A 60,948-nucleotide genomic window follows, 5' to 3' on the forward strand; every position below is an offset into this window, starting at 1 on the left:
TATTTTTTCTGTGTTGAAGATGAGAAAACTGAACAATAATGATATTCAGTGTAGAGTTGCCATATTTAGCACATAAAAATACAGGATGCTCAGTTAAATTTGAACCTCAGATAATGCAATCTGGGGGATACGCCAATCTTAAAAAATAATTGTTGTTTATCTGAAATTCATATTTAACTGGGCCCACTGTATTTTATCTTGCAACCCTAACAAGGTTGTATCTCTTGGCTGCAGAGCTGGTAAGTAGGCCTTGACTCGGATCCAAATCAATGTCCTTAGCACAGCACATCCTGTATTTACCTGCTCAGTGCTCTCCTCACCTGATGGACCACAAGCAACAGGAGGTGGGGACCATGTGTATGGGTCCCCTGCTCTATCTACAGGGCTTGGCACAATATGGCAATAGGTGCTTAATAAATGCATGAATAGACTTACTACTCCCTTTGTACCAAAGAAAGCTGTATATTATGGTGATTAAATGGAAAGGCCAAGCTGGTGAGAGGTGGTGTGACAAATTTGCTGATAGGATGTATAAAGAGTTCAGGGTCTCATGTCTATACCTGGGAACCCCAGCCCTTGCACCCGGAGCAAGGGCAAAGAGCCAGCTCTTCTCATCTCAGCCTCTCAGGGGCCTCTGGTTTCCCAGCTGGAACATGAGATTGGGTCTCTTCCAGTGCTAGGCTTCTGTGATTCTATGATTTTTCTTCCCAACTCCACCCTCCCGAGTAGGTAAAAAATATGGCCAAATTAGTAGGTTTGCTGCCAACTATATCTTCTTCTCAGCCCATTTCCTATCTCTCTTCTTCCTCCTCTTCCTCATTCTGCTCGATGACAATTTTCTAAGTATCCCTGTGGTGCCTGGCCCTGAGTACCCTTCCTAGAATACTCCTTCCATACTGTCAGATGAAACGAGAATCCCAGAGAGACCTGACACAGCACAGTTCTTTGCAGACAAGGGAAGATGTTGGGAGCGCATTGTATCTTTTAAAATAGACCCCTGTTGTCGGAATGTATTTTTAGCTGTGGGAGAGATTGGCATGCTCTCAGTGCCACCATCTGCCAAAGGCAGTTGCTAGGCAACTGACACTGACGACAGCAAGAGGATGACTTCATGGAAGATCTGGGGACCCTGGTGGCCCAATCCCTCTCCACTGTCTAATTCCTGTATCCTGACAGCGAGGCTCAGGGGAACTAGCATCCCTCTCCTTCTGGGAGAGGCCAGGGAGCTGACTGAAGGCCCATGAGCTGAGCGCAGAGGATGCTATTCATGTAACAAGGGATAATGGGCCATCACTGCCGCGGTAGTTGGTATATTTCCTATTTAGAAACTTTAGATGCTACTGTGGTTTAAGGCTAGGCTCCAGACTCAGTGAGTCCAAAGGATGCACACCCTTCTCCCCAGCAGCCCCATAGGCACTGGTCTGAATCGGAGCAGGAACTGTTTAGAAGTAGCCAGCTGTCCAAAGCAGGCTCTGTGGATAAGCAGACAGCTGGTAGCCAGGACCCCTGGGTTCTCACTCAATTCTGCCTTTTGCCTTCTAGATGATTTGTGGTAAGTTGGCTACCTTTCACTGGCCCCCAGTTTTGTCACCTTCAAAGTAAGAATATAGAACCATGTAAAATGTATTTATAGGGATAAAAAGCAGAATAATCACAGAGGAGGAAAAAAGCACAAGTCATGCCTGCATTCACATCCTGACTCTGTCCCTTATTGCTCATGTGTGACTTCAGGTAAGGTACTGACCTTCTCAGTGCCTCAGTTTTCCAATCTGTAAGTGACGGCAGTGACACTCTCATTGTGTTGTACAGATTCAGCAAAGCAGCATGTGGAAGATAAGCAGAGTACCTTTATTTTGGAGTCCAGTAAATGGGCGGGTATTATTTCATTTCTCTAGCAGAGACTGTAAAGTATCCACTGCAATCATTTCTCCTCACCCAGATGAATACTTTTAAGCTGAGCACATTTCCAGCCTCCGTTACAGCTAACATGTATCACTAATGACACATGAAAGGGATGGGCACAATTCTACCCCACTCACACTTGTAGTAAATTGCTTCCCTGGATGAACTCTCATTTCCTTCCTACAAGCCAGGGCCTGGACTTACTGGTGACACCTCTTTGACTTCACAGAGCAGGATGACATACTGAGAGTTGGGGAGGGAGTGGCAGAGCAACAAATTGGAAGGAACCTGGGTCCTCTATTAAGAATAGGTGCATGTGGTTTGCTTGGGAGGGCACAGGGCACTAGCAGGTGAGTGGGGATGTGACAAAGGGAAGAGAAGGCAGCCAATGAAAGGCAGCTACCACAGTGGGTGTAGGGCTTAAATGGGGTAGTTCTGGAAAACAGTGTAAAACACAGCCTTTAAAGCTAGCCAAGGGTGAGGGAACTGGGCCAGGCTTATCCTCATACCTGTCAGTCCCTGGGAAGGCTAGGATATAAATTCCCAGGCACTTCCAGTCTTCTGTGTGTCTGTAGGTAGAGTGAACGCAAGCAGCCCAATGGCAGCCCTCTGCCAAAGATGCAGGCGCTGGCATTGGAAGCCAATCAGTGGGTAAGAGGCCCTGAGGGAATGTGAGCCCAGCACCAGCAGCATCAGTATCTTCAGAAAGAGAAATAAACTCTGTGTTCTTCAAGCCACTATACATTGAGTATTCTTTGCAGCTTAAATTTTACCCTAATTTAATTTCCAAATGCTGTGCATATGAGAAGTTTCAGTTGTATGTAATCTCTTCAGCTCCTGGACTCCATGTGATATTCACAGAGGTTATGTCATGGCTGGGAAACAAGGTTAATGCCAGGGAGCAGATGTAACTCATCAAAGCCTATGTCACTTAGTATTTCTGGGGCTGGGGCAGTACATGGTATAGGGCCGCAGAGAATGGGCAGGTGAATGTGGACTGGCATGGTCGGAGGAACTGAAACTTTACCTGCCAGAGAAGACTTAGGGAAATGAGGTGGAGGGTGTCCTCACCGAGCCGTGGGGTAGCTCCTCTGTCAGGTGTGGGATAAGCAGGTGCCTTGGCTAACATGATTGCAGTCTTGGGCTGGTAAATGTTGGATTTGGCTGCATTCTGCGTTTTGAGGAGTGGGCTGCAGGATGCCCCTTAGCTGGGAGTGACTTAGTAGAGGGGGTCCAGTAACAGGGCACATGGCTATTGCTCCCTGTGTTCTGAGGTTGGGATGCTGATGGCAAGTGGACTTCATCACACGCTTTATGCCACTGATGTCCAGATGGCATGTTAGGGCTCACAGAGGCTGTGGCTGCCCAGCAGTGAGGGAGCAGTGGTGAGTGTCCTAAAGTCCCCTGGGGCTGGATGACCAGCTGGGGTGGGGCACTCATATGGCAATGTGTCCTATCATCTCAGCATATAGCAAGCTCTCAAAATGTCTTGGAAGACACAGCTGGGGGTCCCTCAGAGATCATCTTTTCCAGTCCCCTCATTTTGAGGATGGTGGCACTGAGCCCAGAGAAGGGAATGAGCTTCCAGAGCCAGCAGAGAATCTGAATCCAGATTTCCTGACTTCCCAGGGTGGGGGGTGAAGCTGACATAAAGATGGGGGGCTTCAGCCTTCGGATGTGCTGCCAGCCACCTCTGAGCCATTTGCTCCACCTAGAGGACCCTTTTACTTATTGTTGAATCTCAGAACTAGAAGAGAACTCAAGAAGTGATCAGATCAGGTCCCTCTGTCTCCAGGCATGTGTGTATCCTCAGCCATGGCAGCTGGCTTGAGGTCACCTTCCTCTGCCCTTCAGATATCCAGAGCTCCTCTCTGCCAGCTTTGTGTGTGCCACCGCTGTGGTCTACCAGTTCTCCTTGGTGTCTGACTGCAGTCATTCCTGTTTTACTTTTGGCTTGATTTATTTTAACCTCTAGATACAGGTTGGTCTTGCTGCATTATGTATTTTAATAGTGGAGAGTGAGCCGAAATCAGTAAATTTGCCCTCATTCTCTGTCCTATTTCTTTGGGAAAGGTTGTGGAGGGAAGACTTCAGCCCTACACCCCCGGCCCTCATGGACTGAGGACAAGTAGATGAGAATGAGGCTGTCCACCTAGGGCCCTCAGGTCCCAGTCATCCCCAAGGCTCTGGAGGGACGCGTAGAAGGTCATGTCTCTCAGAGGCCAGTAGGCTATACAGCCTGGACCCAAGCCAGGCAAATGAAAGTTGCTCCTTGCTGCTTTGTTACAAATCCAATCACCTCTCTTCCCTCCTCATGTCTGCAAAGGCCCAACATTTTTTCCCTGTTCTAGATTCTCTGTATTTTATTCTCTTTGGGAAAATATAAGCATCTTTATTTGTTCTCTTTGGGCAGTTTGTGTCTGGATTGGAGAGAAAGGAAGAGGAAAGGGTGTGGACTTCATCCCGCAAAGGAGACAGGGAATCCATCTGTAGCTAGTGCTAAGTGCCGGTGCCCCATGTGGGTGGGGATATGGTGAGGTCTCTGTGGGGCACCCTGTATATTTGGGAAATTAGATGACTAGTCAGAGTGTTTATGGCCAATACGAGATCTAAGATAGACTAAACAGTGGGGTGAGGCCCCGTCCTGAATATACAGGTAGCAAGAAGGGAAGATCAGTGTGAACTCTAGCAGTTAGAGAGGGTATTATTGAAACAAGAAATCTCCAATGGGACCCTGACAGATAGGATTTGGGCAAGATGAGAAGAGAGGCAGGAACAGGAAGCATGGGTATTCAGTGGGAACGGTGAAGAAAGCAGGGGTCCCATGCTTGAAGGAGTAGGAACAAGTCTGGAGGGTTAGACTGATTTCAGCGGTAGATGGATGAGGGCAGGGGGTTGGGGAAAACTGGCAAAGAACCATGCAGGGTAGGGTGAGGAGGGGACAGTTATTCAATACCAAGTCCAAATGGAAGGCCAGTTAGCACCAGACCTCTTATGGCCTGGGAAGGCTTCATGGGACAGTGGAGCATCCATGTCCATTTTCCAAGAGCTGTTTGGGAGATAAGATGGGTTAGGATGGAGAGACTAAGTGAGTGGAGCCAAAAGTGGGAAGATGGGCAGTTTCTTGTGGAGTGTGATGTATCTCAAATCCCAGGAGGCCTGGAGATGTCCTCACAAATCCCACAGATCTTTGAGCAGAGCACATCCATGAGGAAGAGTGACAGGGCTAGATGGCAGGGGCATGAGGGGCTTGTCCTGTCATCTCTTCCCACCCTGCCCCAGGAATCCCTGGGAGGAACCAGCCAGCCTTGCCATATCCTGGAAGAGTGTCCTTAAAGCTACAGGGGACTCACCTGAGAGTAACCAGTGTGGAAGCACTCTGTGCAGAGTCCAAAAACCTTCTATCACTGCAGTTTCCTTCTGAAACAGGAGAATTACCTGTTACCCACAGAATGTAATTCTGCATTTCTTCCCATAACATTTGAAGTTCTCCATAAAGTGGCCCTAGTCTAATGTCCTATCTTATCATTGTTCTATATCACCATCATTATCATCATCACACTAGTAATTAAAATTAGCTAGCTTTTATTAAGCATCTATTATACCAGGAACTCTACTAGGCATTAACATGTTATAACATTTAATCTTTATGGCAACCCTTTGGGCAGGAACTATTATTTTCCCCATTTCACAGAAGAGGCAAATAAGGTACAAAGAAATAAATTGGCCCAATGTCTGTCCACCATCATGTGGCCGTGCAGTGGATGCATCAGACACTGAACTTGCATTCCACGCTTGCCCATGCCTGAGCCTTTCCCCAGGCCATCCCCTCTGCCTGAACGGTCTTCCCACCTCTCAGGTTCTCTCCACCTGGTGGACAGCCACACTAGACCTAAGCTGAAAGATCAAGGTTAAAAGTCACCTCTTCTGGAAAGTCTTTTCCAGCTGCCCAGGGAGCAACTTTCTCCAGTCCTCCCCAGCACACCTTGATTATGGTGTCAATCATATCATGCTCCTGGTTTTTGTTCATGTGCCTATTTCCCTCAAAGGAAGAAGTCACTTAAAACTTTTTTTTTTGTATTCTAAGTAAACATTTAATTGACATATAAAGAAACTACATTTTGTTCAACTTCATGCCTTTCCTCTCCCTCTCCTGCAAACCCCCCCCCCCAGGTCTCATATAGAGCAGGGGTGCAATAAATATTCATTAAATGGAGACATATTTCTGGCCCCACTCAGAAATATGTCTTTTTCCCCCGTTTTTCCTGACCACCCTGTTGCCGATTCTTTGCTGTGTGGAAGAATCCAGACATCTTGCACAGCTGCAGCTCAGTGTGGCCCATTTTGGCTGGAATTCAAGGAGCAATTACAGACAAATAAGTATTATCACAACCAGCATCAATCAACGTCCCTCTCCTCAAATGCTCTCACCAGGAAACAAGAATGATCTCAGTAAGATCCTGTTTAAGCCTAAGTGTCTTTTTTGTGCCTAGGGAGTATGTGATCCTCATAGGGACTCCACCATTGACCATCTGTAACAGAGTCTGTAGAGTATGCTGCCTGTATAATCTGAGACAGCAGGTCCCTAGAGGCAGGCAGACCTGGATTCAGATACTGCCACTTTTTCTCTCTATAAACTTGGACAAGGGGCTTAACATCTCGGAACTTCAGTGTTCTCATAGGTCATGTGGAATCAATAATACTTCCCAAGGGTATTGTTGCAATGATTAAATGAGATAGTATGTTTAAAGTATCAAAAGGATTTCCAGGCAATTGACAAATAAAACCCTCCCTTTTCTCCTCCTTCTCAGTTAATTACTGGGTTCCCTCCTCTGTATTGGGGGTTTGGTTTTGTAATCATGAAGGCTTTGTGTCAGCAGCTAAATGAGAAGTCCCAACCTTATCTACAGTTTGAAGCTTCTTGCAGAGGATAGAGGAACCAGTAGAGAGAAGCTTTCCTGGAGAATTAGGGCTTGATCTAGGCACAGGAGGAAGAATATGTTTAACATCAGATTTTCATATCTTTTGTGGGGTACAAGGATGTCTTAAAGAAAAGGAAGACTCCAACCATGGAACTCCCCTCACCTTATGGCACCATCTTGGGAACCATCCATGATATTTTCTGTAGGGGAAGTTGCCTGTGTGATGGAAGCCTCGATGCAGGGCCTGGGAGCCATCATACATGACCGGCAGAACTTTGCTGCTATAGGAAGAAGAACTTCTTGTCCCGGCTCACCAGCTCATTGGGCAAACTGTTTGGAAAGAAAGTTTATGAAACTTCTGACCCAAGTGACTAGGTGCTTCCATTTGCATGGAGCTTGGATATGATAGAATTTGGCTTTTTGGCCAATCCATTCAGTTCAGTCTAATAAAATATCCTGATACCCTCTTTAGGTCAGACATAGTGGTAGGAGTTGAGGATCCAGGGAAGGACAAGATAAGTTGCCACTCTTGTGGAGCTTACTGTCTTCTAAAATGATACATGGGGAAGTATGAATTAGAAACACGGGGTGCTTACTTCTGCTTAGGAGCAAGGGAAGGCCTTACTAAGACTTGAATAATGAAGGATTTATTGTTATTATGTTGTGTCAGGTGAGTATTTTCACTTCAACAGCCAAGAAACATTGTCATGCCATGACTAAGAACAGTCAGAGAAACCTGGGTCAATCCCAATTCTGTAACTTATTAGCTATGTTACTGTAGGAAAGTCACTGAATTTTTGTGAACTTTGGTTTCCTTTTATATATAATGGGAATAATGATGAAACCTTCCACTTGAAATGTTTTTGTGAAGATTAAGAGAGACAATGCATGTAACACACTTACACAGTGCCTGTGCAATCATCCAGTATCTGTTGGTGGTGATAGTGGTAGTTAATTTACCCTGAGAGGTCCAGGAATGGAGGAATTATAATATTAGAGTGAATATACATTTGGTGCTTTATGATCCTCTGCTTTTGGCCTTCTCATATTTTCTACAAGTTCATAAATTCTCTCCCCACTCTGCCATCAAAAAAGAGCTAGTTCTACCAGACTTCAGTTCATTTCTTCACTCATCCTGGTGCTCTTCCCCTTCTTGGTCTGGTGAGAAATAAGTTCTCACAGAGAAGACACAAGCACAGTGACATTTCATTGCTAGTTTGGACTTTGACCCCAAATTCTAATGAAACTACAGTGTGTTGGACTGGAACACTCTCATGATCAAGTCAATCCTTCATCTTCACAAAGAAATTAAAATACCAAAACCTCCTGTTTGTTTTCATTTTTGTTTTTGTTTTGTTTTGTTTTGTTTTAATCTCCTCAGTCCCATCCACTAGGATGAGTGAGTCTTGGTTCCTTATTTATTAGCAAGTGCTGTGCTGTTAAAATCATCTCACTGTAAGTATAGATTTTCAATTTCTCCATAGTTTTCTGTCAGAAAGCTTCTTGTTTCTCCCTATTTTTCTGTTAGTTTGTACTTTATTTTTGAAACTATGTTATTGGATGCCTACAAGTTCATGGTTGCATTAACTTCTTGGTGAATTTTTCATCACAGAGTGTCCATTTTTATCCTTATTCATGCCTTTTCAGCATAAATACCATTTTGTCTGATTTCAATATTGTAGAATATATTTCTGTATACTTTCATTTTTAACTCTTTTAAAATTTTGTTTCAGGTATGTCTTTTATAAACTATATAGAGCTAGGTTTAAGTCTAATCTGATACTCCCAGCTTTTAATAAGTGAGTTTAAGCTGTTTCCATTTATTGAGATTATTGTTATATTGGTTTTATTTCTATAATCTTATATGTCCTACTTTACATTCTTTTCCTTTTTTCTTCTCTATTTGTCATTATTATCTTTGTTCTCTTCTTCCTTTTTCTGTTAATATGTATTCTCAGATTTGTTGAGCTTGTTGACTACCTTTTCATGATGCTGTTTGTGAGTTCATGGGTTTTGGGGCATGTGTGTGAGCCTTTTGTTTCCTTAGTTGTGTGTGTGTATTTGTGTGTGTGTGTGCAAATGCTGCTTCTGTTCAGCTCCCTAGGCCCCCATTTCAGATCTAGACCTTACGTTTGTATGTGTGCAGGAAGTCTTAATTCTTTTTGGATATTGCAAATAAGTAACTGAGCCAGCAGATCATAAATCCTGGTGTGCCTGTCTAGACCAATCTCAGACAAGCAGCTTAGGATAGGCCACAGCCCCAGACAGGGAGAACAGCTTTCCTTAGCTCAGATTCAGATTCAGGTCTAGGAGCCTGACTTTTGTTTCCTATCTGCTTAAGTGGTTCATCGCCCCTTCTAGGTATCAGGAGTTGAACTTGGTGCTTGCTTCAGTTCTGAAAGTAGAGTAGGTCTGCAGCTTCTCTGCATTCCTTTAGAACATGGCTTTGTCTAGGGCTCTGTGTTAGAAGGGGTCTTAATCCATACTGATTAGATGGGAGTGAAATAATGCTTCCCCAGGCTGATCTGTCATAATTATGAAAGAGGCAGAGCTAATCTTTGTTGCCTCCTCTTCTTATATCTTTCTTTCATCTCTCTTCCCCCATATGCCCCTCTCCTTCCAATACTTCTATATTTACCTGGATTATTCTGGTCTGAAAAACTCATATCCCCTCATCAAGGGTCTTGAGCTTCACCACTCCTACCCTCTTCCAGGGCATTTGTATTATGAAGGAATCACCAATGGTGGCATCTCAGGAAAAGGTGAAGATAGAACTTTGGATGATGCTCTCCATGTTTTCCTATACATCAAAGGATGTGAGATTGTATCTGGCAGACACCATACTTTTGTCCCCTTAGTCCCCTTCAAATTGCACTGAGCATGGTGTCCTTTGATAACCCCACTCCATTCTAAGTATCTTCTTGGGAAGGTTTAAATAAACAATGATTTCATAGGATGTTGGTCAAGAGTGAGAGATGAAACTAAAATGATCTCTTCTTTCATTTGCCTTCATGTCTCCTATGGGCAGGTCCTTAGGAGGTCAGTCCTGATGGGCAGTGAAGAAGTCGTGCCATCACTTTCCACCTGAGGTTGGAAGACAGCCCTCCTGGGGACTTGGCTAAACTGAACAGAAGGCAGCACGTAAGAAAATGTCTACTGCCCATTCCATGCCCCATTGATCACTGCCTCCCAAAATGTCCATTCAGCAGTACAGAGTGGATGCTTACATTTCTCAATCCCTGCCACTGGTGCCCTGGCCTGCCAGGTGGTGAGGCTTCTATTTCATTCTAAATAGAGCAGAGGACGTTGAAAATCTTCCACAGCTTCTGGCAGGTGAAGGATCAAAGCGGTGCTCAGCAGCCAAAGGCACAATCAAAACGGTTAAGATCAAAGGGGACGGGCTTTGTTTAAGAGTGAGCCCTCCTGTTCCTCATTACAGTCTCCACCAAGGCTTCTATCATCCTCTGCTGCAAGCAACAAGGATGAGGAATTTGGATTGCGGCTGGCTGCTGAAGCCACTTCTAACAGACAGAAAATCCCAGAACAGCTGCAATGTCATTGTAAGCCCTGAAATTAAATAAAATCTAGTGATTTATAAGAGGAGAAGAGGGTCAACACTAGTGCTGTCAGAAAAACCATTTCCAAGAGCCCTTGGGTTGGCCTAAATCCTACATATAAAATGGGTGGTGGAAGTGTTTTCCATGGAAACCGTCAGAGGGAAGCTGAGGGAATTCAGGTCTTGGCAGGTGATTCCAGCCCTTGCTGCTGGCAGCCAGCTCACTAGGGAGAGTAATAGAGGTCTCGATAAATAGAAAATCTGGAGAGGCTGGAGCCAAGGCTTGATGTATTTTGTAAAGGGAAGGCTTCCTCACTGAGAATGGGGAATCTGCTTTCCAAATTGTATGGTCAGCAGCTTTGTGTCTTTTATGTCTGTAGGGCTTTATTGTAACTCTGTGGTGAAGATTTTTAAAAATATAACAAAACTTTGAATAGAATGCCCACGAGGTATTTGCCAGCTTTATTTTTCTCCCTGTCTGGGAAAGGATTCTAACCTGCCTATGAAATAGGTGAGCAGCACTTCCCCTGACTCAGGCAAACCCCTCCACCTCTTTCTGCCTTAATCTCCCCATCCCACAATGAGAATGCAAGATTAAATGAAAAAAAAAAAAAGATTTAATAAGCATTTCCTGGATGCACTTTTTAGAGAAGTGTTTGAACAAAACTTGGGCAAGGCATTGGGTGGATGGGGTTTAAGTATCCTAGTACTAAGATGAGTGTGTTCAGGTATAATTCAAGTTGGCACGTAAAACGCCTCAGCTTTTGGCTGCAGAGTGAGGGCAAGCTCCTATTACTCACCCTAAATCTGCACAACTCAGCTTGCTCCTTTTCCCCTGGACCATCTCCAAGGTTCTTCCCAGATCTGACAAGGAGAGCACTCAACCCTTGGAGGGAGCTGTGACATTACAATTTCATTTTTTCCTGAAGGACAAGGTCCCCTGAATTCCTACAGGCCCCTGCACAGCCTTTATTATGGGATGGCACTGGGTTTCTTCTTTTAGCGTGAAAGTCTCCTGTCCATCTGAGGCAAAGTTATTATTCCTTGGGAGGAAAGCCTTGTCCCTCCCAGTGTGCTTCTCAACTGCTTTTTCTCTCTTGATCAACGTGCGTGGGTATTAATCTCACTTAATTTCCTGCAGCTGGCTTCACTTTGCATGGCTGTTTGGGAATAAGATTCTTTTGTTCCCCTTTTCTTTCTTTTTAAGCAAACAGATTTTCTTTTGAGTTGTGGATGGATGTCATTCCAAGTTTTTGGTGGGAAACAGCTCTCTCTGAAACTTTCTCCTGGGGCGGGGCATTAGAGCAATAAATAGGAAAGAAGCCATTTTGTGTGGTTGGAGAAATGAACTAGCATGGAGGTTTCTCTGTTGACAAGGACGGGTTAATAGGGGCCCAGGGGTCCTGTGTTCAGGTTTGGATCCATGCTCACTTGTTATGTGACCTTTGGAAATCCCCTTATCCTTTCTGGGCCACATTCTTGCCTTCTGTGCAGTAAGGAGTGGGTTTGATTAATGGTTTGGAATATTTAAGAATGCTTTGGAACCCTCTCTTCAATTGAAATCTACAGAAATCTAATATGAGTCATGTGAAATTGCTGTTTTTATAAGTCAAAATTTCAAATATAGGCTGTGTCATATGCTTTAGTCCAGAGTTTTTCAAGCTCTGCACAGTTGACCTTGGGGATTAGTAATTGTGGGAGCCTCTCCTGCTAGATGGTTAGCAACATCCCTGGCCTGTATTCACTGGATGCCAGCAGCACCCCTCAAGTTGTCACAACCAAAAATGTCTGCATACATTTCCAAACGTCCTCTAGGGCTAGGGGTTTGCCAAGAAGTTGCCTGCGGTTGAGACCTGTTGTTTTAATCTAATAAAACAATTAAAAGGTGAGAATCTCCGTTAAAGGAGGATGGGAGGGAGTGTGATGTAGATCCATTCTCTGGCCCCAGAGGCTCTTCTGACTTGTCAGTGTTTTAGGAGACACAGTTTAAAAACTTATAGACTCAGAGCCCCAATTGTCTCTCTGCTCAAAACTACGATGTGATTCCAGGGTCCCCTTTCCAAGTCAGATTTTTAATTGGAAAGGCAGAAGAGGGGGCTCTAAAGGGATAGTCAGCAACTTCCTCAGTGCTCTCAGCTCCCACTTCATTTCAGAAGGATGTGTAGCAGAGTTAGCTCTTTTTCTAGGCATCCTTATTTGGACACCTTCCTCAGGAATCCTTCCATCACAATGCCAATGAGAGAACATGCTTTCAACTTCTGTATCTGTTCCAAAAAGGACCTGCCCATCTGGTCTACCTACCTGAACTGTCCTTTCCTTTCTACAGGCTTGGGCACTCAGGCTCTTTGAGATGCTGGCCTCTGACCTAGGATGGGTACTTGAGTATGGGAATCTCCAAAAAGGCAACCCAGGCATTGACTGTGCTTGGCCAGGCTTGGGGCTTGGCAGGAAACAAATCTGTGGCCTGTTTGCTCCAGTTGTGGGACCCTGGGTGAACCTCTGCCTCCCTGTCTACAAAATGCAGCCATTAAGATGTGCTTGTAGGGAAGAGGAAATTAAATTATCTACTTAAATACCTACACAGTACCAGGCACACAGTGGTCTCTTGTAATGTGGTCATGAGTGTGACAATGCCTGTGGAGATTTCGGTGTTGGCACTTCACCCCATGTCCTAGCTCAGACTGTCCTTCCAGAAAGCCTAGACTCTTCCATGATGGTGTCAACCTAGCTATATTGGGACAGGGGCTCTGGGCCCTGGGTGCCCTCCAGGGACATATCCTCTTATAAAGATCAACCTTTTGTTTAGAGATGTGGCTTCACAGGACTTCTTAATGAGTTTCAATTTCCTGGTCTATTAAAACAAATTCCTGGTGTTATACATTCCTTGCACTGATTTTTTTTTTGAGTGTTTATGATGAGCCATTGTACTTTATTTGGAGACTACCTCCTTTATTCTCAAGGGTTATTTGCCTTTATTTTGCTTCAATTATGCCTTTCCCCAAATAAAAATAACTGTTTTTCCTGATTATAAAAATACTGAGTGCTCATTACAAATAAAGTTTCAAATGATACAAAAAAGTATGAGGAAAATAAAAACCACTCCAATTCCTATCTTGAAAATCTACTCACTTTCAAAATCTTGTGGCCTGCCTTTTAGCATTCCCAAAGGCACATGCACATGATTTTACCTGTATGCATTCAAGAAATGTCCACTATTTGTTTTTACCTTTTTTACTGAAGTATGACATATAACATGCACATGGAAACATACACAAATCTGGGAGATCCCTCTTGGCCTAGTGGTTAGGACCTGGCACTTTCACTGCTGCGGCCCGAATTCAGTCCCTAGTCTGGGAACTGAGATCCCATGTCAAACTGCCACACACTGCAGCCAAAACCAAAAGAAAGAAAAAGAAAGAGAAAGAGAATGAGAAAACAGAAGGAAGGAAGGAAGGAAGGGAAGGAGGGAGGAAGGGAGGAAGGAAGAAAGGAAGAAAGAAAGAAAAAGAAAGAGGGAGGAAGGAGGAAAGGAGGGAGGGAGGGAAGAAAGAAAATACGCAAGCTCTAAGTGTGCACATCAAACTCTTACAAATTTTTGCTCATGCAACTGCATTGCCAAGATCAAAATATAGAGCATTCCCAGCACCCCAGATGATTTGCAGTCATTACTCCTCTCACCAAGATAACCACTCTTCTCACTTCTGCTGCTGTAGATTATCTTGACAGTAGATAAATTAACGTGACTTTACATTATAGGACATATATAGTGTGTAATCTTGTGTCTGGCTTCTCAAGTTTGACATTGGGAGAAGTGTTCATTTCGTGGCATATAGTAACAGTTCATTTTCATTGCTGTATCGTATTCCATTATATGGCTAGACCACATTTATTTATCCTACTAATACATTTATTCCAGTAATGCTGGAAATTTGAGTTGATACCAGTTTTGACCATTACATATAATGCTGCTATGCACAGTAAATTAACTTTCTAAAACCTGATGGTAAAGACACATTGTCATCTGCAAGTACTTAAGCAAAAAGGAAACAGAGAGCTATCTACTAGATAGCTATCTACTATCCATGCTGGATCTTGGATCCCTCACTGTACACTGAGAGGTTTGGAGGAGATGCTCTCTCAGGGTTCTTCCATCAAGGCAATGTGGAGATTCTGGGAGCACATCACTACATCCAGTCACCTGCCTGTTCCTCTCTAGTCTAAGGCAGATGTATTAGTCAGGGTTCTCCAGAGAAATGGAAACAATAGGATCGATATAGAGAGATATAAAGAGAAGAATAATTTTAAGAATTGGCTCACATGGTTATGGAGGCTGAAAAGTCCCACCATCTGCTGTATTTTAGTGGTATAGTTCAGTTCGGGTCTGAAGGCCTGAGAACCAGGTGAGCTGAGGGTGTAAGACCCAGTCCAAGTCCAAAGACCAGAAGCACACATGTCTGAAAGCAGGAAAGGATAGGTGTCCCAGCTCATGCAAAAAGCAAATGTGACCTTCCTCCATGTTTTTCTTCTATTCAGGGCTCCAGTGGATTAGAGGATGCCCACCCACATTGGTGAGGGTGATCATCTTTACTCAGTCTACTGATTCAAATGCTAATCTCTTCCAGAAACACCCTCACAAAAACACCCAGAAATAACGTCTTACCAGCTATCTGGGCATCCTTTAGCCCAGTCAAGTTGACACATAAAATTAATCATCACAGCTGGCTTCCAGAGGATACATCCCTTCAGTTTAGGTATTGATGGGCATCTCCTAAGAAAGACAAAGCAAACCTTCATCTTGGCCCCCCCCCTCTAAGACCCTGGGTCACTTGAAGGGTCCCAGGACCATTTCTTCTCCTTTCCCCATATCCCTGTCCACCAGCCCTAGAGGTGTCTTGGCCTTTTGGTCAGAGTAAAGAATAGATCACTCACCCTGCCACTGAATTCCTGCTGGATCTCCCCTCCCCTGCTTCTAAGAAAAGTGCTTTGTTTCCCACAGAGGATAGCAGGGAGTAGTCTTGGGAAGTTAGATGCTCTTGGTATGGGCCTCAGACCAGCAGAACACTTAGCAGTCCCTTAGAGACACAAGCTGGAGAAGAGCAGGATGAGAGCTCTTTGCACACAGGTGGGCCTTACACAGGGATGTGGGAATACTCCCACGGCCCCAACTAATAGAAAATCCACCTCTGTGAATTCATTCCTTGGGATAAGCACCACCCTCCCTGGGGTGGCAGATTAGGAGTTGAAAACAGGCTTTTTAAATAGAGTTTTACTTTCAAAGGCTGACTCTGCCATTCAGCATCCAGGACTTTAGGCAAGATAATAACTTTTTGAAACCACAGTTTTGTCATACTTAACATGAGGATCAACCTTATCTCCCAGGGTTTTCATGAGAATTAAATTAAACAATGCATGTCACCCTTTTGGTCCACGTGCTTGTACATTGTAAGGTCAGTATCCAGGAGGAGAAAAGTGAAAATCCTCTACCATCTGCGTGGAGAACAGTGGTCATGAGTCAGGAACCTGGGTTCTGGTCCAAGCCTACTCCCTGTAACCCTGGGTGGTCCCATTGCTCTGATGAGGAAACTGACTTTGGTTATATCTAGATCCCTCCTCATTGTAATTCTCTTGGAATCTGCGGCCGTAGTCCTTGCTTCCAAAGACAAATTGCAATGTAGATTAGGGGGTGACAATGAGACTTAGAAGTCAGGGAACTAAGTGATTATTTTCCCTAAGCCTTAATTCTCTTGTGTATAAAATGGGAGTTATAATACCCATTTCATACAGTTGTAGGAAGATTAAATAAAGCAATGTATGCAAAGCACTTAGCATAGTGGAAGCCATGATAATAATAACAAAAACATTAAATATTACATAATGATTGTATTATATTAATATATGATCACTCATAAATAATTAATTTTCTCAAGTTCCAAGGAGCAGAACTTTTAAAGTTTGACTCCCATGACAATCATTGAGAGTAAAGGAGAAAGTTGCAATGTAACTACCCTAAACAGTACAAAAATATAATGTTCTTTATTGTTTATAATTCTAAGTTAGCATGCAGAAATGGTAGAAGAATGGTAGAAGAATTTAGCCTGAACTCTTTCTGGGTACACTAATCCCCTACCCAGATCTGGAGATTGGATGATAATCCCTGGAATTCAGTGTCAAAGCATGGATTGGAGGCAAGAGGTTTGCAGAGCCCTTTGGTCCTCAATCATTAGTTCACATAGGGTTCAGCATCCATCATCCAGTGGCCCTGCAGGCCCAGATCCATGGTCTTTGTGGGTTTTATTTGGAGCATGAGATTCAACCACTTTGCGATGCTTATGGCTTCTTGTGCCTGGGTGCATATTACTATTCTGTCTTGGGGTCTAGGTGTTTTCTCGCCAACCAGGAAGCATGATGAAGACTCCCTCTGTTTAGGACTTGTAGGTTTCTCCTCTACACTCTCCTCCACCTTTCTCTCCCCATTCTGTTGCCTGGCCTTCTGTAAATAATAGTCTGTAACTGAAATGTTTGGCAGGAATCGATTCTTTTACTGCCTTTCCACATGTTTTCTTTATTTTATAAGCAGTAAGAGTGTGCTAATGATATGACATTCTGTCTTATGAATTTTAGGGTTTAATTATGGTAGCATCCAACTTCTTCTACATAATAACTTATGTCAGTTATATATTGCTGTGTAACAAACCAACCCAGAACATAGTGGCTTAAAAAATAACCCTTTATTCAGCTCATGTTTCTATGGATCAGCAATTTGGGCTGGGCTTATGCAGGCAGTTCTACTGGTTTTAGTTAAGACTCAGTCATGCATCTGTGGTCAAGTGCCAGTCAACTAGGAAACCCTGACTGTGCAGGTTGAGTGGCTGCTGGCTAGAACAGTGGGGACACTGGTACTGCAACTCTCATTTTCCAGCAGGCTAGCCAGACTGGTTCACACCAGGGCCCCTTCCCAGGCCTTACCTTCCACTTCTGATAGGAGCTGAAACACTTATTCTCCATTGACATGGCATTGCAACTTCCTGGGGTTAGATGTTGTGGCTTGAAACTCAAAGTTGGAGGGTAAGATGGAGCACCCTCAAGGCTCTGGAGAAGACCAGGCTAGGGGCTGTGAGCTCCCTATAGAGGAAGCCTGAAGCCATTGGTCCAACAACTATGAGTACAGTGCTTTAATTTAGAAACTGCTATGCAGTTTTACAAAGTAATTTTTACCATTTAAACTCCTTCCAGCAATGTATACTCTGCATCCTTGCCAATACTTTATATGCTTAGTTTTTAAATTTTTAGCCTTTTGACTGGGTGTGTGGTAGTACTGTGCTTTTAATCACATTACTTTGATGGCTAATAATATTGACTACCTTTTCATGTGCTTACTATTTGAATAAATTCTTTTGCAAAATGCTCATTCAAGTCTTTTGTTCATTTTTAATTAGGTGATTTATCTTTTTATTATTGAAGTGTGGGAATTCTTATATATTCCAGATATGATTTCTTTGTCAAATATATTGTGAATGTTTTCTCACAGCCTGTAGATTGTCTTTTCACTTTCTTAATGTAAGTCTTGATGAGCAGAAGTTTTTAATTTTGATGAAGTCCAATTTGTCTGTTTTTTTTCTTTCCTGATTTGTACTTTTTGTATATTCTCTCAGAAACCTTTTGCCTATCCTAATATCGAGATAATATTCTCCTGTGTTTTCTTCTAGAAGCTCTTTGTTTAGTCTTCACATTTAGGTTTGACATGTCCTAAATTAATTTTTGTGAATGATGAGATAAGGATTAAGGTAACTTTATAGTAAGACTTGATGTCTAGTAGTATAAGTCCTTCAAGATTTTTAAAGGTCCTTTGGTTTTCCATATAAGTTTTAGAATCAGTTTTTCAATTTAATGAAAAAAGGCTGTTGGAGCTTTCTGGAGTTTTCATTTGGATTGAATTCACTCTATAGATCAATTTGGGGAGATATGACTTCATAATAATATTGAATCCTTGAATTCCTAAACATGGTTTACCTTTCCGTTTCTTTTTTCTTCTTCTTCTCCTTTTATACCTGTGCCTGTGGTATATGGAAGTTCCCAGGCTAGGGGCCAAATCAGAGCTGCAGCTGCCAGTCCATGCCACAGCCATAGCAACCCAGGATCCAAGCCACACCTACAACCTATGCCTCAGCTCACAGCAATGCCAGATCTTAACCCACTGAGAGAAGCCAGTGATTGAACCCGCATCCTCATGGATGCTAGTCGGGTTCTTAAGTCACAGAGACATGATGGGAACTCCTAAAATTTCATTTTCTGATTTTTGTTAGAAGAAAAAATTGATTTTTTCATGTTGAAAATGAACATGTTCTCACGAACATGGTAACAGACTTAATTGTTGTATAGCCATGATAACAAGTAGCCACCAGAACGTGTTTTAAACTTATCCAATTAATCAATGACAGCTTGCTTCAGGAACATGTTTTTGCAAATCAGTAAATTCTTCTTAGCTCCTAGATTCTGAATATCAGCCCATAAGGGGAAAACTCACTTCAATAAACACACTTCTGATTGCCAGCCAATCAACAACTGTCTCACCCAAGTAGGCATAGCCCCTACTTGGTCAACTCACTTCTGTTGTCTAAAAGTCCACCAAGCCCTGAACTCCATTGTCTAATTGATTCTTGTGATTTTTTTTTCTTTGACCCATGAGTAATTTGGAAGTGTGCTGCTTGATTTCCATGTGTTCTGGAATATTTAAATTATATTTTTATTATCAACAGGCAATAGTAGTAGTCTCTGACTACTGCATTGTAGCCAGATATATTCTTTGTATTATTTTAATACTTTGCAATTTATTAAAACTTGCTTTAAGGTCCAGCATGTGGTCTATGTTGGCGATGTTCCCAGTGCACCTGAAAAGAATGGATAATCTGCAGTTTGCAGTCTAAATAATATGTGTCAATTAGGTCAAATTGACTAATACTGTTGTTCAAATCTATATCTTTACTGTTTTTTTTCTGATTATTAACTATATAGAGAACTGTGTTAAAACTTCTAATTATAATTGTAACATTTTCCATTTCTTCCTTTAGTTCAATTTTTGCTTCATGTATTTTGAGCCTTTGTTGTTAGGTACATATACAGTGAGGATTCTTTTATCTTTCTAATCATTGTATTTTCTTTTCATCACTAAAAATGATATCCTTTATGTCTGGTGATATTACTTATCTTGAAATCTACTCTACTGAATATACTTAAAATCTGTCTTAAATTGCAGCAGTTAAATGTGTTTTCACTATTTTCATTAAATGTGTTTACTATTATGGGTAGGTTTATGTCTATCATCTGACTATTGGTTTTTTACTTTTTTTCCCATCAATTCTTTTACTGCTTTTATTGTTTTCCCTTTCCTATATTCTTTTAGAATAATTATTTTCTATGATTCTTTGTGTGTGTGTGTGTCTCTGCTATTGAATATTTTAGCTATGCAATATAAGAAACTTCATATAACATATTTTCTTTACTTCCCCTGTTTGTGCAATTTGTCATATATTTTACCTCTGTGAATCTTAGAACTCCATAATACATTTATATTATATTGGATTTATCATTTTTCTTTCAGCTTGAATAACAACATCCTGTAAGTTTGGTGGTAATTTGATTACCACCACCACCACTACCAATTTTAGTATCTTGAGTCTTTTCTTTTTGTCTTGATTAATCTAGGAAAATAGTTTGTTTTCAACTGGTCTTTTCAAACAAGTAGTTTTTGGCTTCATTGATCTATTTATTGTTTTTCAATTCTCTATTTTGTTTATCTCCACTCTAACATTTGTTACTTTCTTCTTTCTGCTTGCTTTGTATTTAGTTTGCTCCTTTTTTTTTTCTTTGCTCTTCTTTTTTCCAGTCCCATAGAAGATTAGGTTACCTATTTGTGATCTTTCTTCTTTTTCAAAACATTTATAGCTATAATTTCCTTCTGAGCACTATTTTCTTTTTTTTTCTTTTTTTATATATATTTTTTATTTTCCCACTGTACAGCAAGGGGGTCAGGTTATCCTTAAATGTATACATTACAATTACATTTTTCCCCCACCCTTTCTTCTGTTGCAACATGCATATCTAGACATAGTTCTCAATGCTATTCAGCAGGATCTCCTTGTAAATATATTCTAAGTTGTGTCTGATAAGCCCAAGCTCCCTATCCCTCCCACTCCCTCCCCCTCCCATCAGGCAGCCACAATTCTGTTTTCCAAGTCCATGATTTTCTTTTCTGTGGAAAGGTTCATTTGTGCTGGATATTAGATTCCAGTTATAAGTGATATCATATGGTATTTGTCTTTGTCTTTCTGGCTCATTTCACTCAGGATGAGATTCTCTAGTTCCATCCATGTTGCTGCAAATGGCATGATGTCATTCTTTTTTATGGCTGAGTAGTATTCCATTGTGTATATATACCACCTCTTCCGAATCCAATCATCTGTCGATGGACATTTGCGTTGTTTCCATGTCCTGGCTATTGTGAATAGTGCTGCAATGAACATGCGGGTGCATGTGTCTCTTTTAAGTAGAGTTTTGTCCGGATAGATGCCCAAGAATGGGATTGAGCACTACTTTCATTTCACCTCATAAGTTGTGGTATGTTTTACTTTGACTTCATTCCTCTCAAAGTATTTTTTAATTCCCTTGTGACTTCTTTTTTGACCTATTGGTTGTTTAAGAGTATCTTGTTTAGATTTCACATATTTGTGAATTTTCTGAATTTCGTTTTGTTATTGATTTCTACATTCATTCCATTGTGGTGGGAGAAGATACTTTGTATGCCTTCAAACTTTTTAAATTTATTGAGACTTGCTTTGCAGACTAATAAGTACCTTGGAGGATGTTCCATGTGTATTCAAGAAGAAAGTGCATTCTGTTGTATTGGATAGGATGTGCTATATATGCTTTTTTGTTGAGAGATGGGCCCTTGGAATTCCCTAGTCCACTTTCTCTGATGTCACCCCATATGTCCTGAAGAACATTCTTTAGTCTTTCTTGCAGTGTGGGTCTGCCAGTAGCATATTCTCTCTTTCATCATTTTTTTTATCTTCTGCCTTCCAATCTTCTGAAACTAGACGTCATTCTTGCTATTTTCCTCTGGAATCCAAAATGTATTTTAGTCTCCAGCTGCTGGTAAGATTTTTCTTAAGCTTTGGTTTTCAGCAGTTGATTGTGATGTGCTAAGATGTAATTTTTGTGTGTGTGTTTATCCCGTTTTGGATTTATTGGAATTCCTAGATATATGGGTTGATGTCTTTCATCAGTTTTTCAGGCATTATCTCTTCAAATAGTTCTGCTGGGTTAGAATTATTCCAGACCATATTTGAATAAAACTTCCCTTTTGCTGTCATATTGGAGAAAAAAAAGCACACTAATAATTTAAAACTTAACATGTAATAAAGACTTGCTCTGTCAGGCTCTAAGCTGGTCATTTATGGTAAAAGGTGAACCTAGTATGTCCCTGACCTCATGCAGTCCATACCCTGGTAGAAGAGGTAAACCTGAAGCAATATTACAATCTGAAAGTCATTGAATGAAAAGGTGAGAGAGTCCCTAGGGAAAAGAGTCTGCAAAATTATGAAAATTATATATTGCGATAGTTTCCCTGGTTCTTCTCCAAAAAGACCTATGGCTATTTACTTGGGTGACTGTGTCAGCAAACATTTACAAGATTATTGGACACAGAGTCTGAGTGAACATTAACATCTGGAGAGCCAAAGTGTCTCATGACTGCCTTATGAGAGTGGGAAGTCAACAGGGGGATAGGTAATAAATGGAGTTCCAGTTAAGTTTCTAGCTCATAGTGGGCCCACTGGGTCAGTGGACCCCATCCAGTGGTCATTTCTCTAGTGCCCAAGTATATAAATTAGGATTGATATACTTGACAATTGGAGAAATTCCCCATATTGGGTTCCTGGTTTAGGGAGTTAGAGCTATCACAAAGGGAAGGCCAAATGGAAACTTTTCTTCTTCTTCTTTTTTTTTTTTTTTTTTTTTTTTTTTTTGTCTTTTTGCCATTTCTTGGGCCGCTCCCGTGGCATATGGAGGTTCCCAGGCTAGGGGTCTAATCGGAGCTGTAGCCGCCAGCCTACACCAGAGCCACAGCAATGCAGGATCCAAGCCGCGTCTGCTACCTACACCACAGCTCACGGCAACGCCAGATCCTTAACCCACTGAGCAAGGCCAGGGATCGAACCAGCAACCTCATGGTTCCTAGTCAGATTTGTTAACCACTGAGCCACGATGGGAACACCACCAAATGGAAACTTTTGATCTGCCAGAATCCAGGAGGCTCCTACCCTGGCAAAAATAAGAAATAAAAAATAATACAGTATCTTGTGGGAGGGATTATGGCATAGATTACTGCCACCATTGAGGCACTACAGGGGTGGTAGTTCCTCTCGCATAGCCATTTAATTCACCAGTCCAGCAACTGTGGAAACTGAATGGTACCTAGAAAGTTACTAAAGACTATAGTTAGACTCAACCAAGTAGTAACCCTGGTTGTAGCTACTGTGCTAAATGTGGTATCCTTACTTGAGCAGACTAAGGCTTCAACTACAAGGTATGTAGCCATGATTTAGAAAATTCAGTCTTTTCATTCCAAATTAGAAAGATCAGAAATAGTTTACATTCACATGGGGTGAATAACCTTTATTTATAAGGCTAAGTCTCCCACTGACTGTCATAGTATTGTCTGAAGACCTCTAGATGCCATGTATTCCACAAAACATCACACTTGCCCATTACATTTACAACTTCATGCTGATTGGACAGGATGAGCAAGGAGTGGCTAGCATTCTGGACGCATTATTCTCCAGAGGGTTGGAGATAAATCCTGTGAAGATTCAAGGAGTAGACACTGCATTGAAGGTTTTAGGATCCAGTGATTAGGAGCATATGAGGATCTTGTCTCAAAAGTAAAAGACAAACCTGTGTAAATTGAAATTCCTATCAAAAAGAAGGAAGCTAGTCCTCCTTGGGTTCTGTAGATACCACATTTTACATTGAGGCATATTGCTTTGCCCCAAATACCAGGTAACATGAAAGTCTGCCTGCTGTTTGAGTAACAGGATCTGCCAGGTCCTATGATATTGAAGATGTTAGAGATAGGAAAATATTCACTGTGTGCAGTCTATGTCAAGCTCCAGTGGAAAAGTCACGATACAAGACCCTGGAATTCTGGAGTAAGGCCATGCAAACTGCAGCAGAGAATTACATGCTCTTTGAGAAGCATCTCCTGGTGAATTACTGGTCTTGCTAGAGAAGAAATGCTAGATCATGAGCACCAAGTGACCATGAATCTGAAACTTTCCATTATGAGATTGGTCCTGGCTACAAATCTTTTTAGAGAAGGATTGGGGAAATGTTTATGGTGTATATATATGTAGAAACATTGCATAGTTCTTCCTTAAGAGGACCAAGCATCCTTTATTCAGTGGGCTCAATAGGTTTGAAAAATGGTCTTGAACAAAGACAAAGAGGAGGAGTCCTGAGGCAGAAAATAGTCATGTGGCCCACTGATGTTTTAGGTGGTATGATGTCAGTGATGTGTATTCAGTATATGCCTGCATACAGCTGTCCACTGCAGCTGTCCACTGACTTAAATCAGAAGTGGGCTGAGGTTGGAGTTCCCGTCGTGGCTCAGTGGTATCAAGAATTAGTATTAGACCCCTAGCTTGGGAATCTCCATATGCTGAGAGAGAGGCCCTAGAAAAGGCAAAAAGACAACAACAGCAACAAAAAGTGGGCTGAGGTTATGTGACCAAGTGATGAGTGATGTCATCATCATCATCGTTATTTGTGGATAAACCAGCTATTGGACTAGGACAGAATGTTATAAACAAGAGAGACATCAACAAAATGTATAGGAAGAAAGGAGAAAATGATTCTCACATTTGAGAATAAGAAAGTCTATATGGAGATGGCATTTCCATGGGATCATAAAAGACAATAAGATTTGATCAGGTGAAGTCAAGGCAAACATCCAGAAGAGGAAAATGTAATTAACAAAGACTGTATGAGGTCATGGGGAGCAGTGATGTGGGTATAGTAATGGGGTTGTAGGGATAAGAGTACACTATAGGAATACAGTGATGAGGATTCAGTGATGGGGTTGCAAGAATGGGAGTACAGTGATGGGGATGTAGAGATGGGAGTACAGTGATGGAGGTGCAGAGATGGGGATGTAGAGATGCATTAAATTAGTGATGCATCCATCTGGAATAGCAATGTTTGGATTTAACATGAATGTGAAGTAGGTTTGAAGAAAGATTGTAAGAGGAAAACTCTAAAGATCCATCTCTGAGCCCATATGAGGTGAGAGAGGCATTCCCCAAAGACCTGATTCCATCAGTAGACTATCCTCCCTTTGTTTTGTCAACCTGCAAGCTGGTCTCCAGCCTGAGGCCACAAGATTGCTCTGATGCCTTCAGGGTTCCTTCAGCCTTCCCTTGTAAGATCAGAAAGTGAGAAAGTGAGCTTTGATCTGCACTGCCTATCAACAGGGGTAGATTAGCACATGTTTCAAGCCACACCTCAGACCAAAGTCCTCTCTAATTCTGGTTTCTCCCTCAGGGTTTCAGCAGAACAATCCAGAGGACAGTGAGAGCCCATTAAAAGTCTTTGTCTCTCAGGGGCCATCCAGGCCACTGGTCTGTGCTACTTATGGGGACATCAAGGTCTTAGGAGGTGATGTCAAGTGATTACTCAGCTTCCCCAATGATTAAGTGATTTTTCATAGTCCAAGAACTGCAGAAGTCAGCCATCCTCCCTGATCTAACTGTTGTTCCTTACTTCTTACTCCATCCTCTCTAAATGCCAAATCCTGCAGCTTGGAGGCAGAAAATCTGGGCTCGAGTCCCAGCTGTGATGCTTTTCAGCTTTGTGACATTTGACAATTCATCCTACCTTGCAAAGCCTCCATTTCTTCATCTACAAAATGGGAATCATTGCATTAAATTGCGGAATGGCTACAAAGCGTTTAGCCCAGGGTCTGACACCTACAAGGCATTCCATACATGAAAGCTAACACCATTGTTTCCTGATATGTATCTGTGTCTGGAATGTAGGTCCTGCATTTGAGATAATCATAGGTGACCTAGACAGAACAGCAAACAGAAGATATGCAATATGAAGCCTGTCCTCCAGAGGAGTTCTCTTTTAATATGATTGTGCCAAAAAAGATCGACTCAGTTTGGTGGTAGCATGTTTCATATGTGCATACATGTGAAATATATATAAATAATTAACTTCCCTTTTTAACAAAGAGAGAACACTCTTGTCCCCCGGTTAATGGGGAAAATTACATTGATTTAATCTAGTAAACTCAATCCTATTCAATACTTTAAACAGTCTCTTTAAGTAACATAAGCTTTTTCAAATAAATGTATAACCTCTCATATTTACTTTCTATCCTCTCTCCTCTTCTCCAAGATGTCCAGTATGACTATATGAGTAGAAGGCCAGAGGGAGCCTAGATCCACTTGTGAAAGTCCTCTTGTTGTGGTCCCTACAGCAACTTACCTCTGCACTAGTTTCCTGGAAGGATGATGAATTCTAACATGTGGTCTATCTTCTTACTTGGTCAAAGCCCATGAACCTCTCTTGCTGATTTGGTCCCCCACTTTGGCCATGATCAGCACTCAGCACTGTATTCCACCCAGGTCAGACTGGTTTCATTTTGTTCTCAAGCCTGGGAAGCACCTCAGGAGGCCCCCTGCCCCTTTGCCATCCACCTCCCAGCCAGGTTCTCAGTCATCTGTGAGTTCCCTTCAAGACCACATCTGGGGTTCTTCCAAGGAATAGCAGGTCTAAAGGAAGTGGGAGCATTTCCTGAGATTTCTCTTCATCCAACCTCCTTAATTCTGTTATGGTTGCTTGTAGGATGGTTCAGAGATGCAGACACACCAGCATCAGCCTCCACCTGGAGAACAAAGGTTGCCACGAACCTCTCTTGCCTCTCATAATTCCCACTTTGGGACTTAGAGGACTTAGAGCCTAAGAGGGGGACTCAGGGCATCTTGTGTCATCCCCTACTTTCCCTACCTCTGTTCCCTTCTCTTTCCCAAGATCCACTGTAAAGGAGGAGCAGACTCTCCACTTTGCCCTATTTTGAAGTCCTCTACACCATACCCTCTTGCATCACCATAGTGATTGCTCAGGTTAGGGGGAATGATTTTGCAATACAGAATTGCAAAACATTACTGGTTTACTCTTTTCAAAACACTATCCCTATCATGTTAGATATTAAAGATTTATTTAATAGTAGTTTTTTAAAGGTCAATTAAAAGAAAAGTATCAAGTGAATTGATAGTCAGGTTAGTAGTGGGAATGATTCAAATTGTAAAGTTAGAAGGTCAGTGGCTGAGTTTGGGGAAATACGAGGATACACAGAAAAGGCTGTGATGGATACATGAGTGGAAAAGAACCTTCTCAAGGAAGAAGACAGTCATGACTACCATACCTTAGGAAACAAGAGGGGCCAGAAAAGCAAAGCCTTGAGTTGTTAAGGAGAACCTGGGAAAGCTTCTTGGAAGAGGTGGCAGTTGAACTGGGTTTTAAAAGATAAGAAGTTGGAGAAGAAAGACTTCTTTGTGTGTGTATGTGTGGAGGGGAGAGGTGACAGTAAGGCAATACATGGGTAGACACTTTAAAAACTGTTGAGTGAGTAGTGGTATCAAGAATTAATATTATTTCTGATTGGATGGGGAGACAGAGTTATAGAGCAAGGAGACTCTCCTTGGTGGCAACGAGGAAGGGCCAGAGCATGGAGACAGACTAAGAAGGCTCAAGGTTATAGACAAAATGAACATTGGAGACCCTGGGTTGGCAGGGCCAGGGGAGATGCCATTCTGAACTGGTAAAGTTTGTGCGTTAAAGCCAATCACTTATCCTGGCAGCAGCCTTCTTCCTCTCCTTCTCTGCCTCCTACCATCCTCTGGGTTCTTCTGACATCACAGGTAAGAACGGAAACTTCATTATCCTTAGGTCTCTGGAATTTAGAATCCTAAAATGTCTGCTCAGTTGTCATAAGATAGGAAACTGAGGCCCAGAGAAAAGAAAGGATTTGTTCAAAGGACGCCCTTGATTTCTGAGGAAGAATTAAGATTGAACCTGGGCCAAGTAAAGGATCTCAATGCCATGGGCAAGAGCCCTGTTGCTTAGGGCTGCCGTAATAGGAGAGGCCCACTTGGAAAGGCAGGAAGAGAAGTTGCATTCTTCTTGACAGCTTTTTATTTCATTATTATTATTTTATTTATTTTTAATTTTTTAGGGCCACACCTATGGTGTATGAAAATTCCTGGGCTAGGGGTCGAATCAGAGCTGCAGCTGCCAGCCTCTGCCACAGCCACAGCAATGCCAGATCCAAGTCACAACTGCAACCTGTGCAGCAGCTTGCGGCAATGTCGGATCCTTAACCCACTGAGTGAAGTCAGGGATCGAACCTGAATCCTCATAGATGCTATAATGGGTTCTTAACCTTCTGAACCCCAACAGGAACTTCTTGACAGCTTTTTAAAAGCACACATTGAATGGGTGGGTCTTAAGCAAGCAAGTTTGAGATTCCAATCTAGAAAGCACTGTTGACCACCTACTATATGGTCCAGGCATGAGTTAAGTGCTTTGATATCTAAAAAGCTTTAAGTCTTTTGAATCTGTTACAACAAACATCCATAGACATGAACCAAGATATTTGTATGCTTAATGTTTAACGAAACTGAGTGAACCATGCAGTCAAGCTGGAAACATTTTAGATATTTCCAACCCATCGCCCATTCATCTCCTGGTGGGCAGTTATTTATGATCACATCAGAGGTGGGGAATTTGACTGTACAGATGTCTGAAATAAGCAGTCCCTTTGTTCATTGCCCCCAGTCTATGGTTCTCATCATGCAGAGAACTTTATATTTATAGTGGGAGGCCTGGGTCTAGATCAGAATTGCAGAGTCTTCACTGACAACACAACTCAAGCCAGTAGAAATTTAATGTTGGACTCATGTGGTGATTTTTAAAAATTGAGGCTGTATTTAAAAATTGAGAGATATCATAGACCTCTGGTTTGACCTACCTACACTGTCACAAGCCAGTTTACTAGAGAAGTCATTGCCCCTTTAAATAGAGCATGTACTGTTCAGTTTTCCACAGTCCCCACCATTCTCTCTTGTCTCTCCTATTGTACCTCTATTGTATCTTCATTCACTGCTTGTTTGCTGCCTTCCTTGCTTCTGTAGGCATCTGAGTTGAGGTCTCTGACTTACCTGAACCCAAAAGTACTATCTGAGTCTACCATCCTGTGATCCTAGAGCCTACCAATTACCTTTCCTGTACTTAAGAGTTAATCATCAGCTTCTTCTTATGTAAATTAGAACAGGAAAGTCTTGCTTGGCTAATTCCTTCAAAAATCTTAGTCTGATGCTCTTATTCTTCACCGAGCCTGTGTCCTGTGTCTGCCTGCTCAATACTTGTCTCCTTTTTTTTGTCCCTGACTGAAGATCCCTGAGGCCAGCTGTAGTTGTGGATGTCCAGGGAGTTCAGGAGGTCCAGCCAGATGAGTACAGAGTGGGTGCACCCAGGCCAGACCCTGATCTGGGCTGTTTGGGTCCTTGCAGCCACCACTGAGGGTGAGAAACCCAGTGGGAGAGGAGGGCTCTCTGAAGGTGGGACAGGGAATTTCCCTACCTTGGAGGATTTTCCACTGGTGGAAATGAACTTACTTCTCAGGAATCTCTAGAAGCCCATGGAGGGCTGTGTCATAACCTCAGGGTACTTGATCAATATCCTGGTGTTGCTGAGAGTCCTGGGCCAGAATCTTCTTCTTAGGCATTGGTAGAACATCAAAGACCCAGTCCTGTCTTTGGGTTGCTCGAACCTTGTGGGGGCTTAGAGAACCCTCTGTCCTGGACACTGGGAAGGGGCATGGGATGGAGCCTATGCTTCTGTAATGCCAGCTGCCCAGAGAGGACTGTCACTATTGAAGTGATGTTAGAACAAGTAGTGCCAAGACATCTGGGTCCTTCTGAATAAATAGCTGGGTAGCTGACTTCTCAAGGCTCCATATATATATATATATATATATATATATATATATATATATATATAGTCTTTTCTAGGGCCACTCCCATGGCATATGGAGGTTCCCAGGCTAGGGGTCTAATCAGCCTACACCACAGCCACAGCAATGCCAGATCTGAGCCGCATCTGCAACCTACACCACAGCTCACAGCAACACTGGATAGTCTGCCCACTGAGCAAGGCCAGGGATCGAACCCGCAACCTCATGGTTCCTAGTCGGATTTATTAACCACTGCACCACAACAGGAACTCCTCAAGGCTCCATATTTGATGTAGAAACTGAGAAGCTTGCACTCTCAGTCTCTCCAAGTGTCCTCCTCATACTTCTGAAGGTGGATGAGCTAATTTCAGGTGGCATCTGCATGAGACTTTTTAAATTTTCATTGCCATGTGTGTATTTTCATGTGTATTCAAAAGCGTATACCTAAGTCATCAAAACCACAATTCCATAGATATTATTGTTTGGAGTTCCTCTATGTAAAAATTTTTAAGTTTATTTAAATTTAATTTTAAGAAAATTAAAAAGCCAATAGTTACATGGGTAGTGCACAGACATGCCACCAATTGTGCAGGTGGATATGAAAATGACTGAAATGTGATGAACTTTGGACTAGAAGATTTTGTGGGGTCCTAGGATCTATAGAAGCTGGTGTTTATCAGTTCCATGGTAAGGGAAATGTGTGCAGCAGGAGGGAGATGGGTTCCCATGGTAACAGAGGGAAATTTTGTGTCTTGGTGCTGTGCTTCGAAGATAAATTGAGTTGGTGCTCTAAGGCAGATGACATCTAAGGAAATTTCGAAGGAACCAGTGGACACTGAGAAGGAATCCAGATACTTGCACAGCCTCTGTGTTGAGAAAGAGCGGCCCACTGTCGGGAGTTCTGAGTTTAGTTTGTTCCCAGCCTTTTCCCTGCTGGCTCCTGATTGCTCCCTGTGTGTCTCCTCAGAGTCAGCCATGGATGCACCAGTGAGGAACACCAGGCTGGGATGGGTCCGGGGGAAGCAAGCTACTGTGCTGGGAAACGACAAGCCTGTGAACATATTCCTTGGGATCCCTTATGCTGCACCCCCTGTGGGACCCCTACGATTTGCAAAGCCAAAGCCTGCATTGCCCTGGAATGATTTCCTCAATGCTACATCCTACCCTAAATTGTAAGAACTAGCTCAGTCCCATGGGTGGCCTGTGACCTGGGAGTAGGGGCAGAGCATTGAAAGGGAATAAAGGTCATTCAGCCCAGTGGGCAAAAGGGCTGGGGCCATCAGCGAGGAGGATGTGGAGGGCTGTAGATGTGGGTGAGGCTTCTGTGATGGTATGGCTCCCCATCTGGCTGATCAGGAGAACTGCTGGAGGCATTGTTTAGAACCTGCAGATTCCCTGGTCTCCTTTCCTCTCCTTCCTGAATCTGAGGAAGACCTGGGAAGAGCTGGACCTGGGAAGCTGAATTATAAGGAAACTCTTTAGGGATTCTGGAGATTAATCAGGTTTGGGAATCACTGTGGTAGGCTTACTGAATCTTTTGGTTAGAAGGGGTTGTTGAAGTGCTTCCACATGACCTCTCCCCTGGGCTTAATCTCCATGGTCAGACTGGGTGAGGGCTTTAGAGTGAGAATCACACTGGTGGAATTTTAACTCTGGCAGCCAACACAGTGCCCAGTGTCTCAGTGACCCTGCTGGCAGGGCAGAATCTCCCAGACAGTACAACTTTTCAAGCTTAGATGGACAGTCATTTCCCAGTTAAATTGTGGAGGTGCCTTGTGCATTGGCTGGGGGTTGAGATTTGGAAATTGCTAAGGATATTTTGACTCTTAGATTCTGTGAAGCCCTCAGGTTGGGCCATGTTGACTGATGGCATTGGGGTCCTGATGCCAGAAGACTCACCGAGCCATGGAAGAAGACTTCATGTGGTCCAATAAGCTGCATCTCATCTGTTCCCTCATTCAGTTGTTCATTCATTCACCCAACTAATATCCACTGAGAATCTACTCAGTAACTGGCTCTCTGTTAGTCCATGGACCTTGACAGGGGTTAAATACAGCTGTCCTTCAGGCACCTGCAGGCTGGTGGTGATGGTGAGGACATAAACAATAATGACAATTAAAATATAGGGTGAGGAGGGGAAGCATTATGGGTCAGAGAATGGCGCTGTGGGAGCGTTGAGGGGAAGTCAAGCATGGCTTTGTTGAATGCAGTGAGCTTCAGTTTCTGATATACAACTTGCAAAGGAACAAAAAGGCATTTGCAGCAATGGTTCCTACCGCCTAATCTGAACACTCTTCTACTAAAAGAAAACAACGAACACTAACTAATCACTTAGTAGACATATTCACTTATACAATCTCACTTAATCTTTCTGTGTGTCAGGCTTGGTGCTAAGGACTGTAAGATACCAAGGGGATTCATACAGAGCCCTAGGCTTTTAGCTGTCCACTAGGAGAAATTCTAGGAGAGAACACAAAGTATGTAGGTGTTTCCAAAGAGCTGTGGTCTAACTGGAGAACTCTCAGAAGGCTTCTTAGAGGAGGTGACACTTTGACAAAATATGAAAGAAAGGGAAGAACATAAGCAAGCAGATTCAGGAGGGAGCAGTCTGGGCAGAGGGACCAGCTTAAGCATAGGCCTGTATGCAGGAATCTCCCTGCCTATCTTGGCTGGTTCCTAGTGGAAGAGCCTGGAGATGTCCTTTTGTTCCTCTAGCGGCAGAGGAGGGAGGTGCCACAGCAAAGCCCTTGGTATGCAACCCATTGTCTTACCTTCTACAGCTTGGGGAATTGTTGAGCCAGTTTGAGTCTTTATGTATGTGTCTGGATTATGGTGATAGGGGTAGCATGGGTGGGTGCTAGGGGTTAATATAATTATTCTGCAGGATGTGCTTTCTTACCCAGGAACCAGATCAAAGAGAATTTGTTTGGGCCACTAAGGAGGTTGGAGTATCATTAGACTTTGTACCAAGAGCTCTATATGCCTCTTCTCCTCAGGCACAGGAAACCACCAAGCCTCCCTGCTGTCACAAGAACTGGCCTCTTCCAGGCAAGTTTGCTGACAGCAGCTCTGGGGGTTTCTTCTTCTCCTTCCAAGGTGCCTCCAGAACTCGGAGTGGCTGTTCTTAGATCAACACATTCTCAAGGTGCATTACCCCAAATTTGGAATGTCGGAAGACTGCCTGTACCTTAACATCCATGCACCGGCCCACGCAGACACTGGCTCCAAGCTCCCTGTAAGACTGCCTACTATATTGGGGACTCTAGCAGGCAGATTTTGGGTCTAGGACCCACGCAGAGTGGCTGGGTGTTTGGAATCGGACCTAGGCCCCATTGGGTAAAAGGGAAATGTAATAACTTGACATGTCAATAATTTTCTTTAAAAATCACTCCAATGGCAGATTCACTTTCTCTTCTTTTCTGATTGCTTCCTTATTGGCAGTGACTTGATCTTTGATTTTTATTTTGTTTTGTTTTTCCTCTCAGTTGGGTATTTAATGGTCTGTAAACATTTAGAAAAGACTCTGCTTAAAAGAACTCTGATTTTTTGTTGTTGTTGTTTGGAAATCTTGTTTTAGAAAAGATAAATGCCTTTTCAAATTTTCTATTTGCGATGAAGATACGTAATAATGTGAACTATTTCACTTTAAAATGTAATAGATCTCTGTATAAGTGTGTGGAGAGGCATATTCTACCAAAATTTTTATTATTTATTATTTTGCTTTTTAGGGCCACATCTGCAGCATCTGGAAGTTTTCAAGCTAGAGGTCAAATTGGAGCTGTAGCTGCCAGCCTATACCACAGCCACAGCAAGGCAGGATTCGAGCCATGTCTGAGACCTACATTACAACTCACAGCAATGCCAGATCCCCAACCCACCAAGCAAGGCCAGGGATTGAACCCACATCCTCATGGATACTAGTCAGGTTTGTAACCTGCTGAGCCTCAATGGGAACTTCCTACCATCTGATTTTTAATCACACCCTACCATCGTCCTCTCTCACTCATGTCACTGCAAGGGGAAATTTGCTCTATTGTATCATAACAGCAATACTGACTGAGGGTTGACTATACGTCAGGGATAGTACATTATCTCTCCTAACCCCCACCACAACCCAGTGGGTAAGGATTATTGGATCCATTCTACAGATGAAGAAGATGAGGCATAAGGAGGGCTTAAGCAACTTGGTCCATGTTATACACACAGTAGGTGGCAGATCTGGGTGTCAAGGCCAATGCTTTGTCCAATTCTCCTTTTTCTTCAGGGACTTTCTTCTCTTTTCCTGACTCAAGAGTTACAGTCACTAACATGGCCTTTAAAAAGAGAATGGAAGGGATGTGTTATTAAGAATATAAATCATGATAATCCCATTTGAATATTTGGTGTTCAATGGTCTCAGTTTTTCTAATTGATATAGTAAAACTTCCACATTTCTCTTCCCTTTGTTCTCTCTTCTCTTTTCTTCTCTATAAATAGGGAGAAGGCTTAGAGTAAAACAGTTTAAGTGGTGGAGTTCCCTTGTGGTACTGCAGCTTGTGTTGCTGTTGTGGCACGGGTTTGATCCCTGGCCTGAGAACTTCTGCATGCCCTGGGTACAGCCAAAACAAAAAAAGGGGGGGGGGGACGGTTTAAGTGGCTTTTGCTCTCATAAATGGCTTATAGTAATTTCCATTTTCCTGTGGGTCACTCAGTGACGTTTAGTTAACATTTTTTTTTCTGAGCACTTGAAATATGCCAACATTTGTTCTATGCATTTGAGATGTAGAATTTTATTTAACTTCATAAATGAGATACATTAATTCTTCTCATCTTATAGATGAGAAAAAACAAACCTCAGAGAGGTTAAGTAAGCTGCTTAAGGTCACATAGCTAACTAGTCTGTGGCAGAGCTGGAAATCAAATCCAGGCACTCAGATGCCAGAGCCCACATGCTTAAGCTTAGGCCTTCTTCAAAAGACAAAACCTCTGATGCTATTTGGAAAGTGAGACATTGATATTTCCCTAAAGAAAGAATGTCCCACTATGCATGGGGAGGGGAGGGGAGTACCCAGCAGGCTGACTGGAGAGTTTCTTTCCCCTCTTAGGTCATGGTGTGGCTCCCTTGGGGTGGCTTTGAGACTGGCTCAGCATCCATCTTTGATGGGTCTGCCCTGGCTGCCTACGAGGATGTGCTGGTTGTGACTATCCAGTACCGACTAGGAATGTTCGGCTTCTTCAAGTGAGTCTCCCCAATGATTGATATTCCTGATCCCCAAGGGGCAGCTGGGCAGCAACCACAGGGGATTCAGTGCCCAATAACTTAAGGAGAAGGGAGCTTTCAGTGACATTGAACAAATTTGGCCCAAATTAGCTAATTTTAGCAGCTATAACAGAGAACCCTTCCACTTTCAGTGGCTTAAAACAATAAAAATCTCCTTCTCACTCAAGTACAATCCAATCAAGTATTTCTGACTGACAGACATTCTTCTTTGCAGTCAATCAGGGACCCAGGCTCTTTCCATCTTATGGCTCTGCCCTCCTCTAGGGCCCCAGATCCTTGGTACCTGGCCAGCAGATAAAGTACATGGAGGCTCATGCAAGGGTAGACTTTCTGGGTCAGCCCAGAGTTGACACTTATCACTCTGTTCACATACCATTGGCATAACTCAGTCACATAGCCACACCCAACTGCAAGGGAAATAAAGCCCAGTTATGTGCCCTGGAATATGAAAAAACAGGATGTTTGAGCTGTTAGTCTCTGCTCTAAGGCCCTCATATCGAGGCTCCTCAAGAACTCACCTGAGAATAATCACTCCATTTCATCAGCTTCCCTCCCTCCAATAACATCCATCATGTTGGGGGCACGTACTATGAGCCAAGCATGGTGCCATACACTTGCGGTGCATTATTTTGATTGACCCTCATAATAACCCTATGAAAAGCATGCTGTTCTTATTCCCATTTTACAGTTGAAAGATAGAGGCACAGGGATATGAAGTAACTTCCCAGAGATCACAGAACAGAGACAGGCTCTTGGCTGCTTCTATTATCCTACTTAGAACACATGGCAGAACCTAAGCTGTGGCCAGGGTACAATGTGAGTCAAAGGAGTAGTGAGAAGCCACAGTCAGAAACTGAGGAAGGCACCAAGGAGTCCAGCATGAATCCTACCTTTGAGAGTCTCTCAGGAGATAACTCAGGACACAAATACCCAGACTATTAAGCAGGACATGAATAATGCTCTGACGATGAAAGGCAGTGGAACCATAGAGACAGAGGAGGGAGCTGCCAAAAATCAGGGAGGCTTCCTAAGGGAGGTGGCATTTGAATTGCACCTTGATGATGAGACTGGATTTGGGAAGGAGGGGTTGGGACAGCACATACTTGGCAAAGGGAGCTGCATGAGCAAAGACTAGGAAGCTGGAAAGGAATGTAGCAGCATGTGGGCCTGGAGCAATATTTGCAAACTTTGCTTTGGACACTTAGCACTGGGAGGTAACTTTGGGGCTGCACTAGAGACAAAGATGGCTGGGAGGCATGCCCAGGCCAGAGCAATTACACTTTTAGCAGGTTTGTACCTTGGGAGTCTATAAGCGTCCTTCATGGAAAGGTTTCCAAAAATTGTTTATAATATCTGGGTTCCGATAGGCAGGTAGAGGAGGATTACAGTAGGAGATGGATATGGAAAGGCAGGGACAGGCCTGATGGGAAAGACCTTGAATGCTAGGCTGTTCATGGTGACTGTTTTTATCCAATAAAGAGGGAGGGACCCAGGAGTGTCCTGCAGAACAGTATAGCAAGAAGGTCATTCCAGTGCAGGCTGGTCTAGGGGTGCCTGGCTTCAGATGGGGTGTCTGGTCAGGAAGCTACTGTGCAGCTTAGATCCAAGTAATGGGGGTGAAGTGGGTGATGACTGAACGACTAGAGGGATTGCTAACATGTATGTGGCACTTCCTATGTGCCTGCCCCATTAGTCTTCACAACAACCACATGAAGCAGGCATTATTATTAGCCCCATTCAGACATGAGAACATTGAGACGAAGCAACTTAAGTGACTTGTTCAAGGTCACCCAGATCCTAAGTGACCAGATTATGAATTAGGATAAACAGAAATGGAGGAACAGGGACCAATGTGGGAGCCACAATGGAATGGAGGTAAAATTAATAAAGCTTGGCTCCTGACCAGAGGTGGGTGTTGTGGGAGAGAGAGGGTGGAGTTAGGGCACTCCGAGCAGTCATGGGCAGAGAAAGGGAACCAAGGAGAGGAGCAGAGAGGGGGACTGAAGGATGAAGGAGTAGACTATGATCTGGGGCTCCTCCCATAGATGGTGTGTACCCACAAGTGTTTTGGTTTGGGCATTTCTTTGATTCTGTGGGGTTTTCCTCCTTGTTTCCCCATTAATTGTCCACTCATCCTGGGATGCAGGCTGTTCTGCAGGGGCAGAAGCATGGGGACATGGTTAACACCATGGACTCTGGGGCCAGACTTGTGGGTTGGAATTTCTTAAATCTGCTTCTGGGCAAGGGATTTAACCTCTCTGTGCCTTGATTTCCTCTCTGTGGGAAGGAGGCAGTATCCATCAGTGTCCTTAGAACATGCTTCTAGGTATCATTAATAGGGGTATCATGAGCTGTGGCCATAGAGAAATGCAGTCCTAGAGCGGGAGCAAGGCGTGGGGTGGTGGAATAAACTTCCAGCTCCTTTCCAGCTGCAGTGGTGATGCCCTGACACCAGCCTACCAACTTCCTGGGCTGTGGGAAGCAGACAGCCAACTGAAATTCTCCCCCTGCCTGTTCCCTTCAGCACAGGGACAAGCACGCCCTGGGGAACTGGGCCTTCATGGACCAGGTGGCTGCCCTGACCTGGGTCCAGGAGAACATCAAGTTCTTTGGTGGGGATCCACACTACGTGACCATCTTCGGCGAGTCAGCTGGAGCCATAAGTGTTTCCAGTCTTGTGAGTTCTTCTCTTTGGGACTTGAAGGGACCTCAGTTGGGGAGGTGACAAAAATGAGGACAAGGAATCACTCACATCCAATGGGTGCTTTCATGGTAAATGAACATTTAAAAACACATTGTCTCCCCCAAGTCTCACAAATACATTGTGAGTTAGGGGCTTAGTCTCATTTCAAGGACAGCAAGTGAAGGATGCTTGACCTCCAAGTTTATGAGGAACCTGGGACTGAGAGGGGTTAGAAAACTTGCCCAAACCTTCACAGCTAGTCCTTGAAACCCCCAAACCAGGACTTTTTTCTCTAAATTTAGAGCTCTGAACGAGGCTTCCTGGGGATTTTTCTTTAAAGAAGGGCTGGGTGTGTGATGGATGGAGAGCCCCCTGGATAATTTTTCCTGGGTCTCCTGTGTTCTCTCTCCAGATTCTGAGCCCCATGGCCAAAGGCTTATTCCACAGAGCCATCATGGAGAGTGGAGTGGCCATCATCCCTTACCTGAAGGCCCCTGATTACGAGAGGAATGAGGATGTAGGTATATTATTAACTCTACTCCAGCTTCCTCTGCTTGTCAGGAGAAAATATGGTCAAATGTTCATAGACTGTGTGCTTGGCTGTCCTTCCTAACCATGACCAAAGATTCTGATGCTGGCCCAAACTGTTGCTCCATGGAATACCTGGTTCAATAGGAAATGGGTCCAGATATGCAATGCACCACTGCTGGTGTGCATCCAGGGTGTGTGTGTGTGTGTGTGTGTGTGTGTGTGTGTGTGTGTGTGCGTATAAGCATATGTGTGATAGTTCTTACATCTTATTCATTAGTCTTTGCTTGTGATTATACATTTCAGTCCTTGGCATTATATATGGCTTATCTCCTATATCTACTCTATTCCACTTAAAGTACTATGTTGAGAAAGATTCTGAGGTTGTTTCTAACTCAGTGTGAAATAATGACTGACTAATACTGTCTGGCATGAGATTGTGAGGCAGAAGTGAGGCTATGCTCTAGCTATTTGTCATCTATCATTTTGTCTTAGTGCTCTGCCAGAGAGGAAGACCTAGAGGCCAAGGTCTCTGTATTTTTCATGTCCCAGTGTAATATCTGGTGTAAATTCAGCAACCATAAATGTTTGCTGAATGAATGAGTTAACAAATGAGCTGATTCATTCAATGAATATTAATTAGGCACTTGACTGTGAAGCCATCTCCTGGGTACTATTCATTTTAAGGTCCATTTTCTTAGACACCTTGTGGAAAATAACAATGTACACCAAGAGTAGAAACATAGAGTTATAATATGGTTGTTAAAAAAAAAAAAAGCACAATCCTCCATACTCAGGGGATATTGATTTTGGTAACATGATATATTAAGCTACTTTTAGTTTGTGCATTCACCACACACATATTGAGCACTCACTGTTTTCCCAGTTCTATGTTAAGACCCGTGGGTTTTTATAAGTAGAACTTATATACTAACTTGAGAAGACTATAATCTTTTTATGACAAGGATTTTTAACCTGGAATCCATGGAGAGTTGGAGGTGGTTCTAGAGCTCCTGCAATTGTATAAAGATTCTATGTTTGTGCATTTTCCAAAGAGAATCCAAAGCTTCCACTGGACTCTCAGAGCATCCATGACTCCCAGAAGAGTAAAAACCACTACCTTCAAGGGATAAGTTCCACACATGTAGAAAGTTCAATGACAGGGCAAGAGATGTTTAGAAAAGGGCTAGGTAAAGGAAATAGGGATCCTTAGAGTAACAGGAGTTAGAAGAGGGAGGGGTTCATGGGGCCTGCAATACTCTAAGAGGATATTCTGGAGGAAATGGGGCTTGGGCCTCAAAGAGTGAGTGGAACTGGAGTAGAGATAGAAAAAAAATGTTCAGGGCATGTTCACATGTTCCAGGCTAGGGGTAAGGATAGGGCTTGAGCAGAGCTGACAAGGTGAGACTGATCCAGCTCTGGTGATTGCTAGAGAAGACCAGGAAATTTGGGCAAGAAAGCAAGGATGATGAAATGTTCTTCAATGTTTACTTTCCATCATGAGCACATGGGCGTGAGAGAGGCAGCAGCCTGGAATTCATATACAGGGCATCAGCCTGTGGCTGGATTGACACTTTCCAATTTGCATTTTCTCGGAGGCTTTCAGCCCTATGTGTTGACTTGTTCCTTCTCTGAAAATAGTTGCAGATGATTGCCAAAATCTGTGGCTGCAGTGTGTCAGACTCCGTGGCCTTGCTGCAATGCCTACGAGCAAAATCATCCAAGGAATTGCTGAGCATCAATCAGGTGAAGACAGAGGGGAGAGTTTGGGGACAGGGTTGACCCTTTGAATGAAGTGGTAAACAAATCCTACCTCTCTCTTTTTATTTTCATTTGGGACTTAGACAGATGGAAGGCTGGGAATTCATAGTAATAGTTGTAAAAAAAAAAAAAAAGTAATGCAGAATATAGAACCCTTACAGATAGTTAAAGAAAATTAACAAGCCAGGATGCTTCCTAGCCTGGAGAAGGGATCCAACAATACAAAAATTCAAAGTTTGCTTCTACAGCATTGATGGCATCTCACTGGGAAGAGGGACCACCTTTGCTCCACAGGCCACCAGAAGCTAAAGTCAAGATCAAGAGCTGGAAGTTGGAAATCCATTTTGGCCTAAGATAACAAAGAACTTTCTAAAAACTCAGTCGTCTAAAAAAGGACTGGCTCCTTTAGAAGGCCATGAGATACCCACCTCTATAGGTGTGCAAACAGGGTCTAAATGACTGCTCACAAATTTCAGTCACTAGAGTCATTGGACTGGATGATCTTTTATGTCTAATCTTCTAATCTTGAGACTTTCTAATTAATAGTCTTTGAGAAAATGGGGTCCTTACCTCTCATATTCCAGTGTTTGTTAAATAGTTGTTTGGCATGTATTGAGAATCTGCCATGAGTTGTACTGGAGTCCAGGAAATGGATAATAAGTCCTTGACCCAATATAGCGTGAAAGCTCTTTTGTGTTCTCCCTTCTACCCCCGTTCCCAAACAGAGACCTTAAAAAATCATGAATAGAGCCAGGTGTTGCTTCCTAAGACCCACAAGTTATCCATCCAGATCCAAGCACAGTGCTGGGAAGACATCTCAGAAAGATGCTCACACCAACCCATACTACCCTCCCCTTGCCACTCTGCCATCGCATTTGGCTTGTGGTTCCACACTTGAACTTGTGCCAGACTCACCTGGAGGGCCATTTGCTGGGCTGTATCCCCTAGAGTTTTGTATTCTGCAGGCCTGGGATGGGGCCTAAGAATTTACATTTCTGACAAGTTTCTAGGTGATACTGATTCCACTGGTCCAAGAGAATGTTTGTGCTGAGATACTATGTATCTTAGGTAGCTAGTATTATTAACCTCATTTAGCACACAGGAAATTAAGGCTCAGAGAAGTTGAGCCCCTTTGCCCAAGGGAATGGCAGATCTGGCCAGGCAACACTGATGCACTGAGATGGGCCAAGAGTGGCTATTTTTTCTTTCTGAATGCCTTTGCTGTAGTGGGTTGGCTCAACTGGGCTAGGGTTTGGGGACAACAGATTTTGTGAAGAGAAACAGTTGCCAGTTTTTCTCTTCTGTCTTATTTCAGGAAACTAAGGCTTTCACTCGAGTGGTTGATGGCTTTTTCTTTCCTCATGAGCCTATAGAACTATTGACTCAAAAATCATTTAAGCCAGTTCCTTCTATCATCGGCGTCAATAACCATGAGTGTGGCTTCCTGCTGCCTATGGTAAGAATTCCGGCTCTGCCGCCTCCTGCTCCCTCAACAGCGAGGCAGCTGTTTGTTTGTGCAACTGGGCATGCCCATAGGCCTCAGCAAGCAATGAAAGGGCTTTATGAGGGCTGGAGCCTATCACCCAGGTACAGTGTTTATCTTTCCTCTTTCTGGAGGAGGAGAACTGTGGATTAGGGGTGGCCATAGTAAGTGTCCACTCTGCCTCTCATAGAGATTTTAACAAGTCTCTAGAAAAAAAGGAAGAGAGTTTTGGACCTATTTGAGCTTTGTTCAAAACAATACAAGTGATTGTTTCAAATAGACACAATTACTACCTCGAAGGTGAAATTCATTCAGGTTTAGAAAACTTCAGTCCTTTAGACTTTCATGACCAGCCTTGGTTCTGGCATTTGATTTCCAAGAATGTTCTCTAAAGTAGCGCATGTTGCACAATTATTGAATCAGTTCATTCATTCAGCAAGTATGAACCAAGACTTTACTACACGCCCTACACTCATGAAAAAACTGCATTTGACCAGTCACATGGTTCCTGCTTTCTGCAGATTTACATTCTTCAAGGGAGAGACAAATGAAATGCAAGGTTGAAAGAATGGTTTCAGAGAGTATACATGCTATGAAGGACATAGGCTGAGAAGAAGAGGCTTTTTTGAGGAGGAGTGGGGAGGTCAAGAAATGATTCTCTGAGGAGGGATCATTTGAGCTGAGGCCTGAAAGCTGAAAAGAAGCCATGATTTCTTGATCCTGTGGTTTGAGAAGACCATCCCCACTCAAAATAAGCTTTTCATCTATCCTCAGAAGAGCAAAGTGCTTAAATTCATAACACATCAAGATTCATTTCTGCAGACCAACCTCCACCTTTCAAGCCGGGGGAAGTGAGGTTATAAAATGCAGAGGTTTGTCCAGTTACAAGGCTATCTGATACTGCCTAGAATCAGAACCCTGAATTCACTGGGCTGTTAAAGACATATCTGCCCATTATTAATTCTATACACAGGACAATGTTTTGGGGTAAGTTGGTGTGGGGATTTTTTCCCACCTTGTTTTTTCTCTCATAGTAAATGAGGCAACTGAGTCACAGACTATGGCTTAAGTTAGGTCTTTCAATGATTCCTGGATCTGTGCTAGAAAAAAGAAGGCAGATGCTACTTATGACAACCACACTACAGTAACCACAGTGATCAAGTGCCTTCCATAAGCCAAGTGCATGCCATCTGTACAATAACTTGCAAACAGGCATTATTATCCCCATTTTTCAGCTAAAGAAGCTGAGGATCAGAGAAGCTAACGTGACTTTCCTGAGTTTCCTAGTTGGTGAGGAGACAGTGGTGTATAAATTTTATGCAGTTAGGCTATGCCTGTAATTGCTGAGTTCTCTGTTCACCTGCTGTGTAACCTTCTGGAAGCTGCCTAACCTCTCTGAATCTCTGTCCCTTATCTATGAATTAGGGCTAATATTACTACCTGCCTCACATGTCCACATCACATAGCCTGGCATATAGTAGGTGCTCAGTAAATGTTAGATATTAGAATTATTAAAGTGGCAGAATGGGACTTGGTGCCCAGATCTGCAAAACACAAGAGCCTACACAGATGCCATCACTCTGTGTTACCATTGCTGGCTGTTCAAAACCACAGGAAATCTCCAAAAGCACATCCTAGCTCCGAACATACAGAGAGGGTTCTCAGTAGTTAAAATATACTCATGGATTATTGAACGACTCTGGGGGTTCCCTCAGATTCCAGAAGACGTATGTTTAAATAGCTACCAAAGTGCTTCATTACCCCCCCCCAGATTTTCATCAGTAAATGTACCAAAGACATTTATTTGCCAAGTGAATAGTGTTTCTACCCCCTCAAGTGTTAAAATTGTAATGTTGGCCAGGAAAGGGCTATTTTAAAAATAATTGCTCATAGCTCTTACTTTGTACCAAGCAGTCCCTGTGTTTCTGACCATCTACTTGGAAACCTCACTGGCTGCTGGCCAACAGCTGAGAGACCCTAATTGCAAAGGTCTTTAGAAAGAGAGCAAAAAACCACTGGTTTCAAGATTTTCTGGCTTCTCTTTTAACTTGCTGCTCAAGCCAATCTATGGCCTGTATTAGTTTCCTAGGGCTGCCATAACAAAATACCACAGACAGGGTGGCTTAAACCACAGAAATTTATTTTCTCAATGTTCTAGAGGCTAGAAATCCAAGATCAAGGTGCCAGCAGGGTTGGTCTCCTCTGAGCCCCCCTCCCGCCCTTGGCTTGCCATTGGCTGCCTTCTCTCTGTGTCCTCACATGGTATCTTCTCCATATTCATACCCCTGGAGTCTCTGCACATTCAGATCTCCTCTTCTTATGAGGACACCAGCCAGACTGGATTAGGGTCCAACCCAGCGTCCTCATTTTAGCTTAACCACCTCTTTAAAGACCCTCTTTCCACACACAGTCACATTCCTAGGAAGTCAGCATGGGAATCTGGTAGGGGATGCACTCAGCCCATCACATGGCAGCCCCTCAGCTCCACCTGACTGAGGTATGACAGGGCATAGCTGCCTTCTATCAAATGTGAAAAGAAATTTCGTTGCTCAACTAACCCACTGAAGCTGCCTCTTACACATAGACCCATAGGAGCTGAAAGTGTTCCTACTCTTACAGCCTCCCCTCTGAAAGGTGGGTGCCTGGGCCCTCAGGGAGACCAGTTTCCCTTCCGATGACCTGATGTGCTCACAGAGGACACCTTGCTTCTTTTCACAGAAAGAGTTTCCTGAGGTCCTCAGGGGCTCCAACAAATCCTTAGTCCTGCAGTTGATGCACTCAATTCTGGTAAGTGATTCTGACTCTCCAAGATACATTTTTTTTTTCACAGACCTCCCTGGGGTCACACTCAGGGGTAGGGCTGGGAGTATAGATGTTCCTCATTCATTCATTCAATAGGTCTTTACAGAGCCGAGCTCCGCAATCCCTCATCCACAATTTCAACATCCAAATAGCTCTGAAAACCATGTGGGAAGGTGCAGGAGGACTGAAAGGGCATATAGTTTCCTTAAGGGTCCAGTGCATGGCAGGAAGTGGTTACCAAATGGTAAGTAGTTTTCTGATGCCAAAGCCATAGTCTTGCTCCAGAACCCCAGGAGTCTGCAGTGTGACTTCCCTGTTGGGGCTCACCAGAGACTCCACATTGCATATGTATCCACCTTGGATGTCTCAAGCACTGCGGGGTCTGCTGGTGCTATGGTCCAAGTCAGGGCACTTGTACCAAGCCTGGACCTGCTGCAGAACCCTCACTTGCTCTGGGCCTGATTAAAAGCAGTTGAATTTCAGAGGGCCCAGTGAATAATTCTTTTATTTTTTTTTAATTTTCCCACTGTACAGCAAGGGGGTCAGGTTATCCTTAAATGTATACATTACAATTACATTTTTCCCCCACCCTTTCTTCTGTTGCAACATGAGTATCTAGACATAGTTCTCAATGCTATTCAGCAGGATCTCCTTGTAAATCTATTCTAAGTTGTGTCTGATAAGCCCAAGCTCCCGATCCCTCCAACTCCCTCCCCCTCCCATCAGGCAGCCACAATTCTGTTTTCCAAGTCCATGATTTTCTTTTCTGTGGAAAGGTTCATTTGTGCTGGATATTAGATTCCAGTTATAAGTGATATCATATGGTATTTGTCTTTGTCTTTCTGGCTCATTTCACTCAGGATGAGATTCTCTAGTTCCATCCATGTTGCTGCAAATGGCATGATGTCATTCTTTTTTATGGCTGAGTAGTATTCCATTGTGTATATATACCACCTCTTCCGAATCCAATCATCTGTCGATGGACATTTGGGTTGTTTCCATGTCCTGGCTATTGTGAATAGTGCTGCAATGAACATGCGGGTGCACGTGTCTCTTTTAAGTAGAGTTTTGTCCGGATAGATGCCCAAGAGTGGGATTGCGGGGTCATATGGAAGTTCTATGTATAGATTTCTAAGGTATCTCCAAACTGTTCTCCATAGTGGCTGTACCAGTTTACATTCCCACCAACAGTGCAGGAGGGTTCCCTTTTCTCCACAGCCCCTCCAGCACTTGTTATTTGTGGACTTCTGAATGATGGCCATTCTGACTGGTGTGAGGTGGTATCTCATGGTAGTTTTGATTTGCATTTCTCTTAGGATCAGCGATGTTGAGCATTTTCTCATGTGTTTGCTGGCCATCTGTATATCTTCTTTGGAGAAATGTCTATTCAGGTCTTTTGCCCATTTTTCCATTGACTGATTGGCTTTTTTGCTGTTGGGTTGTATAAGTTGTTTATATATTCTAGAGATTAAGCCCTTGTCGGTTGCATCATTTGAAACTATTTTCTCCCATTCTGTAAGTTGTCTTTTTGTTTTCTTTTGGGTGTCCTTTGCTGTGCAAAAGCTTTTCAGTTTGATGAGGTCCTATGGGTTTATTTTTGCTCTAATTTCTATTGCTTTGGGAGACTGACCTGAGAAAATATTCATGATGTTGATGTCAGAGAGTGTTTTGCCTGTGTTTTCTTCTAGGGGTTTGATGGTGTCCTGTCGTATATTTAAGTCTTTCATCCATTTTGAGTTTATTTTGGTGCATGGTGTGAGGGTGTGTTCTAGTTTCATTGCTTTGCATACAGCTGTCCAGGTTTCCCAGCAATGTTTGCTGAGAAGACTTTCTTTTTCCCATGTTATGTTCTTGCCTCTCTTGTCAAAGATTAATTGACCATAGGTGTCAGGGTTTATTTCCGGGTTCTCTATTCTGTTCCATTGGTCTGTCTGTCTGTTTTGATACCAGTACCACACTGTTTTGATGACTGTGGCTTTGTAATATCGCCTGAAGTCTGGGAGAGTTATGCCTCCTGCTTGGTTTTTGTTTCTCAGGATTGCTTTGGCGATTCTGGGTCTTTTGTGGTTCCATATAAATGTTTGGATTGTTTGTTCTAGTTCTGTGAAAAATGTCCTGGGTCATTTGATAGGGATTGCATTGAATCTGTAGATTGCTTTGGGTAGTATGGCCATTTTTACAATATTGATTTTCCCAATCCAGGAACATGGAAAATCTTTCCATTTCTTTACATCTTCTTTGATTTCTTTGAGTAAAGTTTTATAGTTCTCGGCATATAGGTCCTTTACCTGCTTGGTCAGGTGTATTCCGAGGTATTTGATTTTGTGAGGTGCAATTTTAAAAGGTGTCGTATTTTTGTATTCCTTTTCTAATGTTTCATTGCTGGTATACAGAAATGCAACTGACTTCTGAATGTTAATCTTATAGCCTGCGACTTTGCTGAATTTATGAATCAGTTCAAGTAGTTTTTGGGTGGAGTCCTTAGGGTTTTCTATGTAGAGTAGCATGTCATCTGCATACAGTGACAGTTTGATCTCTTCTCTTCCTATATGGATGCCTTTTATTTCTTGATTAAGTTTTGGCAGGCTGTTTGTCTAATTGCTGTGGCTAGGACTTCCAAAACTATGTTGAAGAGCAGTTGTGAGAGTGGGCATCCCTGTCTTGTTCCAGATTTGAAGGAGAAGGCTTTCAGTTTTTCCCCATTGAGTATTATATTTGCTGTGGGTTTATCATAAATGGCTTTGATGATATTCAGGAATGTTCCCTCTGTACCCACTTTGGCGAGGGTCTTGATCATGAATGGATGTTGGACTTTGTCAAATGCTTTTTCTGCGTCTATTGAGATGATCATATGATTTTTGACTTTTCTTTTGTTAATGTGGTGTATGATGCTGATTGATTTGCGTATGTTGAACCATCCTTGTGAACCTGGGATGAACCCAACCTGGTCATGGTGTATAATTTTTTTGGTATGTTGTTGGATTCGGTTGGCTAAGATTTTGTTGAGAATTTTTGCATCTATATTCATCAATGATATTGGCCGATAGTTTTCTTTTTTGGTGGTACCTCTGTCTGGTTTTGGAATGAGGGTGATGGTGGCCTCATAGAATGTCTTTGGGAGTATTCCTTCTTCTTCACCCTTTTGAAAGAGTTTAAGGAGGATGGGCACCAATTCCTCTTTATATGTTTGATAACATTCACCTGTGAAGCCATCTGGTCCTGGACTTTTATTTGTAGGGAGTGATTTTATGACCTCTTCAATTTCATTTCTAGTGATCGGTCTGTTCAGTTGGTCTGTTTCTGCTTGATTCAGTTTTGGCAGGCTGTAAGATTCAAGAAAATTGTCCATTTCTTCCAGATTGTCAAACTTGTTGCCATACAGTTGTTCATAGTATTCTCTTATGGTTTGTTGTATTTCTGCTGTATCCGTTGTGATTTCTCCTTTTTCATTTATAATTTTGGTTATTTGGGTTCTTTCTCTCCTCTTTTTAGTGAGTCTGGCCAGGGGTTTGTCAATTTTGTTCACCTTTTCAAAGAACCAGCTCTTGGTTTTATTAATCTTCTCTATTGTTTTATGAGTCTCTATTTTATTGATTTCTTCTTTGATCTTTATAATTTCCTTCCTTCTGCTGACTTTAGGACTTTTTTGTTCTTCTTTTTCTAATTCATTTAGGTGGAGGGTTAAGTTGTCAATTTGGGTCTTTCTTCTTTTTTGAGAAAGGCCTGGATTGCTATAAATTTCCCTCTGAGCACTGCTTTCGCAGCATCCCATAGATTTTGAGAGGTTGTGTCTTCATTATCATTTGTTTCGAGGTAGTTTTTAATTTCCTTCTTGATTTCCTCATTGACCCATTGGTGTTTTAGTAGCATGTTGTTTAGTCTCCATGTAGTAGGTTTTTTCTCTTTCCTTTTCCCATGGTTGGTTTCTAATTTCATGGCATTGTGGTCAGAGAAGATACTTGAGATAATTTCTATGCTCCTAAATTTATTGAGATTCGCTTTGTGTCCCAATATGTGGTCAATTCTTGAGAATGTCCCCATGAGTATTTGAGAAGAATGTGTATTCTGCTTTTTTTGGATGTAGTGTCCTGAAGATATCAATTAAGTCTAACTTTTGTATTGTTTCCTTTAGAATCTCTGTTGCTTTGTTGTTTTTCTGTCTAGAGGATCTGTCCATTGATGTGAGGGGGGTATTAAGGTCTCCTACTATGATTGTATTCTCATCAATATCTCCCTTTATGTCTGTTAATATTTGTTGTATGTATCTGGGTGCTCCTGTATTTGGGGCATATATGTTGACAATAGTAACATCCTCTCCTTGGATGGATCCCTTAATCATTAAATAGTGTCCTTCTTTGTCTTTCTTTATGTCTTTCGTTTTAAAGTCTATTTTGTCTGATATGAGTGTTGTGACTCCTGCTTTTCTGTCTTGTCTATTGGCGTGAAATATTTTCCCCACCCTTTCACTTTCAATCTATATGTATCTTTTGTCCTAAGGTGAGTTTCTTGTAGGCAGCATATTGAAGGTTTTTGCCTTTTTATCCACTCAGCCACTCTGTGTCTTTTGATTGGGGCGTTCAGTCCATTGACATTTAAGGTGATAATTGATAGATGATTATTTATTGCCATTTGAACCTCGTGTTCCAGTTGATTCTATGGTTCTCCATTCTTTTTTTTTTTTTGGTTGGATGGTCTCCTGTTATTATCTGCTTGAGTGTATTTTTTTTTCATTTTTTGCAAATGCAATATTTGGTTTTGGCTTGTGGTTGCCCTGTTTTTTAAGTATGCTAACCCCTTCCCATAATTGTGTGTTTTAGCCTGATGGTCCTGTAAGTTCAAACACTTCATTACTATATTAAAATTAAGAAGAGAAACATACAAACAAAGAAAAAGGGTTATTTACTTCCTAACATCCCTTGCCCACATTTTATGGTTTTGATGACTCTTTTTTATTTTTTTCTTTTTAATTTTATTTTGTTTGAAGCATGTTCATGATTAAATCTGTATGCTGGCTTATTTGAGTGACTGCTCTCTGATTGCAGTTTCCTCAGTCCTAGTTCTTCCTCTTCTTCTTCTTCTTCTTTTTTTCTTTTCTTTTTTCTTCCGTTTCCTTCCTTTCTTTTTGGTTTAGAGAAGCCCTTTCAATATTTCCTTTAACCTGGGTTTTGTGTTGCTGTATTCTTTAAGTTTTTGTTTGTTGGAAAAAAAATTTATTTCCCCTTCTATTTTAAATGATATTGTTGCTGGATAGAGTATTCTAGGTTGCATATTTTTTTCCTTTGAGCACTTTAAATATCTCTTGCCATTCCCTCCTGGCCTGTAGTGTTTCTGTAGAGAAATCAGCTGATATTCTTATGGGGGTTCCCTTGTAGGTAACATTCTGTTTTTCTCTTGCTGCCTTTAGGATCCTCTCTTTATGACTAACTTTTGCCATTTTTATTATGATGTGTCTTGGTGTGGGTCTGTTTGGGTTCAGTTTGTTTGGGGCCCTCTGTGCTTCTTGTATCTTGAACCCAGTATCCTTTAGATTTGTGAAGTTTCCATCGATAATTTCTTCAAATATATTTTCCATCCCCTTATCTTTTTCTACTCCTTCTGGAATTCCTATTATGCGTAGATTGGCCCGCTTTATATTATCCCATAGGTCTTTTATATTGCTTTCCAGTTTTTTGATTCGGTTTTCTGTCTGTTGACCGGATTGAGTGATTTCCATTATTCTATCTTCCATATCACTGATTCGTTCTTCTGCATTATTCATTCTGGTTTTTACTGCCCCTAGTTCAGTTTGCATCTCTGCAAATGAATGTTCTAGTTTTTCTTGGCTCCTCCTTATATTTTCTAGTTCCTTTCTGAGGGTATCTGCATTACTGTCCATATCTTCTCTTAATTCCTTCAGTATTTTCACTATTTCTCTTTTGAACTCCAGGTCTGTCAGACTGCCGAGATCTATTTCATTGCTGACTGTTTTAGGTGAGTTCTCCTGTTGGTTTGACTGGGGGTGGTTTCTCAGCTTCTTCATCTTGCTTGTTGTTTTCTTTCTCCTGAGGGAGTTGTACTCTCTGTTATCGAGCAGTGTTTGCCTTGTCACTGCCGTGGAATATTTCCTGAGGGCTGGCGTTGTTGGTCAATCTTTTTTGAGGCAGTGTGGCTTTTCTGGAGTGTTGATGGGGCTAACAGTGTTTCTTTGAAGCAAAGGAGGACTTCCTGAGGGCAGACAGGACTGGGAGGTCCACACCACGATGGTAGCAGATTTCACGTGGTCATGCAGAGCTTGCTCTGGTGTTTTTAGGCTGTGGGGTTCTTGCAGGGGGTTGGCGGTGTTGGGCAGCTGTTCCTCAGGAGTGCAGCACCCCCTGGGGGCTGGAGCAGCTATCTGGGTCACTGAGAACCTAAGAGGCTCTTCCCTAGGGCAGCCCAACTCAGAAGGACAGCCTGAGAATGTAGGCGGATCTTTTCACAATCTGGCCGAGCTTGTTGCAGCTTTTCTGGGCTGCAGGGGCTCTTCCAGGGGGCTGGTGGTGCTGAGCAGCTATTCCACGGGAGTGGGGCACCCCCTGGGGGCTTGGGCGGGTAGCAGGGCCACTGGAAACCCAAGAGGCTCCTCCCCAGGGCAGCCCAACTCAGAAAGACCGTCTGAGATCTTTTCCCGACTCAGCCAGGCTTGTTGCAGCTTTTCTGGGCTGCAGGGGGTCCTGCCTGGAGCTGGCAGTCCTATGCAGCTGGTCCACTAGGTCTCAGCACCCCCTGGGGGCTTGGGCGGTTAGCAGGGCCGTTGGAGACCCAAGAGGCTCCTCCCCGGGGTGGCCCGACTCAGAAAAACCATCCGAGAATTAGGCAGATCTATTCACGTTGGCCTGGCTAGGCTTGTTCTAGCTTTTCTGGGCTGCAGGCCTTTTCTCGGGGGCTGGTGGTGTTTGGTGCTGCTCTGTGGAAGTGTAGCCCCTCCAAAGGGCAAGCAGGGCTGTGCAGGGACAGCCCCTGCAGTGGTAGGCTTCAGACAATTGTTGAGGCCAGCCCTCCTGGATGGCAGGCAGCCCCAGGTTCGGCGAGAGCGTAGGGGGTGGTGGGGGTGGGGGGAGGGAATGCACTGGGAAGCACAGCTTTCTGCTAGCTAGCGGGCCTGTAAGCTTGCTATGGCGTGGGGGGTATTCTATGGGGACCCACCCCTTCTCTCCCCTCCCCACACGGGCGCAGACCAGGCTCTTCTCCCAGGTTCCCTCTGATGCAGCTTTCCACTTCCCCGTCCCTAGAATATTGTTCCCTTTCTCTGCGACAGCTTTGTTTTCTAGTCTCCCAGGCAGTCTCTGCCCCGTCAAATGGTTTCTAGACCTCCCAAGCAGTTTCCGCTCTGCCCCGCCCCCCCAGCCTGGGGACTAACCTTGGCCAAGGTCTCGGTGCCCAGCCCCCACCCAGGCGTCCCCTGGCCCTTTCCTGGGGACTAACCTCTGGAGCGGAGGTCTCGGTGCCCAGCCCCCACCCAGGCGTCTCAATTTTTGGTGACTGTGCCCATAGTTCAGATGGTCCGTTGGGTTCTTGATCGGCTTTTCCGTACTCCAACTTACTGCTACACTCTTCTCTGCATCTGGAGATTTCTCTGGTTTGTTTGATCTTTCCCCCGGTAGGTGACTTTCCAGGGTGCGGGAACCCTTTCTCCTCCGCAGTTCCCTTTCGGGAGTGCCCGTCCCGCTCGGATTCACCTTCTCTCACTCTCCTCTTTTCTCCCATTCTGCCCAGTAATGTCACGAACTTCTTGCCGTTATTGGAGTTTAGGTTCCTCTGCCAGCGATTGGTTGCTGTTCTGTGCGAGTCATTTGTTCTGTAGATGTGCTTTTTTTGTTGTGTTTGTGGGAGAGGGCGAGCATGTCTCCCTACTCCTCCCCCATCTTGTCCTCTCCCAGTGAATAATTCTGAGTAGCACGCCTGGTACGTTATGTTGCCTTCAGATCCCAAAGAAACCTACGATGGGCTGTGTCTGTCTTAATGTTAGGGGTCTGAGCTCCAATAACTTCTCTCAGTGTTCCCCAGAGATCTAGAACCCCAAAAGCATCACCAATGAGACAGACCTTGGGCCTGCATGATATTTACCCTCCATCCTCTAGCATTTGTGTTGGAGAAAAGCTGAAGGATTAAAGACCGGGAGGCTACCCGGTCAGAGAAAGCATGGGTTTCTCTGTTAAAGGCAGTGAGTTTCAGGAGGAACCAACAGAACTGAAGGCCTACTCTGTGCCAGGAAGCATGCGTTTCTTTTTGCATCTTGTGTAATCCTCTGAGCAACACATTTTTTTTTTTTTAGATGAGGAACCCCAAGAGATCAACTAGCTTAGATCAAAGAGCAAAGCCCTGGAGACAGCGTTGGTACCAGGAGCAGGGCTGCCCTCAGTGGTGTGTAACCCATGTGGTCCAAAGGGCCTCATCCTTAGAAGAGTCCCATACTTGGTTAAATGTTCTGTTCTCACTGTCTTGAAATTTTTAGAATTTTTGAATAAGGACCTCACATTTTTCACTTTACACTGGGCCCCACAAATGATGTAGCCCAGCTCTGCCCAGGGGTGGCTATTTCTGAAACATTTCAGAGAGGTGTACACACTGTGATTAGGAGTGTGGCATTTGGATGCAAGTAGACTTGTGAAGGAACGATGGTTCCGCCACTTTGAACAAATCGCTTAACCTCTCTAAACCTCACTTCCCTCATCTGTCAAACAGATCTAATTTTGATTCTTGCATCATAGGGTTGCTGCATGGATTAAATGAGACAATGCATGTAAAAGCACTCAAAATTATTCCCGTGAAGGCAAATGCTTGGCTGTTATTGTTGTGTGTTGGCTATTGCTATTGACCAGGGTCTCTTGCCACCATGATGTCTTACAGCACGTTCCTGTACAGTATTTATACCTTGTGGCTAATGAATATTTCCACAACAAGCACTCTCTAATTGATATACGAAATCGCTTTCTGGATTTACTTGGAGATGTGTTCTTTGTGGTGCCTGGGCTGGTCACAGCTCAATATCACAGAGGTGAGTCTCCTAGCAGCCCTCCTCCCACAAATCTGGTGGCTTCAGGGACCCCTGTTGCCTGCCGACTGGCCACCTGCTCTATACTTCTGTTTCTTTGCTGAGAGGGAGCTCCCAAGAATGCCTGACATATAGCACTGTGCAGTTCCCCTGCCTTTCAGAGTTCAGAATGTTGATCAGTCTTTGTTGTTTCAATTCCTTTCCCCTTCTTCAGGACTATATATAAAAGCCCCACCTCCCATATTTTCTGGGGCCTGGCCCCCACTTTCCTTTCTCTTTGAAAATGTCTTCTTAAATGTCTTAGCTATAAGGAGTAGTGGAGCAATCATAAAGAAAAGATTACTTTTGGGGCACAAACTTGACCTTCTTTGCTTCCTTCCCTCCCTTCTTCCTTCTTGCTTTTTCTCTCTCTCATACACACTCTCTGTCTTTCTTTCTCTTTCTCTCTTTCCTTTTCTTTCTTTCTTCCTCCCTTCCTTCCTTTTCTCTCTTTCTTTCCTCTTCCCTTTCTTCCACCCCTCTTTCCTGCAGCCATGAAACTCACATTCCAATCAGGAAGACTGGAAACAAATAAACAAGTATATATAGAGAACCTACTTGTTAGATAACAATAAGTGCTATACAGTAAAATAAAGCAAGAGATAGTTTTATAAGTTTTTATAAGGTCTGTTGAGGTGACCGATAAGAACCGACTCTTAAATTTGGCAACATGGACATCACTGGTAACCTTGAGAGGAACTATTTTGATGGAATGATGAAGGTAAAAATCTGATTAAAATGGATTCAAGAGAAAATGGGCAAACTGATCTCTATACTCAGTACGATCTCAATCTCAAGGAAAATCTCAGCAGTGGTTTTGGAGAAATGGTTAAGCTGATTTCAAAACTTTATATGGAAATGTAGGGATAGCCAAAACAATCTTGAAAAAGAATAACAAAGTGGAGGACTTACAAGTCACCTGATTATCACACTTATCTTTGAGCTATAGTAATTAAGAAAGCCTAGTAATAACTGAAGGCTAGACGAATAGAATAGAGTGGGAAGTCCATAAAACAGGCAGTTAATCAGTTTTCAAGATAGGCACTTAGATACTACAGTGGGGAAAGGAAATCTAGAAGGCCATGTTTATGTCCACAGTGGGAAGGATGCTCAGAAAAGGCCCGAGAAGGCCCTAAACTCTCACACCTGGCTAACTCTCCATCTCTGCTGAAAGAGAAAATGAATGCTAAAGGAACCAAATAGAAATTCTGGCATTGAAAAGTACAATAATGGGAATAAATTATTAATTTGAAATAAATTATTAAGATGTTGAATCAAAATGGTGCACCAGAAAATATTTATCTACCACAAAATGAGATGGTAATGGAGGAATTGAACAAAAAATATGTGAGATAAACAAAGATAGGAAACAATTAGCAGATGGCAGAAATAAGTCCTTCCTTATTGGTAATTACATCAAATGTAAATGGTTAAGATCTCAGAAGGCAGAGATTGCAGAATGAATGAATTTTTTTTTGTCTTTTGTTTTTTCAGGGCCACACCCACGGCATATGGAAGTTGCCAGGCTAGGGGTCCAATTGGAGCTACAGCCACCAGCCTACACCACAGACACAGCAACACCAGATCTGAGCCACATCTGCGACCCACACCACAGCCCATGGCAACGCCAGATCCTTAACCCGCCGAGCGAGGCCAGGGATTGAACCCAAACCTCATGGTTCCTTGTTGGCATTGAAAAGTACAATAATGGGAATAAATTATTAATTTGAAATAAATTATTAAGATGTTGAATCAAAATGCTCATATACTGCTGATTGGAATGTAAAATGGTGCATCCATTGTGGAAAACAGTTTGGGTATTCCTCAAAAAATTAAATGTAGAAGTATGAACAACCCAGCAATTCCCCTCCTAGGAACACACCCAAGATACTTGAAAATGAGTGGTCAAAAAAAAAGGAAAGAAACCATACACAAATGTTTATAGCAGCCTTATTCCTAGTAGCCAAAAAGTGGTAACAACACAAATATCCATCAATTGATTAATAAACAAAAGATGGTGTATATATGTGATGGATTATTATTCAGCCATAAAAAGAACTGAAATATTGATACATGCTGCAATCTGGATGAACCTTGGAAACACTACTAAGTGGAAGAAGCCAGACCCAAAGGCTATATGTTGTGTGACTCAGTTTATGTGAGATGTCCAGAATAGGCATATCTATAGAGATGTAAAATTTCCAAGGGCTAAGGAAAAGGGTGAATGAGGAAATGACTGCTTAATAGGCCTGGGTTTCTGTCTGGGGTGATGAAAATGTTCTGGACCTAGATAGTGGTAATGGTTGTACAACATTCCGAGTGTACTAAAAGTCATTCACTTACACACTTTGAAATTGTTAAAGTGCTGACTTCTATGTTGGTGAATTTTACCTAAAAAAATTACTGTGAAGAAAATGAAAATGCAAGCTACAGACTGGAAGAAAATATTCCCAGTACAGTTATCTGACACAACAATTCATATCCAGACTAGAAGAACTCTTACAGATCAATAATGAAGAGACAAATAATTCAATGACAAATAGGTAAAAGGCTTGAAGACTCCACAAAAGAAGATAAATGAGAGAAAAAAGTACATGAAAAGGTGCTCAACATTATTTGTCATCAGGGAGATGCAGAGTAAACCCAAATGATGCAACCATTTACACCTTCTAGAATGGCTAATATTAAAAATTCAAACCATATAACCAAAAAGTATTGCCAACAGTGTAGAATGTTTAGGACTTCTTGTGGGAATGTAAAATGGTTACAGTCACTCTGGAAAACTGTAAGTTTCTTATGAAGTTCAACATACATATACTCTGTTACTCAACCATATAAAAGACTTGTGTATGGTTATCCATTGCAGCTTTAATCATAATAGCCCCAAACTGGAAAGAACCCAAAATGTCTATCATCAGATGACTGGATATGTAATTTATGGTATAGTCATGCAATGACATTACTACTTGGTGATAAGAAGTCAACTACTGATACAGGCAAAACATAGATGAACCTCAAAAACATTATGCCAAGCAAAAGAAGCCAGATACAAAAGAGTGCATGTTTTTCTATTTACATAGATCAAGAGCAAACAAAATTAATTAATTGTGATAGGAATAAAAACATTGGTTGTCTATTAGTAGAGTGCCCAGGAGGATATACAAGGGAAGTTTTGGGGTGATGGAAATGTTCTGTATCCTGCTTCGGGTGGTGTTTACATGAACATGCAAAGTCTACACTTAAAATCTGTGCTTTTGGAGTTCCCGTCGTGGCGCAGTGGTTAACGAATCCGACTAGGAACCATGAGGTTGCGGGTTCGGTCCCTGCCCTTGCTCAGTAGATTAAGGATCCGGCATTGCCGTGAACTGTGGTGTAGGTCGCAGACACGGCTCAGATCCCGCATTGCTGTGGCTCTGGCATAGGCTGGTGGCTATGGCTCTAGCCTGGGAACCTCCATATGCAGCAGGAGCGGCCCTAGAAAAGGCAAAAAGACCAAAAAAATTTTATATATATATATAATCTGTGCTGTTTATTGTCCATCCATGATACTTTGATTAAGAGAGAGAAAATGAGAGGAAAGGAAGCAGAGAAAATGAGTATAAGGCAACTATATTGTAAGGCTTGCTAGAAGAGTGTTAGAAAAATAAGTCAGTAACTGGAAGGGAAGTTGAGACCAAGAGTATGTATGTTTGCATGTACGTGTGTGCGTGTGTGTGTGTGCGCGCATGCCTGTGCATGTATATTTATGTGCATGTGTGCTTTAATTAGAGACTTTGTAAGCATGTTTGCTACTGATGGTTATGATCCAATACAGAAAAAATTGATGATGCAGAGAAAGAGGGGGAATTATAGAGCAAAGACCTGTACTAGGAGAGAGGTGAAGAAACATAGGATGCAGCAAAGCATCTTGGAAGCAGGAAATAACTTTGCTTAGTTTTCTCCAGTCAGTAGAACCAGGGTCAATGAAAGAAGTCACAAGGAGGTAGATCTTGAATCAATATAAAGGGTTTTGGGTTTTTTGTTTGTTTGTTTGTTTTGAGAAGTAGAACTATTACCCTCTCAGGCTGCACTGAGTTCTCTTTCCAGTTCTGATTCTAGGGGCATGAGGGCTGCTGCAGTGGAACACTAGCCTCAAATGAGAAGGAGGAAGGTTAGCTAATTTTAGGTCACTCTTGTCTCTGGGCTGTTCCACCTGTGAGTCTGTGAATCCAGGACTAGATAGGTGGGGATGCAGGTCCAGTGCCCACTCCCCTCTGCATGTATGCCTGCCACGGACCCTTCCTACCTTTCTGCAGATGCAGGTGCACCTGTCTATTTCTACGAGTTTCAGCATCGCCCCCAGTGCTTAAAGGACAGGAAGCCGGCTTTTGTCAAAGCTGATCACACAGATGAAATCCGTTTTGTCTTTGGAGGTGCCTTCCTGAAGGGCGACATTGTCATGTTTGGTAAGAAACCGGCTTCAGGTGCTCCTGCTCTTGTAGGAACATGAGCTTGGAATGACCTGGGGAGATGCGACTCCCCACTGTTAGAAAGAAGCCTTACCCAACCCAGCACTATGCAAGAGCCTACCGGCAGGTTGGACCTAATCTATGGTTTATAGACACAGCCTTTCCAGGAGAATGTCTTTACTCATATTTTTAGAAACCAGGATGAAAAAGAGGGGCCAACATTCACTTGATGAGTGTTTCTCCCTGACTAAAGCATATAGAAGTGGGCACGAGGGGATTGTATGGTAGTCTTATTTTTTTTTTGAAAAATAAAACCGCTCACTTCCTTCTCTCTCACTGCTGGTCTAACCCTTCTTGGCCTTCCCAGAGCTCCCGTGAGGCTACCACCTAGGGTTTTCAAAGGCAGGAATTTTTCATAATTGCAGCCGAAAGTAGCCTGTATCCAGGTGATCTAATGTAAATGTTTGTGAATTTTTTCTAGTGAAGTTAACTCATTTAGTCCTGAATTTATGATCTGTTCAGTGCCTGAAAAAATAAGCCATTAGTGTGAGGTTATCAAAATTAGAAAAACATTAAGAACTACACACAGGAGATATGACTAAAATATTTCACTTAAAAATTGCATAATAGAGGCTCTTAACCACTTCATGCTGGCCTTTCTATGATAAAGACAGAACCTCTTGTAGAGTATGTTTGTGCACTGTGGCTTATTCATTATTTCATTTATTCTTCATGTTATAATGCCAGTAATAACAGAACTACCTCCTAGGTTGTCATAAGGATTAAATGAAACAGTTTTCATAAATCACAGGAGTGCTTAATAAATATTGTTATTATTATTATTATTCAGTAACCATCACTGAGCCTGTATTGTGTGATAGGCACATGGACTCTCCAAGTGGAAAAATGAACAACATACATATGTAACATAGGGTTAAATTCCTTGATACTCAAAGAGCTCCTAAAATCAATGAGAAAAGTACAACCCAGTCAAAAACTGGGCAACAGATACAAATAGACAGTTTAGGGAAAAGGAAATACAAATGGCTTTTAAACATAAAAACCCACTCAACCTCACTCATAGCAAAGAGGTTTAAAAACTAACGTCTAACAGGGAATCATTTTTCACAGATCAAGCTTGGGAAGGACATTTTACATAGTGTATTAAGCAGGTGTGAAAAAATAGACAAGTTCATGTGTCAATGGAAACCTCTACCAAAATTTAAAATGCATGTAGTCTTTAACCCAGTAATTCAACTTCTAGGCTTTTTTTGTGTGTGCAGTTATGCTTCCACGTGTGCAAAAATATATGCACACACTAAAACATTGCTTTTATGAGCAAAAGATTGAAAAAAATATCAAGACCTCTCAGTACAGTACTGGGTACATGAATTATATATTTACACATAATTACATATAAATATATACTTATTTGGAATGGAATTTTTAAACTTCCAATAAATGGAAGTTTTATAGGTGGTAATTTGAAACTAGCTCCTGGATACAATTTTAGTGAAAAAGAAAGATGTAGAATATACGTCCATAATACTACCCAGTGTGTAAGTAGTATCTGCTCAAACCTTTGTGCATGTCTAGACTCCTTGAGAAATGCGCTCAAGAGTGGTAGCACTGGTTACCTCTAAGGCTGGTAACTTGGTGACTACAGAGAGGAGATGGGGAGAAAACTTCCTGCACTTTGAATTGATGGGGGGGCGTGGTCTCTGTCCCCAAGGAACTTGTAGTCACAGAGAAAGGCCTAGAAGAGCATTGGGTGAACAGGAAAGATGTGTGCTCAGCCTCTGCCATTTGGAGCCATGATTCCTTGGGTAAGTCAAGGTTGCTCTGAGCCTTGTGCAAGCATTATTGCATCCTTAACAGCATTGGTAGGCTGTTAAGGATGCAATAAGAGGAACCATGTGAAAATGATTCATAAGATGTGAATCATCTTTGGGCCTCTGCTGAATCATTGTGAGAACAGGATTTTGTGATTATCTCCTTCAGAAGGAGCCACAGAGGAAGAGAAATGGCTGAGCAGGAAGATGATGAGATACTGGGCTAACTTTGCCCGGAGCGGGTAAGTGAACTTCCCAGCTTTCTCCTAAACCAGGTGTTTGAGGATGAAAATCTCACCCCTGTTTCTACTCTCACTTCCAGGATCCTAATGGGGAAGGCCTGCCTCTGTGGCCGGCCTATGGTCAGACCGAGGAATACCTGCAGCTGAATTTGAACTTGAGTGTGGGACAGAGGCTGAAGGAGCTGGAGCTAGAGTTCTGGACAGACACCATTCCCCTGGTGATGTCTTCGTCCAGAGTGCTCCTCGCTCCTCTTTCTTCCTTTATCTTCCTTTCTCTGTTCCTGCCTTTCTTTTTCTCTCTGGTTCCTTGAGGAGTTTTCTTTGTGTGATATTGGTTTTCCTTCTCCTTCTGAGATTTCTTCCACTATTATTAACTTTATCTGTGTTTAGCTACTTATAGAATCAGCTGATTTAGCATCTGATGTTTTGGGGATGTGGAGATGATCCTAGCGAAATATTTTCAACATCAAAAAATGCAATTGCCTTGGAAGTCACCAGCTTTCTTCCATAAGTCTACAAGAGGGATGGCTTATTAGCAAGCATCACAATGATCTTGTTATTCATATAAAATAAAAGAAGAATGCAAAATATATTCAGAGAACAAAATTTAATTCTGGGCTGAAAATTCTCCCTCCAATCCCAGCATCCAAGTTAAAGTGGGCTTTCTCTTGGAAGATGTGTGTGTTGCCTGAATTACGAGTCCTCCAGTCCCAATCCAGGCAGATTTCAGCCACAAGTCAGACATGGATGTCCTGAATATAACAGGCTTGAAATGGGTCTCCTCTCTGGCTCAGGACATGTGGGGGAGGGGGGGCATGCCAGAGACTCTCCCTCTCAGCAATGGAAACCAGATGTCCTCCAAGGTCAGGAACCCAGAAGTCAAACTCCAGGCAACAAGATCAGGTCAAAGACACCAAGAAGAAAAGACATTTTACTGATGGGGTTGAGACTGATCCATCTTCCGTAAATCTATATTGGATGCCTGATATGTACCAGAAAATATCCTCACTGGGGATACAATGGTTAAGAAAGACATGCTCTCCACAAATGGCGAGCAAATATTCACACAAATGACTATTTCATGATGTGAGCTTGAAGAATTCACTCAGGAAAAGTAAGGTGTTTTAAGAAAGTATAGCAGGAGAACCTAATTTAGATGAAAGTCTTAGGAAGTTCTCTCTGGAGAATTAACATTTATAATAAAGGATGAGTTAAGGTTAACCAAATGCTAAGTAGGGAGAATGTTATATATATATTCTTGCATTCAAAAGATGCACTTTTACTTTTTATATCCATGTAATCCTTGTTACATCTATATAATTCACTTGAGTAATTATTTCTTTCTGATTCCTTCAAAATTACATATGAGGTGCATAAAATATGAGAGTCTCTGAAATGTCAGTAA

At 42.7% G+C, this 60,948-nt stretch overlaps 1 protein-coding gene across 1 annotated transcript; it reads left to right on the forward strand.

Annotated features, from left to right (window-relative positions):
- Window positions 28,204–60,135, forward strand: CES5A (carboxylesterase 5A). The gene is given in 14 exon segments (XM_021097098.1): window positions 28,204–29,021; window positions 30,420–30,624; window positions 32,549–32,687; window positions 34,537–34,674; window positions 37,148–37,149; window positions 37,242–37,389; window positions 37,808–37,912; window positions 39,565–39,669; window positions 41,000–41,140; window positions 43,886–43,954; window positions 52,838–52,985; window positions 57,317–57,466; window positions 59,471–59,543; window positions 59,623–60,135. Coding segments are annotated over 14 exon segments (1,758 nt in total). The 5' UTR covers window positions 28,204–28,918; the 3' UTR covers window positions 59,855–60,135.

The sequence above is a fragment of the Sus scrofa genome, chromosome 6 (genome assembly GCF_000003025.6).
Source record: "Sus scrofa isolate TJ Tabasco breed Duroc chromosome 6, Sscrofa11.1, whole genome shotgun sequence".
In the NCBI taxonomy this organism is placed as follows: domain Eukaryota; kingdom Metazoa; phylum Chordata; class Mammalia; order Artiodactyla; family Suidae; genus Sus; species Sus scrofa.